The 60,948-nt window shown below is 40.3% G+C and overlaps 5 protein-coding genes across 5 annotated transcripts; all 5 read left to right on the top strand.

Annotated features, from left to right (window-relative positions):
* Positions 1 to 3,784: 3,784 nt before the first annotated feature.
* Positions 3,785 to 5,944, top strand: LOC141805701 (uncharacterized). Its single transcript, XM_074690875.1, has 2 exons — positions 3,785 to 4,076; positions 4,487 to 5,944. The coding sequence occupies exons 1-2, from the start codon at positions 4,069 to 4,071 to the stop codon at positions 5,703 to 5,705; spliced, it is 1,227 nt and encodes a 408-aa protein (XP_074546976.1). The 5' UTR covers positions 3,785 to 4,068; the 3' UTR covers positions 5,706 to 5,944.
* Positions 5,945 to 7,380: 1,436 nt separating this feature from the next.
* On the top strand, positions 7,381 to 13,299 carry LOC141805502 (uncharacterized). Its single transcript, XM_074690594.1, has 3 exons — positions 7,381 to 7,472; positions 8,586 to 8,640; positions 10,578 to 13,299. Exons 2-3 carry the CDS (start codon positions 8,633 to 8,635, stop codon positions 12,169 to 12,171), a joined length of 1,602 nt encoding a protein of 533 aa, XP_074546695.1. The 5' UTR covers positions 7,381 to 7,472; positions 8,586 to 8,632; the 3' UTR covers positions 12,172 to 13,299.
* Positions 13,300 to 15,307: 2,008 nt separating this feature from the next.
* Positions 15,308 to 21,603, top strand: LOC141805605 (drebrin-like protein B). The gene is made up of 15 exons (XM_074690726.1): positions 15,308 to 15,390; positions 15,499 to 15,554; positions 17,034 to 17,146; positions 17,324 to 17,398; positions 17,530 to 17,670; positions 17,960 to 18,037; positions 18,122 to 18,273; positions 18,360 to 18,423; positions 18,740 to 18,805; positions 19,368 to 19,479; positions 19,618 to 20,022; positions 20,187 to 20,252; positions 20,393 to 20,481; positions 21,259 to 21,328; positions 21,467 to 21,603. Exons 1-15 carry the CDS (start codon positions 15,308 to 15,310, stop codon positions 21,601 to 21,603), a joined length of 1,707 nt encoding a protein of 568 aa, XP_074546827.1.
* Positions 21,604 to 22,467: 864 nt separating this feature from the next.
* Positions 22,468 to 24,831, top strand: LOC141805458 (cytochrome c oxidase subunit 5B, mitochondrial-like). The gene is made up of 4 exons (XM_074690541.1): positions 22,468 to 22,600; positions 23,713 to 23,783; positions 23,863 to 23,962; positions 24,433 to 24,831. The coding sequence occupies exons 1-4, from the start codon at positions 22,504 to 22,506 to the stop codon at positions 24,543 to 24,545; spliced, it is 381 nt and encodes a 126-aa protein (XP_074546642.1). The 5' UTR covers positions 22,468 to 22,503; the 3' UTR covers positions 24,546 to 24,831.
* Positions 24,832 to 25,278: 447 nt separating this feature from the next.
* Positions 25,279 to 28,044, top strand: LOC141805453 (cytochrome c oxidase subunit 5B, mitochondrial-like). The gene is made up of 4 exons (XM_074690533.1): positions 25,279 to 25,428; positions 26,749 to 26,819; positions 26,929 to 27,028; positions 27,627 to 28,044. The coding sequence occupies exons 1-4, from the start codon at positions 25,332 to 25,334 to the stop codon at positions 27,737 to 27,739; spliced, it is 381 nt and encodes a 126-aa protein (XP_074546634.1). The 5' UTR covers positions 25,279 to 25,331; the 3' UTR covers positions 27,740 to 28,044.
* The last annotated feature ends 32,904 nt before the right edge of the window (positions 28,045 to 60,948 follow it).

Genomic DNA, 60,948 nt, shown 5'->3' with positions numbered 1-60,948 from the left:
GTGCATGTTTACACAGCTCAGAGCTCATTACAGCTCAGAAACAGAGGAAATGAGACAATGTTGGAGCCAATCACACACACTCATGCACATACATATACACATACACATACACATACACATACACATACACATACACATACACATACACATATACATACACATACACACCCTGTGCCCATTAACAAATGACAACAACAGAGATAACTAAAGGTGAAAAGCCCCTCAGAGCGTAAAATTTCAATGATCCACATTCAGTTATTTTCATTTTTTGAATCTAAAGATGGATGCATCAACATTTTGTTTGGCTGTACACCATTTAGTTAACCAAAAGTAAAATCCAAAATAAAAGTTGTGAATAAACAAGAAGATCATGATTTTGGAAAAGAAAGTTGTTCAAACAAGAGTATCATCATTTATCGTACTTGGTTTAAGTGTGTGTTGATTCTGTTCACACACCATCAGTTTAAAGCCTTTCCTGCATCGAGGGAGGTGTGACAGAGACTATTCGTGGTACCTGTGACAGGGAGGGCTGATAAGAAGGGGGGGAGCAGTGAGAGTGTGTGTGTGTGTGGGCGTGTGTGAGGGTGTGTGTTGAAGTTGGGGGGGGGGACTGAGGGCAGCAGCTTAGCCTCAGGGGGTAATTTGCTCTGGAGCTTCAGTCCATCAATCACCCATTCATTTACTAACAGGATCGTCTGCCAGGCCCCACACACACTAAGGGTTGTAGTGTGTGTTTGTGTGTGTGTGTGTTATAGGGAAACACTGTAAATAAATCAATGTCAGCGGGGCTGGGAGATCAGATTAACACTTGAGCAGAGCAGGAAGTTCGGAGCAGAGTCTGCATGACTGACGGAGGACGTCAATGAAACATTTTATTCAACCACTCCTCAACATGGGAAATTCTTCAACAGCAAACCACTTTAAAGCTTAGACCTCCAGAACTAGGATCTAAATTTAGTTCTGGGGGATAAACTTATCCCTGAAAAAGGCCCTCCCTTTGAGGTAGTACTTTTCAAAGGTCCAGGGACCTTGGGGGTTGTAGTTGTACTGCCCTCTGCTGGTGAGGTGCTGTTTTGTATCCTCAGACAAACAATGGGCCACAGGAACTATGTAGCTGTAGGGAATGGTTTAACAGAAGGTAAAAGTTCCTGGACCCTCTGGTCCAAATGTAGCTTAAGTGACTTTTAGGTCACTGTTCACAAAAATTGTGTCATTAGAAAGTACCAGAGCATGGAGTCATTGACATCTCCGCAGATAATTTAGTCTGATGATCAAATGTGAAAATCACAAAGCCTGACACTTAAAAGGGTAGATTTTGAGAGGAGGAGAAGAGGATGCTGACAAAACTTACATCCATTATGGACAATCCCTCTCACCCACTACATGAGACTGTGGGGGACTTGAGCAGCTCCTTCAGCAGCAGTCTCAGACTACCACCCTGCAAGATAGAGCGCTACCACGGGTCATTCCTCCCTTCTGCAATAAGACTTTACAACAAACACACCTGAACCCTCACCAGTATGACATCAAGCATTCAATAAATACATGTCTTTTGCACTCCGTACCAGTACTCATTGTAAATTTTCACTGTCAAAAAGCAATCTTTGTATATATCTCGCACCAATATAAACATGTAAATAGTAATATTTTTCACTTTTCTATATTTCTATATTTCTTTATATTTCTTCAAATTTCTAATGTTATATTCTATCATCGCATTCTATTTTTAATGTTATCGCATTACTGCACTTTGTTTTTTTTTGTGAGCTGCTGTGACAAAAAAAAAGTTTCCCCCAAGGGGGGTCAATAAAAGAATATTCTATTCTGTTCTATTCTATTCTATTTCAGTTTAACTCTTAAAAAAAAAAAGTCATTTAATTGCTCTTGGGTCTTTACATTTCATATCCATGCCACTAAGTTGAAAGACAGAAACACTTTGAGGAGTCTTTTCGAATTCCCATTAAATCATTTTACTTCCTGAGCATGTGGATTCTCTGCATCACTTTTTTAAAAATACTATTAAAAAAAACAAACCATTAAAAACAACAACAACAACAACAAAAAAAATCTATATCGTCTATGGAGCTGAGTTCCATGCACTCCTTTTCATGTCTCTAGTGATTGTTATATTTTAAGTCCCCCTAGTGGCAAGACACGTCCCTGCATGCACTTGGATTGCCTTAGGTGAAACGGACTGTGGAGTGGGTATAACAACTTTTTGTGACTTTGATTCAGTGTTCATTTCTTTGATAGTGATGATAACAGCTCACAGTTATGAAAACCTTGAATTCAGTATCTGATAAAGTTAGATAATTAAATATAAATAAAACTATGACCTGGTAAATGTCTGCGTTGACTCTGAACTTCAGAAAACCCATCGGACCAACAACAGCAGCAGATGACATGGCCCCGCAACCCATTGTTGACTGCAGAAACTTTACTCTGGTCTTCAAGCAGCTTGGATTCTGAGTCACTCCGCTCTTCTTCCAGACCTAGAGGTCCTTGATCCACAAAGAAACATTAATGTGAAAAAAGGACTTTCGAACACTGAGCTATAGTCCAGTTCTTTTCCTCCTTGGACCGGAGACCTGACGTGGTCTCTGGTTCAAGAGTGGTCCGACCTGTGTCAACGACTGTCAGCAGTCTTCACCATGGTCGTGTCGCTGACTGAAATAGTTTCCACCATAGGGTCCAGGAACTTTTTGTTCCTATTGAAACAGTCTCAAGAACTAAATAGTGCCTGTGGCCCATTTTTTTGTCTGACCCAAGTAAATGATGCAAAACAGCACAATGACATGACGAAGAAAGAAAGAGACAGACAAGCAGTTACCCTGTTAGCATACAGCCTGTGCTGGTTTTGATGGAGTTTTATAGACAAAGCCGTCTAAAGCTGGTTGAAGCTGTTTCTAAAATCCTCAAACAGCTTCAAGTGGAGAAACAACTGACAGACCGCTCCCCTGTTTAAACCATGAAGACTGATAGAATGAGTCATGTTTCAGCTTTAAGAGGAGCCCGCTGATTGATGACTTTTAGCATGATGCATCCCTCCAGGCTGGGCTGTTTTCAGAGGTCAATTTATCCCTCAGACCTCAATTTGGACCCATGTTCAGACGGTTGAAACGCACCTTAAAAGAAACCATTTAAAGGTGTTTCCAGTTTGTTCTTAATTCTGTGATCAGAACTCTGCATATCGTTTGTCACTGTTCATTTACAATATTATTTTTTCTTACTATCTAATTTAACTTCGATAGATCCTGATTTGGATTATAGGGAACTTGCAGACATAACCATTACAAGTAAAACTCTCTGTGAGGACTGAATCTGTATTATGAGCTTTGCTTTTTGATTTGAGCTAGTGAAATGAAATTGATGAAATGTTTCCATCATAATCTCATTTAGTGAGATACACCTATAGGGAGTTTCTGCTCAACCTCTGCTCCATACCCACAAAATACTCTTTCTGAACACCTGAGGGCGCCACAGCCATCTGGATCCCTTAAAAAAAGGCTTTAAACCGTTCTCTTTAAAAAATACCCTTTCTCTAACTGAATGGACAGTCCCTGATTCTTTGACCTCACATGCTTCATACTTTTTTTTTTTTAACTTTGTTTTATTTTTTTTTTTTTTGCTTTGGCTCAATTTCATCAGTAAAACAGTAAGTACAACTGGAGGATGTGAGACTGTTTCTAGTAAGTCATGTGACTTGAGAGTGTCAGCCCCCTCCTGCCGATAAACGGCAGACTGCTCTCTGTTTTTCCTGCCTCCTCAGAATGAGAGTGGTCCCTGAAGTGAGATGGCAGGCAGGAACACATGGAACACAACTAATTCAGATACTTACAGCAGGAGCATCTAGAAATGTTCAGTAATGACAAGAGTCACATGATCATGTCATCCCCAAAGTGGGGATTCTAATCATCAATCAAAGGCTGCAAACGAGTGAATCTAGTTTCTATAGAGACAAAAAACATGTGTTTGAGGGAGATGATTCTCTGATGCTTGGATTCTATTTGTTTTCCTCAAGATAACAGATCAGCTGCTCTATCATCCAGCTCCAGTGAAGCCGCAACCATGGCAATGTGAGTACAGTTAACTTTACTGTGTATCAATAATCCAAATAACAAAGATAGGTTACTATAAAAGGTATAAAGAATCAGGAAGAGTAAAAACACTAAATTCTCCACTACAGATTAATGTACATCATCATTATGATTATTATTATTATTATTATTATTATTATTATTATTATTATTATTATTATTATTATTATTATTATTATTATATTATTATTATTATTATATTATTATTATTATTATTATTATTGTTATTATTATTATTATTATTATTATTTTTATTTTTATTTTTAGTTATGCAGTGAGTCTTTAAATGATTTGCTGTAAATTCAGTTTCCTATATATTTTTTAATTGTAGCTGTCTTTGTATTTCTACCTTTTATCAGTTGTTTGTTAATTTTTTTATTCTTTCACAGGGACACTTCAAACATTTTTAAAACTATCTCCGCAGTTCTCTCTCAGTCAGGATCTCCCGCAGTCTACAAGCTGAAGCCAAAGAAAGAGATGATTGGAAATGTGACAAGAATGACTATTGGAAAGAAAAGCTCGACTAGAAATGAAACTGAGACACATCAGACAAAGAAGACTGTCCTGCTTGTGGGGGAAACAGGAACAGGTAAATCTACTCTGATCAACGCCCTGGTCAACTATGCCATGGGGGTGAAGTGGGAAGACAACATCTGGTTTGAGATTGTTGAAGAAATGACGGGATGTCAGAGTGAAAGTCAGACTTCAGATGTGACTGTGTATGAGATCTTTGGCTTTGAGGGTAAAACTCTGCCCTACTCTCTGACCATCATTGATACTCCTGGATATGGAGACACCAGAGGGGTTAGCCATGATGACATTGTCAGTCAAAGGTTGTTAGAGCTTTTTCACTCAGAGGGTGGAGTTCACGAACTTAGTGCAGTGGGTCTAGTGCTGAAAGCCTCCACAAATCGACTTTCTGACCGCCAGAGCTACATTTTCAATTCCGTGTTGTCCTTGTTTGGAAGAAACATGGCGGACAGCATCGTTGCCCTCGTAACACACTCACCAGGGAGGAAACCGGCAAATGTCCTGAAAGCCCTTGAGGTTGCAAACGTTAAGTGTGCTAAAGATGAAAAGAGTCAGCCTGTTTACTTCCTGTTTGATAACTGCCAGACAGAAGACAGAGAAGAAGACCCAGATGCCCTCGAACATGCAGACAGGATCTCAATGAAAGGAATGAGGCAGTTTGCAGACTTCCTGAGTAAATCTGAGCCTGTCAGTCTGCAGATGACTGTAGAGGTTATGAATGAGAGGATGAGGTTAAAAGTGTGCATTAAAAACCTAAAAGAAAAAGTTGAGTTTATTGAAGAAAAACATAGAGAGACCCAAGGATCTGATGGGAGCTGGTCTTTGATCCTCAGGCTCATGTCTTTTGGGGTATGTCGAATGGAGAAATCTAAATGGTTGGAGGAGTCCTTCCAACACATAGTTCGTCTGGAGCAGATTGCCCTGAATGCTGATTCGCTGTCCACTCATGTCCACTTGGACTTCCTGATTAAGATGATGGAGGAGAGAGGAGACACGGAGAAGATCCAGAAACTGAAAGTAATCAAGAGTCGAGTAGATCATGGTATCGAGGCAGGGATAAGGTATACAAGACCTTAGGCACTGGACTAAAGAGGATGAGCTTTAAAAGTTATCACGTTTGCTCGTTAACACCAGACTGCTCATCAGTTAAACAAGTAATCTACGTTTCAGTAATGTAGGACTGGAATTGGACGTAAGCTGTATCTGAGACTGAACTGAATCATTTTCATTAATAATTTTCATTAATTAATCAGGTGAAAAGCACCTGCACTGTGCGTGAATGTGTGGCAGTCAAATGGTATGTTAAATGTCATAATAAAGATGAAAAATGGATGCATCAAACTTCTTTGAATGAGTTTTGTACAGGAAGACATGAGTGTGTGGGGCTGTGTCAGGAGGCAGGGATACAAAGTGCTGAGGATGCATCAACAAGTGAGGAAGCCACCCCTCCAAGCCGAGAATGAACCTAAGAGCCAGTTTTCAAGGCCTTACATAAACAGAAAGGTATTCCAGTATAACGACTGAGATACTTATATGGATGCAGAGATCTGAGAAAGAAAAATAAAAAATGGATGATAAGGAAAATGAATGAAAGGAAGTAAGGAAGGAGGAATCAAAGAGTCAAAGAAAGTCGAAAGAAAATAAAGAAGAAAATGAAAAAAGGAAGAGAGAATGAAGAGTCAAATAATGACAGTCAAACAGTAAGAGTGGGGCAGAAAGAAAAAAAACAAAGGAGAAGAAAGAGGAACAAAAAAATTAACTTAAGAAAAAATGAGGGAAGATTCAAAGAAGACAGAATTAAGAATGACAGACTGACAAAATAAGAAAATTAACTTAAAAAAAGAAAACAAATGGAAAGAAAAGAAAAAATGGGAAAATCAAAGAAAAATTAAAAAGGGAAGGATGAATAAAAGGAAGAAAGAAAAAAGGAATTAAAAAAGCAAAAAGGATCAGAGAAAGAAAGAAAGTAAAAAAAGAAAGAAAAAAGCAAAGATAGAGACAAAACAAACAATGAAAGAAATGAAGAACAAAAGTTAAAGTTCGAATTACAAACAACCAAGGTGCTGGATCAGCCAATGTAATAGAGCAGGGTTCTTCAATTCCTACCCTGGGGGGCCGAGAGGCTGCAGGTTTTCTTTCCAACCAAAAACTCCACCCGCTGATTTCACTGATTACCTCACCTTCAAGCAGAGAGCAGGGACTAATCAGTGAAATCAGCGGGTGGAGTTTTTGGTTAGACGGAAAACCTGCAGCTTCTCAGCCCTCCAGGGTAGGAGTTGGAGATCCCTGTAATAGAGGGTTGAGGGATTAAAACTTAGTGCTTGAGTTGCACAAAAATAATCCAAGTCAAATATAAAAAAAACATTATGGGTTAAAGATTTTGAAACCCAGCTGTTGAGTTGACAAAGTAACCTAGGTGCTTTTTGTGTGTATAGAAATATGGTATAGAAATGTGGTAAGAAACATTTGGTATTACATGTTGTATAGAATGTGCTGTAGAAACATGTTCTATAGATACATGTTGTACAACAGTGCAGTAAAGTTATCCATTACACTTGCTCACTCCTCTGACTGCAGTTCAGCAAACACGGATCTTTGCTCAGGACATTCTGTTGTTCTTAAAGCTCTTTGGGTAGTCAGGTCTCAGATAAGGATTTCCCAGAAATGGTCTGACTTCAGACAAGTGAAAGTGAAAGTGAAAGTAAAATGGGGGTTTCCATTACATCACACAGCCTGATTGTGTACCCACCCTGCAGATATAAACCTTGCTCTCTCATCTCCTGCTTTCTGCATCCCCTGCTCTCTGCGTCTCCTGCTCTCTGCTCCTGAAGCTGGAACATCACGGTAAGAACACTTTAAACAGAGCTGATGAAACTCTTTAAATTGTTTTTTAGCAGGTGCATCCTTCCTCTGAACAGGATGAATTTACCAGAAGCATGATAGCGGGATTTGTCTGTGTGTTGAGGTGGGCTGTGCAGGAAAGACTTTGCAGAGTCATAAGGGTGCAGAGAGATCAGTTTAGTCATCCTCTTTGTCTTTATATCATCCTCACTGCTGTATTATCACCAGTTACCTCCTCCCTTAAAGAGATACACTTTTAGATTGGCTCTTAGTGAAGCTGTCCTGTTGTTGTCTCATGTTCCTTTGTTCCTTTTGTTCTTACCTGATGTTATGAGCCTCACGGCGTCATGCTGATAAAACAGTCTAAAGGTCAATCTGTCGGCTGGAACATGTAACATAACATTAAATAACTAGTGATGCTTATTGTTTCATATGAGCTGTTTGCTGTATACGACTGTGTGAGGGTGAGGTTAGTGGCTAAAGTATCAATAGTTGGTAATCTGTAAAAACCTGATAGGAAACAAGACTTTTCAAGCACAGCTGGAATCATTTCTTAAGACAGTGAGTCTGAGGTTGTGGAGTGTGTGTGTGTGTGTGTGTGTGTGTGTGTGTGTGTGTGTGTGTGTGTGTGTGTGTGTGTGTGTGTGTGTGTGTGTGTGTGTTTATGTATGTATATATATATACACACAGGGAAATAAGAGTTGTTTTTCTTTTAATTAACAGCAATTCTTCACATTTTAATACCAATATCAGAATATTAATACTTGGATTTTAGTAGATGACTGAATAAATTCACTTACTGCATTTAGACCAGTCAACATCCATATGGCTCAAAACAGTGCTTCCAGAGTGCGAGAGAGAGCAAAGAATGAAAATATGGTAAATGAAATATCCTTGGAAGTTCAACAACATTGACATTTATACCATCCAAAACAGTTTCAACAGAAATGGGCCCTTCACTGACCTCAGACCCATCAGAGTTTGATCATCATCTCTGTATGAACCTTATTCACTGCATGCTCTTTGAGTCCCAGTATATTGTTACTGATGTTGTTGTTATGACATTCTAGGTGCAGCAGGTGGGGTTAACTGACCTGTTTCTCCTTGATTCTTTAGATAACTGATAAGCTCCTCCGTCCTCCAGCTGCTGTGAAGAGAAAACCATGGCTCTGTGAGTAAGAAAATAGAACAGGTTTCTTGTGCTCAGCATCACCTCAATTTACTATTTTTTCCTGCATATGTCACACAATATTATGATTCAATCCAACTTCAGTTTAAACCCTGAATTTAATCCAAAAACAGACTGAATGCATGGTCTTTGGACATCATGATGATGTGGTTGATGATTAAAAATTAGGGGTGCATCGATCACAATTTTCTGGCCGATCACTGATCACCAATCTTTAAAAAGCACAACCTGCCAATACTGATTTAGGCTGATACCCATTTTTATTTTTATTTTTCATAACTGACAGCATATACCTTCAATATTCCAATCTTATTTCACTGAAAATCATTGAATAATACCTGTTAAATAATAAAATCTTTATTTTTTAACTCAAACAACAAATAAAGTGTCCTGACTTTTAGGTCTCAGAGCAAAAAGCAACAATAGCTGGCTGTTGGACCTTTCCGGAGGTATATAAGAGCAGTTTCATATATAAGGATGGGCCGATCACTGACCCCCCAAAATTAAGGAGGTGCATGTCTATCATAAATATGTTAAGATTCAATAAGGAATGTTTCAACCCATCAACATCGTTAGCCTTTATGCTCAATGATTTTTTATCCTTATCAATTGTTTACATTACACTAAAGCTGCCGGACCTTCCGTCAACTAGTCTGACGCAGCTGTTTTAGCTTAGCAGATCGATAATGGTATCCCAAGAAAACTCTTATTCAGGATTTTCAGCTTGAAGTTTTACTGAAGAACTTGACACAAAAAGAAACATATATTACTCTCTCACACACAATTCCTATTTTATACTTTCTACATGGTAAATCTCCTTTTCTACCAAAAATGATTCAAACAGAGTAGCACTGGCTTGATGCTAATGTATATGGGAAATTGCATTGATAGCTAGCAGTTAGCATACATCTGCATAACTTCGGTTTTACAACAGAATTTCAACTTTCACCAAAGAAACATATCACAATAACTCTTTGTAAACAATACTGAGAACTCTAAATGTCAAAACTACGGTGGCCGGTAGGTGTCAGCCGATATGCAAAAGCAACAACATGAATAAAAACACAACAACACAAATGCAACAGCTACAACACAAATGCAAAAGCCACAACACAATGGAAGTACAGCCACAACGGAAGTTAAGAGGACAGTTATCCTCATAGACACAGAAAAGATGTGAAAGTAGGTAAACATTTGTTTTCTTTTTTTACCTGCAGCTATGATAAATACGGCTTTAATGCTAATGTTATTGATTCATAAAGCCAAATAAAAGATGGCATATTTTTACGGTAATTAAAAAATATATAAGTTCTATGAAAGATATTACAAGGTGAGACCCCTACAAAGCTTTATTTATCGTAGATTAAGTTGAAAAAAACTTTTACAACTTCTGTTGTGTTGCGCGTTTTGCATTTGTGTTGCCACTTTTTGCATTCGTGTTTTTGCTCTTGCATTCGTGTGGCTTTTGCAAATCATCTGACACCCTGCACAAGAAACTTGCAGGCAAATGAAAGCAAAGTTACAAGTAGGCTTATGGCTGGCAAGTATGGCAAGGTTCCAAAAAACTTAAACCATTGTTATAACCACTTCAAAACACTAGATGGCCTAAATTGTAAGGGGCCCAACATAGAACCTTAGGAACACTGATTGTACATATTATACTGTGACAGTTGAGCTCCAGTAACTGCATACGAGGACAGCAAACCACAACCTCAGATGAAAATTGAGACTTAAAAAAACTTAGAAATAAGAACACGCTGATCTAGGAAATCTAAGAAAACAGCACAGTCCCCACCTTTAAGAGGTCCAGTCAAGGTTTTATCTGCTCTTTAGATGTAATATTGCTGTTTCAGTAGAATGATTGGGTCTGAAGCGGGACTAGTAGTCATTCTAAAACCAATGTCTTCATATTTATACAGGAACAACGTATCCAAATTCAACAACATCACCTCCAAAGTGTTGATTCGTCCTGGATCTCCTGTTGTCTTCAAGCTGATACCAAGTGTCAGTGTTGCTGGAACTGTCATGACAATGACTCTTGGTACGAAAGACACAACCAAGTTAAATAAAACCATCCTGCTTGTGGGGGAAACAGGAACAGGTAAATCTACTCTGATCAACGCTCTGGTCAACTATGCTGTAGGTGTGGAGTGGGAGGATAACGTCTGGTTTGAGATTGTTGAAGAGAAGAGGAGAAGTCAGTGCATGAGTCAGACATCAGATGTGATCGTGTACCACATCTTTGGCTTTGAGGGTAAAACTCTGCCCTTCTCTTTGACCATCATTGATACTCCTGGATACGGAGACACAGCAGGGATTAAACATGATGACGTCGTCAGTCAAAGGTTGTTGGAGCTATTTCGCTCAGAGGGTGGAGTTCACGAAATCAACGCAGTGGGCCTGGTGCTGAAAGCCACCATGAATCGACTTGATGACCGCCAGAGTTACATTTTCAATTCTGTGTTGTCCTTGTTTGGAAGAAACATGGCAGACAGCATCGTTGCCCTCATAACACACTCACCTGGGAGGAAACCGGCAAATGTCCTGGAAGCCCTTGAGGCTGCAAAGATTAAGTGTGCTAAAGATGCAAGGAGTCAGCCTGTTTACTTCCTGTTTGATAACTGCCAAACAGAAGACAGAGAAGAAGACCCAGATGCCCTTGAACATGCAGACAGGATCTCAGTGAAAGGAATGAGGCAGTTTGCAGACTTCCTGAGTAAATCTGAGCCAAAAAAGCTGCAGGTGACTGTAGATGTTTTGGATGAAAGAGAGAACCTGAAAGTAAGCATCAAAAACCTTCGAGAACGAGTCGAGTTTATCGAGAGCAAACAGAGAGAGATCATGGAGAATACGGAAGCTGTGATGAAACACAGAGAAGAGATCGAAAAAAACAAGGACTTTAAGATACAAACTACTGAGTCCTACAAAGACAAGGAAGATTATGAAGGTGGAAGGAGGTGGTATACATTGTGGTTAGCAAAATCAGGAACTTTGGCCTGTACCACATGTGAGGAGAACTGCCATGACCCTTGCTCTCTCGCCTGGAGCAAAGGAGGATGTGAGCACATTAAAAACGACCACTGCACAAAATGTACAAAGAGGTGTCACAAATCACGTCATGTGAAAGAGTCGTGGAGGTACGTGACCAAGACAAGAACCGTTTCACAGACCTGCGAAGAAATGAAAAGCAGGTATGAAGAGGGTAAAAAGGGCCATGCCAATGCAGAAAGTCTTCTGAAAACATTACAGAATGTCATGGAAGAACTTCAGAAAGACAAAGATAAATGGTTGGAGGAGTCCTTCCAGCACATTGTCAATCTGGAGAAGATTGCCCTGAATGCTGATTCACTGTCCATTCATGAGCACTTGGACTTCCTGATCAAGAGGATGGAGGAGAAAGGAGATGCAGAGAAGATCAGGATACTGAAAGAGATGAAAGGTCGAGTGGATGAAGGAATCCAGGCAGGAATGAGATACAAAGGAGTGGATGGGATGAGCATGGAGTTCGACTAACCTTAGTGAACATAACCGAGCGGTGGCAAGAAGTCTGTTGGTGCCTCCTTGCTCGTCACTGTTAGTCCTCCCCCGGATCAGGCTGTCTCAATGCTCACCTCTTCTCTCCTGTCTTCTTGTCTGTTCCATCCCCACTACCAACAAACAAGGACCAGACACCACACCTGGGACCTTCCCTGCTCAGAACTCTGCCCCCAGTGGCACCTGTTGAAAAAGCATTCTGAGTGAGTCATCCTTAAATTCCTGAAAAATCCAGTCCACCCGAACTCTGTTGATTGCCTTCTTCGCTTGATCACCCCCTTCCTCTAGGTCCTCCATCAGATCCACATTCCACAACTTTCCTTCTCTTAAGGCCCTTGAAACCGGGCCCATTCTCACGTTAATGACTTGTTCTGTCCCCACCCCACACTCCTGTCCATTGCCAACACACAAGGACCAAACACCAGACCTTCCCAGTCTAAATTTTGACCCCTGAGATACCTGTGACTGTTAAAGAAGATACCTGAAACTATTGAGGAAGCATTCTTAGTGGGTCATCGTCAAAAGCCCCCCAAAAATCAGAACATCCAGACCTCTGCTGACCCCCTACTTCCATGGTCCGTCCTGTCCTCTGGCACACTTGTGATGTGACGTCAGCATTCTTGTATTTGTGGCTGTATTAGCAGAAACGGGTAATGTGTTGTGACGTTAGTATTCCTGTTTTGGTGGTTGTGTTGCAGTGTTAGAATTTTTGCTTCGGTAGCTGGTGGCTTTAACAAACATAATTATGCAGAAAAAACTGCTCATTCCTACTATGGCACTCGCCAGTGTTGATGTGTTTCGCTCTTTTGTCAAGCATTTTGGATACGCTAACTCTTGACACTTCCTTGCCACTTAAACATTTTGCTGCATTTAGTCGTATCTTGACCATCTGTTGAAAGAAGCTAAAGCTTTCTCAGTTGTTATTTCTGTTTGTGATGATTATAATGCCTTATAAAAAACCTGTGTCAGGGAGTTTACAATCTCCATTGAAACATAGCAGTGCTTGACTTATATCATGTATGTCTGCATGTCAAATGTTTTGTGGATTTGAGCCTAAATTTCAGTGAAGTCCTTTGAGCGATTTACACTTTGGATTTTCTGTTTCACTTTTGGTCTGATTTTCAGATTGTTGTTGATATGCAAAGCATGAACTGATTAATCATAATGAATTAAAGTTTAAACGTTTCAAAGTTGTCTTGCTCGATTCGTTGTTTGTAAATTAATCTCTGAGCCTCAGTTTTGACACATCTTTCAGACCTTTCACACACAAGGGTCTGCTCCTATAGGATGATGCAGCGTCCCTGTGAGGCAAGGTCCAGTGAGTCCACAGCACACCTGCACATCTGGTGACTTCAAGGGCCTGAAAAACACCTAATACACTCTTTCTTTCTTTCTTTCTTTCTTTCTTTCTTTCTTTCTTTCTTTCTTTCTTTCTTTCTTTCTTTCTTTTAAATGATGTTATTACAATTAATATGTGCCGCATTTACCTGATTATTCCAGAATAATTTCCTGTTAAGATATTAGACAAAAGGAAAAAAATCTGACAATAGGGTTGAATCAATCGTATTTGTTTAGTTTCTTAAAACAAGAATAAAATCTTAATACAATCAATTAAAGAAGTACATCTTCATACCCCACTGGCAGATTTTTATTTTACTCTTTACAAAAAATTCTGGGATTATTTTTGTCCTTTAATATCTTAAAAAAAAAGACATTTGTCTTGACTTGTCAGGGGAATGTGGTTTATATTATATAGAGACAAAGATTCAAGCCAGGCAGAAACTTCAGGTCTAAAAACGTAAAACAGATGCAGAAGTGCTTAACTGCAGTGCCTAGAGTGTCCTCTAGAGGCTGGTTGCTAAAACAGTACAACCCACAGCCGATCCTACAGCAGAACTAAACATGTTTACAACCTGGTTAAAAAAATGTCCATCTGAATAGATAAACTTTTTAATCATCATTCACTGAACTGAGAAGGAATTATTATTGCTCATAATTAAAATCACAAGTTTAGTCCATATAAGGGCGTGGCTGACTTGGCTGAAGCTGTTAGTGAGGAGGCTAAAGACCTGCTTCTGCCTCATTCTAACTCAAAGAAAGCTAATTTGAGTACAGCATTTCTGATATGTTGACCCTTGATTTAAGACTTCAAAACTCTGCAGCAGAAACAGATGGGTGATGTCACTAAGACTACATCCATGTTTTACACAGCCCATGGTTCAAACCCTTTTTTAGTTACTCCAGTATAAGAGGGTCACTCCTGGCTGGGTGAGAGTTCGTCTCTTTCCAAGTGTTGATTCAATTAATCCATTGACAAAACCAGCACAGGCTGAATCTCCTCCATGCTAACAGGCTAACTGTGGCATCACATGATGTCTGTGCTGTCCTTTAACTCTGTCCCCCTGCCCTCTACTGGTCTGGTTGTGTGGTGCAGTTACTTTTTGTTTGCAGTTCAGTGTTTTTTTCCCAATATGTCACTTGTCTGAATTGCATAGTATGTTCAGGACTTCAAGCTGCGGAACAAATGCAGACAACAATAAGCCACAGGAATCATTTAGTTCCTTGAAGAGTATTTCCTGCACAGACAAGACTTTCTCATCCTCAGATCAGATCTTTGCTTGTTTGTTTTACTACCATTCCCATACATGCTTGTGAAACACTTTGCAGACAAGAGTTTAAGTGTTATTTGATGACTTATTTTCTGTTTTTAATTAAATATTTCCTTACACATAGACATACGCTTAAAAGCATGTTGGTCTGTATGAAGCAGACAACACCCTGTAATCAGGTAAATAAATCTTATTTTTCTCATTCAGACACATTATTGTCCCACCAATGAAAGGACGAGCCCAAGTGAGAGGTGAGTTGCTTCAGTAAGAATGTGGTTCTTCTCCCCTGACTGGTTTGACACACCAGAGTGCAGCTCTGGAAATCTCAAGAAATCAGGCGCAGTCACTCTGCTGTGTGACTGTGGAGGTTTGACAACAAAATCTGGATTTTTAATTCCTCTTGTTTTATCCTGGGAAGCTGTTAGTAACATCCATATCCCCTAACACTCATTTGGATCACAGTGAGTATTCATTTACGGGCCGTGGATGAAGAAATCTGGATTAAAATGGCCGTAAATTTGAGTAAGAATGGCACAGCACTCATGGCTGCTTATAAAGATGTGGTGGACGGCAGGTCGGACACAAACTGGTGAGGAGTTTCTCATGAGGAGCTGACAGGCTTAAACTTTCTTGTTGACAGTGTGGCACTCTCCTAACACAGTTTTCTTCTTTATTTTTACACCTTTGTTTTGTTCAGGGCTCTTTTTACTTATGAAGGAAACAGCAATGACATCCGTCTGGCAGAAAAAGGAGGTAAGAGTTATTGGGCAGTGTTTCACCTTCAAAGCATTTAAAGTACAAATCGCAAAGTTTTATGAGTAGTTTTAAGGTGTAGCCTCAGTTTTAGAGTAGGTTGGATGGCATCTTCCTCAATGTTGCATCAGGTATGCTTAATATAAAAGGATCTTCATATATTTTAGGCTTTAGGATAAAAAAAATCAGTGAAACTAAAATTAGACAATAGTATTTAACTGCAACTGCAATGAGTTATTTAACTATAAACTGTGATAGAGATGTCTATCATGAAATGGTACAGTTTTACAGTAAAACTACAACTTTATGAAACTATTTTACTCCGGTTATTTACAAAATATATCACAGAAATCAGAGATACACTTCTACAGTGAAACTGCGACTACTTAAACTACTTTAACCACCATTCTTAAACTACCTAAACCCAGGAACAAATTAAAACTTAGAACCTTGCCATGTTTTCACAGTGAAACTGCGACTATATGAATCAATAACGGTGGTTATCGTGATTTATAAAGTCCCAGTTTCACTGTAACATTGCAGCATTAATGTCAGTATATTACATTGTCAGTGTCACAGTTAATGAACTTTTTGTTGCCCCAGTTTCACTGCACTATATACTGAGGTTCCTGGGTTTAAGTCAAGGAAACTTGCAGTATTTTTACAGTAACTGCAACTCCATGAGTGTTTTTATCACTGTTTTTGCTCCATTCTACATCCACTATCATAGTCACTCACTAACCAACACGCAAAGTCACTTACAAAATGTCCGTAGGTAAGGTAGGATCCCTAGGTAAAAATGCCTTTAACCACTGTGGTTATGGTGGCTATAGTGATTTATATAGTTACAGTTTCACTGTTAAAATACAGTAAGGTCCCTGTTGAAGTCAGGAAAAACAGTGGTTATAGTTGTTAACGCAGCTGCAGCTACAGCTACAGCTACAGCTACACTTTAAAAAATGTGGCAAGGTTCCTTCATTTCAGTAATAAAAAAATCAGTTGAAATGTTTATTTATGTAGTCACAGATTCACTGTAAAAATGAAGAAAAGTTCTTCAGTCAAAAGATTTTTTTCATAAAAAAGATTGTCGTAATTAATGTAGGTAAAGTTTCTCTATTACATTACAGCATTATTGTCTGTGAAATAAATTAAGAATTGCAGTAAATTAAGTTTGTATAGTCACAGTTTCATTGTCAAAGTAGAGCATTGATGCATGTGAAATAACTTGTAAGCATCTCAGTGAAAGTGCAGCATGGTTTTCAGCTTTTTAAATCAAGTATTAATAATCAGAAGTTTACTTTTTTGTGCGGTTACATTATCTCAGCAAATGTAGAGCAGTGTTTTAAGGTCATGTAGTTAGGATACCAATGCACACCATGGTGTGTGTGTGTGTGTGTGTGTGTGTGTGTGTGTGTGTGTGTGTGTGTGTGTGTGTGTGTGTGTGTGTGTGTGTGTGTGTGTGTGTGTGTGTGTGTGTAGATGGAGGGTTAGAGGAGATGGTGGAGGAGCTGAACAGCGGGAAAGTGATGTACGCTTTCTGTCGTGTTCAGGACCCAAACTCTGGTCTGCCCAAATATGTCCTCATAAACTGGGTGAGTCTCAGACACACACACACACACACACACACACACACACACACACACACACACACACACACACACACACACACACACACACACACACACACACAGAAAGAGAGGTTTTACTGGATCATCTGGATTAAAAACATGTGCCCCCTTGTATGTGTGTTTGGTGTACACACCCATCAGACAGGTGAAGGTGTAAAGGACTCCAGAAAAGGTTTATGTGCCAACCATGTGAGTTCCATGGCCAACTTCCTGAAGGTGGGTGACTCTGAAACCTTCATTTTGTTGCTGTACAGATCAAATTCTGTTTGCTATTATTGTTCAGACCTTCAAATATATCAAATAAAGCCCTGGTGGCATTTACTCTGCTCTTTCATGTGTGTTCCCAGGGAGCTCATGTGACTATAAACGCCCGGGGAGAGGAGGATGTGGAACCAGAGAGCATTTTGGCAAAAGTGGCCAAAGCATCAGGAGCCAACTTCAACTTCCACAAACAAACAGAATACAAAGATGCTCCACGAGGACCTGTGGTGAGCAGATTATACAGACTTTATTGTCACATTTTGTCCAACTTTTCATCTCCAAGAAATATTCCGATATAGAAAGCTTGTTTGGTTTACTTGAAAACACAATAAAAAGAATGAAGGACAAGATTTTCAACTCTTGTTATAAAGTTTATGATGATTTTAATAAAGCATGAGAAAACAGCAGGGCAGCATAAAACTGTCCGGCAACTTAAACTAATCCTTGAAAGCATTTATATGACATGTTGACTTTATACGCCATGTTTCAGGCTTTCATTTCCTTCCAATCACACAGGGTTCTGTGTATCGGAAAGTCAACGCTGTGGAGGAAATTCAACAAATCAATAAGGACGACTTCTGGTCAAAAGCTCAGGTGCCTGATCCTCATCTTTCAGAGTGTGCATAAATACAGTTTCTGTAGTTTCATCTTGTTCAAAACTGATTTTTCCTTCTTCAGAGGGATGAAGAAGTGCGCCGACAGGAGGAGAACCAACGAGCGGAGCTGGAGAAACAGAGGGTGGAGAGAGAGAGGATGGAGATGGAGGAGAAGACGGCGAGGGAGAGGGAGAGGAAAGCAAAGGAGAGAGCTCAGATGATTGAACAGAACAAGTGAGTCAAAGTAAAGAGTGAAACTGATGTTTAAAGAACCAAAGCTGTCCGCCAGAGCTCTGAGTGTTGGTGTGGATGTGTTTCAGGCTTTATCAGAGGCAGAGGGAAGAAGAGGAGGAGAGGGAAAGAGAAAGAGAGCAGCAGAGACTGGTAATCCTGGATTTTTAGACTGAGCATGTGCAGATTTTGAAACCTCCATAAATTCATGTGTTGTAGAAATCCCTGAATCTGTCTGCAAACTGATAAAAATGCTCTGTTCTGAAAATAATAACACAATGTCTTCACCAAATCTTGTTGAAATGTTAAGGTCATCACATAAAGATCTCCTCACTTTTCTGACACATAGAGGGGCGGACCTTAAACACCAAGGTCTACCCATAACAGGTTCCAGAGGGCTGGCCAATCAGAGTGAAAATATCTGTCTGACTTATAAAGATTGTTGGCTAAAGTTGTGTGTCTGTTTTAGGACCAGCAAGAAAATGAAAGCAGGAGGACGGGAATCAACTCTGCAGCATCTGTGCAGAAAGCTAATGTGAGTCAATCAGCTGGTTAACATTGTATGGGCCAATCTCAAACCTACCCCTCAGCCTTTGCTTTTGCACTTTCATATCTAGTGAAGGGGTATCCCAATTCTCTGTAAGATCAAGGGGGAAGGGCTGAAGGGAAAAGCTATACAGCCCTGGGACCTTCCTTGAAACCAAGGGGTCAGACAAATTTCCGATGATATTGATATTTTTTATCAGGTATCCAATCCTTTCCTACTTTAAGTATATATTTACCATGTTTTGAATTGTTGGTTGTATTTTATAATCACTTTTTATTATGAACTAGCTGATGCTGCTTTAGCGACAACTACAGCTAAAGCGCTTAATAGCTACACCGACGTCAGACCAGTGTGACAAATTCACAGCAAATAAACTTCACTACAATGAACTGCATTTCATAGTAGAATAATTAGACTGAATAATTACACAGCTTTGCTTAGCTTACTTTTTGTAGTCTGGAGAAACCAGTCTTTGTTTATAGGATAAACTAATACTTCATCTTGTTTCATCACGAAAAAGAAGCCCTTTATTTCTTGCTCTTGTTTCCAGGAGGCTAAATCACTGATTTCCCAGCGAGGCTTTAACCCACGAGACATCTTCAAACAGAGGGAGCAGAGCTTTGAGACCAACGACAGACCGTCTCCTGCTGCGTCTCGACCAGGTAACCTCCATCAGAATCACGTAATGAAACCTGGGAGGGCTGATGTTCAGTAAACAGGTGGTTTGGACCAATCAGAATCAAGATTTTATCTGTCCGGAATGACGCAGGAATCAATGTTGTTTATGTTCTTGCTCTCAGGGAAGCTGCAGAGTCCGTTTTTTGCTCAGAAGTCTTTCGAGGGAGACTCAGCTGTGCGGCCACGGTCTCCTCCAGCTCCAGCTGCAGTCCAGGTCTTACCCATGATCCCCCGGTCTCGATCTCCATCTCCTGTGGCACCTGCCTCACCTGTGAGATCACAGTCTCCTCCAGCTCCAGCTGCAGTCCGGGTCTTACCCATGATCCCCAGGTCTCGATCTCCATCTCCCGTGGCACCTGCCTCACCTGTGAGACCACGGTCTCCTCCAGCTCCAACTGCAGTTCAGGTCTTACCCATGATCCCCCGGTCTCCATCTCCGTCTCCTGTGGCACCTGCCTCGCCTGTGCAGTCTTACTCACCTGCTCCAGCTGTTCCAGAGACAGTTACAGAGACGGTTACACCCGCAGGTCAGACACAAAGAATGTCATTGTTGTTGTGCTGTCTTTGTTTCTATCCTACTGCCCTCTACTGTTCAGTAGGTGTAATACAGCAACTTTAACTTAACTCTGTCAACTGTAATGGACTTATGTTTATAATCTGTAACACGGTGTGTGGCTTTTATTCCAAGTAGATGTTTCTTACATAGAGGAGGAGTGGTCAGATGAGTTTGATGACGATCCAGAAGAAGCTGCTCCAGGTTTGTTCACATCTTTATGTCAAAGAAACAGAGAGTAAAAAAAATAATAAAATAAAACATGTAAAAAAAAAATCGCTGATGTTTAAGATCTTAATGACTGTGAGGGTAAAGGATTTGAGAAACTATTGTACTGTCTACAGGGGACACTCCAGCCCAAGTTGATCTGTATGAGGCGCCTCAGCCAGTGGTGACAGAGGAGGATTTGTACGAAAACATTTACCAGGATACAGTGAGTAAAATTTTAAGTTGCATATTTAAGAATTCTAAGAACAAAAGCAGAATTCAAACATCAAAAAGGGATTCAAAGACATAATCTCAAAATGAAATACATTGTTCTTAGATCAAAGGCAGAAATCAAAGAACGAAGGCTTCAGTCTGACTCAAGGGGCTGATACAAAATGATCAATACAAACTTTATTGATAAAATAATCAATGAAGTTGTGTGTTTTTATTGACCAAAAACGGTCAAGTGTGAATTTTGGTTTACACCTCGGATATCAACACTCATGCAGTACTGTAATTAATCTCAAAAACTGACTATGAAAGGAACTGGATGGTGTCAAATCCGCTTTAACGTCTTTTATCTCAGCTGCACTATGCCCTTATTTGAATTTATCAAAGGAATGACCCTTAAAATGTAGCATCTAATTTTCCCTTAAAAAACCAGACAACATTACAATACATCACATGATAGATTTACATAACATATAAAAAAACATCTTAAAACAAGTTAATAGAACGCAAAGAAGGAAGGATGTTATTACAATCCACTGGGGATCTGTATTAGAACGACCTTTTGCCAACTTCTGTTGAGATTCTAGGAACAAAGGAAAAATTGTGGGTTCATATGTCTGAGTAAATATTGTATTGTATGGATTCATCAGTTCTTTTTAAATTTCATATATCTTTAGGAGGTGAAGTGAAAGTATAGACACATCTTAGAACTGTTACGGCTGCTAGCTACAGCACAGGCAAAATTAAGCTTTTGTTTTTCTTTTCATTTGAGGTTGAAGAAAATAATGTAGAGGCCTTTGGAGATGTCATCAGAGCGAGAGCTATTTATGACTACCAGGCTGGTATGTAGACACACACACACACACACACACACACACACACACACACACACACACACACACACACACACACACGCACACACACACACACACACGTTTCTGCATATATTGATTTTTCATCATCACCTTTCTCCTCCTCAGCTGATGACACCGAGATAAGCTTTGACCCTGGTGACATCATAACAGATATAAACATGGTGGATGAGGGTTGGTGGGAAGGTACTGGACCAGATGGACACTACGGCCTTTTTCCTGCAAATTACGTAGAGCCTCTCTAGCTCTCATCATTGTTTTATATGCTCACTTTTATAAAGCCAAAAACTCATCAGGTGTCAGATCAAGACAACTAGAATTGTATTTCATATCTTCCTCATCTTGTCTGTCGAATTAAAAGTTTGCTGATATTTTTCCTCAATATCTGTCTGAGATCTTTAAAGCTCAGAAAAAATATACCTTTTCGTTCTGAATGCATTATTTATTGATCAAATATCAGTCAAGTGACTTTTGGTTCACACCCAGAATAAAAATACTGACGTATCATTGTATTGGTTCCCAAAAAAACTGGTTGTGAAAGGAATTGATGGTGTCAAACTCTCTCAGACATAAATTATGACTTTGCTCTAGTAATTGTACAACTTGTTTTTTTTTTTTTCAAGTTACATTTCCAATTTGTTCATGTAAGATTAAAACTTTAAAATGTTGATTTCAGGATTAAAAATTACAACTTCAACCTGGAAATCTTAGCTATCATCATCTTTATAATTTTTGTCACTGTTATTTTGCTGAATATCTGCTCTTAATAAACTTTGAATCAATTTGTATCATGAATAAAAAGTACTCTTTGTTATATGGTAGTGAAGCTATCTTGAAACAGAGAAAACATGCACAGACTCTCTGAAGGCCAGGTGTGAAGAAAGAAAAGGATCTGGAGCATTGCTATATATTAAAAAAAAAAAAAAAAAAAACTTTATAGCCCACGTTTTCATATAAATATGAAAGACTATATTAATGGATAAATTGAAAAATTAAGGAAAACTGTAAAAAATGTACATTGCAAAAAGAAATGTCCAAATTGTCCCTTTGTCCATTGTCTTTCATCGGTTTGTCAATAAAGTTATCATGGTAATAAAAGGAAACGACGTCATCATCCGCGACCAGAGTTTGTCAAAGAAGCAAAGATGGCTGCAAGGTTACTGCTCCGTTCCGCTTTCAGAACCGCTAGGACCTGCCGGGCTGCCCCGGTACCAGCTCTGACCCGCGGGATGGCTGCTGGAGGTGAGGATGGAACTACATCGACTTTATAGTTCTTAAAAATCCGGGAAATTTAAAGAAAACAGAGGTTATTCCCGGCAAGGACAGGGTGCTCAGGCCACCTTCTGTGTGCGATAACGCTCAGAGGGTCAAACCAAAGTCCCTCTGAAAATCTGAGAATTGAGTCTTAAAGTGTAAGCTGTTTAAATCCTTAAGCTCATATAGCTTTAATTTTTACAGGGTATAAAAATGCCCTAATAAACTTAAACCCGGCATACATCACAAACATAGAGGAGAGTATTATTAGTCCAAACTGAAGTAAAACTGCTTCCGAAGACCGTTTAAGGCCACAACTTGTGACACAGAGATGCCTTATAATATTATGTGTTGATCGCTGTAACATAAAGGTAAGGGTCAGTTGTGATCATAATCTTAACATTTATTTAGTAATTTGGTAAATGTTCAGCTATGAGTACCACTGTCGTGATCTATATCATAGTTAAGTATTTTATTTATCGAGAAGATGTATTTGTGTTACATGAGGTTACCTGGATTAAAACGGATATATGTTTTTGTATTTTGCGTGTGTGTTCATGTTATTACCATGTTCCTAGATTGAACTTTAGATTTTTAATGATGTCTCTATGTGAGTTCTGATCACAGATTGTCTATAGTAGTTTCTACTTTGGTCACAGCTAATGAGGGATCCACTTTAACGTAAGCCTCGAGTTTTTATGTCACCATAATGGACTTTCAGACTTTACTTGGAAGAAGAGGGCCACTTCAGAGTGTGTATTCTGTGAAACACACAGATATTATATTTGTTTATAAAGGATAAAAATTGTATGCATCAAGAAATGTTTAGTTAGACTCATTATGGTATGTAGATATTGTGAGATTATTTAGATCATTCACTGACTCCCTGTGATTCATGGTTAATACAACAGTTTCCACATATTAAGCAACAGTGTCCAATTACTTTCATCAGATTTGTAGTGATTATGTCTTCTAAACTGAACTCTCTTGGCTCTTGTGATGCAGCTGTACCTGTATGCTTAGCTCATAAGTGGTTGCTCAAACTGTTCCATATTTGGTGATGTTTGCTCTTTATTTACAACTTTTGTTACTTAAATCAGGAATTCCCACTGATGAGGAGCAGGCCACAGGACTGGAGAAGGTCATCATGACGGCCATGAAGGAGGGAACGGTACGATCATTGAGAGAAGAGAAGTAAACACGAACAATTAAATTAGTGATAACCTGACTCCTCCTCTCCTCTCCCTCAGGATCCGTACAACATGATGAGACCAAAGGAGTACGCTGGCTCCAAGGCTGACCCTCACCTCGTTCCCTCCATCACAAACAAGAGGATTGTGGGATGTGTCTGTAAGTCTTCATCACACCTTCCTTTTGTGATGTGTGATGTTGAATTTCCTCTTTAAAAAGTTTGAGCTACTTCCAAAATCTGAATTAATAGACTTAAGTTTTTACTGATCCCAATGTGGGAAATGTGGCAAAAAATTAACAGGGTGAATAAAGGGCCTGGGAAAGCTGACTGTCTTTCTCACAAACTAATTATTACGTGCATGTGAGTTATGGAACTGCCTAGTACTTATCCTACTTTCTCTTATTTATTATTTGCCTGGAGTTTGCTTTATTAAATGGGGTCAAGATTGTAAAGTGCGTTTTTTAGAGGTATGCTGGGATTGGTATGCTTTTGATTGACTTGGATTCCCTCTGCCGGTCAGAGTTGAGTGGTTCAAACAATTTCCAGCACTTCTAGAGTCAGTGGGAAACATCCTCTTCGGAGCTTGTGTGTCTTTGTCTCTTACTCCCTCTCATTTTTTTTCCTGCAGGTGAGGAAGACAACACAGCCGTGGTTTGGTTCTGGCTCCATCAGGGCGAGGCCCAGCGCTGCCCGTCCTGTGGTTCCCACTACAAATTGGTTCCCCACGAGCTTCCCCACTAACCCCCTTCTTAACCTCAAACCTCCTTCTCACCTTCGGACAGAGTTGTCTGCATTCTGCATTTCCAGGGAGTGGTTTGGTCTACTTCCTGGTCTTAGGTCGTGAGCTCTTGTCTGATTGATTGACCCGATTACCTCAACAGTCTTTCCGCAGGGATCACACGTGGTTTGGGACACAACCTTTACTCTAACATTTCCACTCAGCTGCAGTTTACATTCACTCCTGTACTGTACCATGTTACACTTACAACTCCTTTTATTGAACAAATAAAGTCAGAACTCATATTTATCTACCAGCAGTGTGCTTTTCTTATCAAAACCTTTTTCTGAAAAGTTTTGCAACCCCTTTAAGTCATCTGTGTCTGTCACCAAAAAAACAGACTTGGTTAAGGGATGTGGGATCTGAGATGTGGGATGAACATGCTGGTGCAATGTTTTTCTGTGAAAGGTTTGTATTTATTATTTGGTTGTTTGGGTCTTTTTCTTATTGTTTCATTTCTATTTTGAAAGGAATGCATGTGTGTCTTGCATTTTTTGCTTTTTAATTGCCCCAAAAAATATTTCTTAAAATAATATTTTTAAATATCTGTTATTTAAACGATTATTAAAAACATTTAGGATTTTATTGTTTACTCAAATTGCAGAAATGTGTGTAAAAGAAATACAGAAATATATGATAATATAGAATAAAAAATAAATCCGTCCTTTGATCGCGAAACCGGCGTAGCCAGCACTACGTCAATAAAACTACTACGTCATGACGCAGACGATAACGAAGAGGAAGCAAAGATGGCTGCAAGGTTACTACTCCGTTCGGCTTTTAGAGCCGCTAAGACCTGCCGGGCTGCCCCGGTACCAGCTCTGACCCGCGGGATGGCTGCTGGAGGTGAGGATTTAACCAACTTCATCTTGATGATTTAGATTTGGGGATGATTGCGATCTTTCAAACATGGTTTAGACCTCGATCTGTTAGCAATTGTGCTAACAGTGCTACTCCAGCCTCGAGAGGTCAACAAGATGATAGTTTAAACGTTTTAAAATCAAAACGGCCGACAGTTAATTTTTTTTAAAGTAGATAATATAACTTTATAATTTCAAGTTTCTTAAACAAAAAAGATCCCGAACTAAAAACATTCCAAACATTAGTGTAAATGTACTCAAAATAATCCGGAAGATAAATTAGCAAGCTAATGTTAGTGTAGTTGGAGGCTGATGCAGTTCCTTATCTCTCGTATTTACGCTAAAACTTCTCTAATGATGCTGATAGTTTAACACGGTGTTATAACGAAAATAATAACGAAACATAATTTCTTGTAGATTTACCCAGAGCTAGCTTTAACTGTACCATGATTGGAGCATCTTTCTTTCAGAAGTGTGCATCTGTTGATGCAATGAGTGAAATTTAAAGCTGAATCTGGTGGTTTTGATGTTCTGATCACAGAAAATTAGCAAGAAACACTTGTGAAAAGACCTTTTTGAGTTTAAAAAAGTGAATGATCACTGTTTACGAAGAACAGAGCTGATTCTGCTAAAGATGTCAGAAACTCCTTTGGTCAATTATAGTTGTTTGAGCTTTATCTCAGGTTTTCATGTTACCCTCCCTGAGTCTGCACACATTCAGTTGTATGTATATAATATCCTTAAATAAAACCTAAAACAGATTATCTTTATTTTGGAAAAGTTGAATGATGATATCTTCAGACTCTTTCAGGAGCCATATCCCCCCCCCCCCCCCCCCCCCCCCAAAAAAAAAAAAAATGCACATCACATGTAAATCAGTTTTTACAATTTATTCAGGGGATCTGACATCTCGTTTTTTGCCAACCCAGCTAAAAAACAAAGACTAAAATGAAGGATTTAATTGTTTTAAAAAAGAGTTTTAAAGAGTAACTCTTATAACAAATGAAAATGAAACTTTTCAGGAAAAAAAGAACTTGAATACAAGGCAGCCAAATAATATTTTCCAATCAACACAACAATCGGATGTGAGGAACATTTCTATGATTTGTACTAATTTTTTAAAGTTTGACCAAAGCTGTTTTTTTTTCTGACAAAACCTGCTGCAGTGTTGTTAGCTTTGCTTCTAATTTAAGGTTTTGAATTTTTGGTTCAGCTGAACTCAGTGTCTCAAAAAGTTGCTCTATAATTGAGTTTTTTGGCAGGTTTCTTAATGCATGAAGCCTAATATTTCTACATGTGTTTTCAGGGATTCCCACTGACGAGGAGCAGGCCACCGGGCTGGAGAAGATTATCATGACAGCAATGAAGGATGGATCAGTAAGATAATTTATTGACCACTTCACCAATCAGATACCTCATATATAATTAATATTACAGCAGCAGTATTTCTTATCTCTAACCTGACTCCTCCTCTCCTCTCCCTCAGGATCCGTACAACATGATGAGACCAAAGGAGTACGCCGGCTCCAAGGCTGACCCTCACCTCGTTCCCTCCATCACAAACAAGAGGATCGTGGGATGTGTCTGTAAGTTTCTGCAGTTTATAATTATCTCTTTGGTGTTTTTTTGTGCACTTTAATTTAGGAGTGGTTACACAGAGAAACAAAGAACATTAATGGACATGAAGTTAAAGATAAGATGAAAGCTGGGGGAATCTCAACGTGAAAATAATTTAGATACTTTTGCAGAAATGTGTGATGTTTCCAGCCTGCTATAGTCTTTGCTTTTTTTCGCCTCTGGGTGTTTCACATTAAACTGGAGCTGATTCATGTTGCTGTTGATCGAAAAGCAGTTGTTTCAAAGAGAGGAGAGAGTGGTGTTCAGGTGTCCTGGATGTTGTAAATGCAGAAAACTCACTGGATGTGGATCACAGGGTTTATGTTCATTTCAGAGCATAGCTACATTTTAAAGGAGGTTGTTGGGTTTCTGTGTCCGGGCGGGCAATGTAGTCTTGCAGCTACAATAAAGGTATAAAGCAGAAGGACCACAGTCAAAATGAAACAGAGCAAAGAAGTAGTAAACACAGACCTGATGTGAGTCCAGTGTTTGACATTTTTCAATCAGCACTTTCATTGCACAAGTTTCCAGTTGTGTTGTAATCAAAGTTCTGTTTCCGTCCTGCAGGTGAGGAAGACAACACAGCCGTGGTTTGGTTCTGGCTCCATCAGGGCGAGGCCCAGCGCTGCCCGTCCTGTGGTTCCCACTATAAATTGGTTCCCCACGAGCTTCCCCACTAACCCCCTTCTTAACCTCAAACTTCCTTCCTCTCACCTTCAGACAGAGTTGTCTGCATTCTGCATCTCCAGGGAGTGTTTCAGTCTACTTCCTGGTCTTAGGTCATGAGCTCTTGTCTGATTGGTCTTTGACTTGATCGACCCCAATACCTCAGCAGTCTTTCCGCAGGGATCACATGTGGTTTGGGACACAACCTTTACTCTAACATTTCCACACAGCTGCAGTTTACATTCACTCCTGTACTGTTCCATGTTACACTTACAGCTCCTTTTATTGAACAAATAAAGTCAGAACTTGTATTTATCCACTGTGAGTGCTTTGTATTTCTTTTTCTAAAAAGTTAACTCTTGGAAAGAGGACAAGAAGTCATTGTTTATTAGGTACAGAGAGTGTAGACATTCTTCCACCAGAGGGCACCAGCTACAAATATATTAAAATTTGCTGAAGTCAGTTTCACCCACCACAAAGCTGTTCTTTTCATTTTTTACATTTCAGGCTGAACCAAGGAGGATTTGTTCCTTCACTCGGCTGTAAGATCCTCCCTTGGTATTTGATTTACAGGTGGTCTGAGGTGGCTCAGATTTGCTCACTTTACTCAGATGTGACCCTGGCAGCGCGAGTGTTGACAGAGAGATGACTTCAGAGCAGCAGGGGTTTAGAGGTTTGATTTCCTGTCCATCTGTGTACAGCGTTTACAGAAAACTGCACCAAGAGATGTTTCAGAGGGATGGAAGTGAGGGGACTTAAAAAGCTTAAAAAATGAGCAGGTTTGCTGCCAAAGGGGTTTTCTGACATAATAGGGACAAGCCTGATGTAATGGTATGAGCAACAAAGAGAGGAAATTATGGAGCTATGCCATTGTGAGCACAGCTTCTATAAATCAAGACAAATAAAGGATATAAATAGAAAATCTTTAGATAAAAAAGATTCACACCATTGATCCATAAAGTAATGAAAGCACATAGACCAAAATGTAAACTAAATTATGTACTTTGTTGGTTTTTTTTGTTTTAGAATATGGACATAAAATTAAAATGTTTTCCTTTTTTCTAGTGGCCTCTAGTATCCTCATCAGCAATCTCAGAAACTTACTTTTAAAATGATGATAATTAAAGTTGCAATTAAATGTTTTGTGCTTTAAAGCATATTTTATTGGAAGTTTGTAGTCTCTTATAGTGACACTAAAACCGAAGTTTCATAAACTGCAGTTCCTTGAGTGTCCATAAGAGTCTGTCTCCAGCAGTGAATCAGTCCCCATAGAGCCACAGGTTTTATAAACAGCTCACTTGTTTATAGCAAAAAAAGGTTTTAAGGGGAGAGTCTGTAAGATATTCCTGAAAAAAAATCTTGCTTTTACAGGAATAATCCTGCTCAGTCGTCACTTCTGGGCCTTTATACACGTGTGTCAGTGTCAGGGTCTGCCTCTAACCCTCTCCTCTGCCTGTTTCTGGGTGGAGAGTGTGGTTACACCAACCAATCACAGACTGCCCATTGTACAAGTGATTAGCGAGTGGGAGAAGCTATACAGAGCAGATACAACAGTGGACATGGCACAGAGCAAGAAAAACAAACAAGTGAAAGAAACGCCAGACAGATTTTTCCTGTACGGGGGTGAAAATTTGGCTCAACTTGCACCTGCTTTCAGGCACTTGGAGAGCAGCATGGGATGAAGAGTGACACGAGCTGGCTTTCTGTTAACCAGGTATGTGTCAAATACCCGTGATTAGTTTGTGCTAACATGCCAAGGCAGGTGCATAGCTCCTGAGTCTCTTCCTCTGCTACAGATGGTTGCTGGGCTAGTGAGTGCGTTCATGTTGTCACAGTTGGAGGCAGTGGGTGCCGCCGACACTGAGCCAAGGAGAAGGTTTAAATTTGTCAAATTTAAAAAGTCAGACCCTACCTTTAGGGGTAGGGGCTGCGCGGCTGTGCTCTTTGACTGACAGGTGACTTTATCTTGTACAAACTCTGATTTTGGCTCTCATCCAGGTTGTCACCACAACATCTCTGACAGAAACAGCACAGCTGGACCTGTGTGACTGAGTGTGTGTGTGTGTGTGTGTGTGTGTGTGTGTGTGTGTGTGTGTGTGTGTGTGTGTGTGTGTGTCCAAGAGCAGCTCTAAGGCTGCAGCTGCTCTTCCACTCAGTTAACCACGATCAATGTTTGACCTTTAATGTGTTCTTGAAGAGACATTCTTTTTCACTTGTTCATAAAGTTTCCTCTAACCATGCTTCATCGGAATGAGGGAACCTTTAGTCATTCATGCAGAAGCCGACTAAGACATGAGTCTCTTTCACAAACACCTAAATTTAAAAGTTCACTTGTTTCCATGCAGCCTGGGGTTCTGCCTGTAACAACAGGGGACGCAAGAGGGGTCTATGGGTTGATGCAACCTACCTCGTGCACAGAGCTGAACCAGCTCCCCAGCTTTGTTGAATTTCAGAGGTTTCTCTGCAGCCTCCTGTGCATGGATGTGAGTGTTCTCTTTGAATGCTTCAACCCTTTTTTTCATGTTTTATTTTCTCCAGGACACAAACAATCTTCTTTTCTTTCTCCAGAGCTGCTGTCCTTTCAAACAAACCATGGCAATGGGGAGGAGAAGGTAAAAGGATGAAAATAAGGGAATGTGATGGTACAATGGAGAAGCTCAAAAGCTCATTAAAGAGTTGCACAGTCACTAAACACTGTGGTGTCTGAAATACAGTTTTATGGCTTTTGGAACAGAAAACATTCATTTCAACATTTATTTCCACTGTAAGAATTGGCTTTTTGAAATGATGCGTGTGTGGTTTCAGGTGCCAGCCTCTAGTGGACTTTACAGGAACTGCATTTTATTTTAACACTTTTGCACTGGCTATATTATTATTATTATTATTATTATTATTATTATTATTATTATTATTATTATTATTATTATTATTGTTATTATTATTATTATTATTATTGTTATTATTATTATTATTATTATTATTATTATTATTATTAGCTTTTTGATGAACTCTTCATTCAGAAAAAAAACAGACTTGGAAAACATTTACAGCATGTCAGTGTATCAAGGTAACAAGAGAGCCAAACAAAGCAACATTAAAAAAACATAAAACAAATAGATTAATTAAAATAAGTAAATTAAAATCAATCAAAAATAAATTTTCTGTTAAACACCTTCTGATACAAAGGACAAAAGGTAAATATAATTAACCAGAGAATTAAATCAGGATCATACTTTTTTCGCTTTGTCACCGAACGTGGAAATGATGCTGTGATTGGTTTGCTCAGAAACATGGTCTTTCCTGTATTTGCAAAATTTACACCATCACTGTACAACATGTATCAGCTTTAATTGAACACAATACTCTTGCAGTCATTGTGAAAAAGCAGAAGTGACGATCATAAGAGGTACACTGCCCTCAAGTGTTTGGAAGGAGTATTGCAAACTTTTGAAAGGGGATGTTTTTAACTTTCGCAATCTGCTTCCCTGCCTTAAAGTTGACCAAAATTGTGGTAAAAAACTATCATTTTGTTCTCATTCTGCTGCTATGGCCCCTGTTTTCTTAGAAGTCTTGTGTCTTTAATGTCTTTTTTTATGGTAAAAATCACACCTGAATGATGCATGCAGCCAGCTAACAAAACCAAACTCAGGCTCTTAACACTTTCCTACAAAGTAGTCAGAGAAGTTGCTGTTTGCATTTTCAGAGGCTGTTTCAGGAGATTAACAGAAGCATTCACAAGCTTCAGTTCTAGAGACAACAAATTGGACTCCACAGATCAAAAATGTTTCTCATGAGCTCCAAACTTCAATGCTAGTTTTACTTTCTTTGAAAAATTTCAAGTCAGGACTGTGAACAGTTGACTCAGACTCCTTCCTAGTGTCCTCCAGCAGCTTTGCTGCATGCTAATACACCCAATTTACACTCCTGTCAGACCAAGGTGCAGACATTCATCACAAAAGAATACATTCAAAGAGGCCTTGTTGGAAAGTGATCAAAAAACAACAGATATTTTTTTTCATACACCCCCTAGCACTCCTTCAGAGCTTGGATTTAAAAGTTTCACTGAATACAAACATTCAAACATTAAATCACAGGGCTGTTTTTCTTCTAATGTTGCCGACCTGCAGCCGCAGTCACGTCCTTAAGTTCCACTTCAGGCACACAAATCCAAAATTTAATTAGAAAAGGGTAAAATGCAACTAGCTTTGGTGTCACAACTCTGTGCCTCCCTCACCTCCTGAGAGGAATATTGAGCAGTAGATGAGACCACGGGGAGCCACCTACACCCCTCAGGAATTCAACGATTGGAGTCTGCAGGAGGCCGCTAATGAGGTGCAGGGAAAGCTGGTAAAAAGGGATGAAATGAGGCAGGTGGAGCAGCAGCTGATTTTTAAACAGGTGTCACAGAGAGCTAAAGTGACTTCAGACATCAGGTCAAATCTGTGGTCGGAAAACAGTTCATTCAAGGAGAGCGATGGATCAAAAATCAACTGTGTTCTGTCACTGTTATTATTAAAAACTGGGGTTATTCTCAATGCAAGGGGAGCAGTAGACAAACAGTTCATTTCAATACATAAACGAGACAGAAACTGTAAAACTCAGACTCAGAGGAGTTAAATACTCTAAAACTAAGACTGCAATAAGAGTATGTTGAGAGAATAATGTAAAGCTGGGACTCAGAGGAGATAAATACAGTGAAACTGAGACTCAGAGGAGATAGATACAGTTAAATTTAGACTCAGAGGAGGTACATACAGTGAAACTAAGACTCAGAGAAGATAAGTACAGTGAAACTGAGACTCAGAGGAGATAGATACAGTTAAATTTAGACTCAGAGGAGGTACATACAGTGAAACTGAGACTCAGAGGAGATAAATACAGTGAAACTAAGACTCAGAGGAGATAAATACAGTGAAACTAAGACTCAGAGGAGATAAGTACAGTGAAACTGAGACTCAGAAGAGATACAGGTAACTAAGACTCAGAGAAGATGAATACTGTGAAACTGAGACTTGGCGGAAAAAAATAAAGAAAAACCAAGACTAAGTCTTTATAAATAGATTGAAACTAAGCATCAGGAGGCAAATGTAGTAGTCTGAGACTCAGAGAAAAATACAGCGAAACTGAGACTCATAAGGAAACTAAAACAGTAAAACTGACAACCGCTACTGACAGATACAATGAAACTGAGACCCTGGGGAGGCAAATACAGTGAAACTCATACCCATAGGATACAATTAACCGACTGTAGATTAAACAGAGAATGAAACATTGAAACTGAGACTACGCTGTGACAAATACACTGGAACAGAACGTGAAAGGAGACAAATATGGTGAAACTGAGACTTAGGTCTGTACACATATAGCCGGGTAAAATTGTTTCATCTCCCCACACCAGGAAAATCAACCTGATGAGCATGTTTTTTGGCTGTGGCAGGAAGCCAGGGAGAACCCATTTTTTCGGCAGTTTTTATCTGAAAGTCTGAGAAACGTCCCACTGGAGCAGAGCAGCCCAGACAGCTAATTATCCCATCAACAGAGCCCATTATTTCTGAACCCTACAAGTCCAAAAATAATGGCCTGATATGATGCTTTGGCTCTGTCTGTGGAGCTCAAACCATGTGGCTGGACTCCAGTCCAAATTAAACAAAATACACACTTGCTGAGCAGCTGTGGTTTTCCACAACCAGGAGGGTCATCTGTGTGTCACAAGGATTAAAGAAATACTCCATCCTTCTGTCATAAGAAGCCTTTGTTTAAGTCTTACCATGTGTTTCTGGACGTCTTTTATTTCCTGAGATGACTCACCCTTGTTTATGCAGGGTAGTCACCATAGGGGCGAAAAAGTGTCGCTATATTGTGTTAGATCGTAGCCCCTGATTGTGCTTGATTAAACTTCATTTTGAGTTACAATGTGAAAACAAGCACTAGAAACATCAGCCGAGGGTTTCCTGCTTTATTGTAATTTCTCCTTATGTGAAACTCCTGGTTTTCCTTCCTGTGTTCCCCATCTTGATTGATTGTGTGTCCTGCCCTCTGCCATTTTTACACAAGAGCAGCAAAGGACCTTTCAGTTTCTCTGACATGTTTAGAGAAACGACCCTCCGGCTCAGCTTTTGTCCTTCCCCCTGCTCGATATCATCTCTTCAGCTTGCCAAGTTAACATAGTGTAGAAGTCTTCACCTGTCAGAGTAACGCACCTGCAGCCCTGTGTGGTTAAACAGGAGCAGATAAAACATTCATGAAAAACTGAAGGCTATTGTGGCCTTGCATCCCGTCAACCTTTCTCCTTCTGTCGCCTCTGTAATGGAGCATGAGTTGCGCGACAGCATTGACCCTGGAGACCAAACTGTGGAGTTGGACCAGCAGGCTCTTTTTTGGGGGTCTCTTTTGGGTCACAGAGCTGCAGAGAGAGTATTATGTGTGCTGGAAGGTCTGTTTGCCCTCTACTCAGAACACTGTCAGGGGCGACAAACTGCAAAATAGGACGTCACTTCATCTGTTTGCGTGCTCTGTTAAATTACATCCTAAACATGTTTCACTGAAAGCAAAGAAGCAGTTGATCATAAGATAATGTGCACATGAAATAAACAGAGAAATGTCACCTTAAGTTTCCTTTTCTATAGCCTTTGGGATGCATTCCAGGATGTCTGAAAATCCAAACTTTACTTTGCTTTTTCTTCACAACAGCAGACGGATCCATCACCCTTTTGCAGACATCAAACTTTCTGATAATCAGGACCACTCAGACTACAAACAAAATCCAGATCACTTCGGATACTATAAGTGGGAACAGCTAAAGACGAACAAGTTGCTCATGATTTTCCTTTACCTCCGGTCCTTATTCCCTCAACTCCCCTCCCCGTGCAGCTTGGGATTCCCACATCTAAAAAAAACTTCTTCGGTGTCAGAGTCATGTGTGAATGATTCATCACAAAGTGTCATCTTGTGTCATCTTCATCATCATCACACATCTGTTCTCCTCCCCGGTCGACCGACACGTCCAGACACGTCTGTTCGGTTTACTGAGGGAATCAATCATACGTGTTAGATTTACCTTCAGACTTTCAGATCAGCTGTTTGAAACAATTTTCCTGTTCCTGCAGGAGAGCAAGCTCTTCTCAGAGCTAAAGATCGCACTTTGTTCTGCTTAAGATTTACCAAGCAGCTTTATTTCCCACCAAGATTTTATCTCACAGCACGAGGTGGGTTCCTGAAAATGATGCCCTGTGAAACTTAAATCACATAAAGCTGGGGGAAAGAGAATTAACTTATAAATCTTCAAACATGAAAAACCTTTAGCAGTCTTTTCTCAGTTTGATTTGTGGTGAATGAAACTTTTCTCCTAAAAAGCAAATTTTAAAAGAAAGATTCTGTATATCTTAGGGGCAGACTGGGATGCTCCTATATCTTGCAATCTCAGTGGGGCTTGCCCCATTAGATAAATCATAGAGGCCTTCATAAATACCTTATGTGTCCTCCACTCCAGGTGAACAGGTTTGAATGTGCAGACAGATCTGGAGCAGCTTCCTGTGTCCCTGAGAGAAGCTAATGAGAAGCTGCTGGAGGTGCCCCAGAGGCCCCGGCTCATCAGGCCCAGCAGACAGCAGCTCTGACCTGTTGGGATGTAATTATCGCCCGCCTGCAGGCACGCTGAGACTTTTCAACATCCAACCCATGGTCTCAGCGGGTGAAAGGGTGCTGATTTTTGGCCCAAATGTTCCCCTAAGACCTCTGAACAAAAAGATGCAACTCTGCAAAGTAGGCCATTCTTAGAACATGCTTCTACCAAAAGAAAGAAAAACAAATTTTAACACCCATCCTAGGATGAAGTTTAGAATAAATGTACATTAACAGGATGGACTATGATGCTCATGTTGCCCACCTTAGGCTTTGGCATCTCACATGAGCACATGGAAGGTTAGGGAGCTTCCAGAGCAGGCTTTTACTAAAAGGAAAGGAAGCTTTAAGTTTAAGCAAATGAACACCATAAAGAGTGAGGGGAAGGACTCCGCCCACCTCAGGTTCTGGCATTCCACATAAGCAAATGGAAAGGCAGGGAGCTCTCAAAAGAAAAAGAAAGCCAAACTTTCCTGTATGATTTAGATAAATTGTTATTTTTAATGTAGTTCCATCCACAGATAGAGACTCTCCCTGACAGAGCAGTTAGCAGCTAAAAGGGCAGATATCTATCAAGGAGTGGTGGAGACCAAAACCAGAGCTTAAAGAGAGAATACATGACGTGTAGAGCTATAATTAAAGACGTTTCATCTCCATCCAGAACAAAGTGGATTATGAGTTAGCTGTTATTCTTGGAGGACTCTTTATCTCACTCATCAGTCTTTGTGGACATGGTGTATAATGTTTGCTTCCTTCCTTCTCTCCTGACGTTATCGGTCCCGCTGACCTGGACAGATGAAGACAGATGACTCTGCTGAGGGGAGTCTCACTGTGTGAACAGAACCTGCAGTGGACCTTTCCTCTTTAACAAGACGAATGAGGTGAAGGTGCGTACAACGATGAATGACTGTGTGGATGTATTGTGTGTGTTCTGTGTATGTGTGTGAGGGGAATAAGACAAGGTCTAGGAGGTGAAGTCTTTCTGACACTGCAGGTTTGAACTTTCACTGCAGAACTTTCCAAACAAGCTGCCAAGTCTCACACCTTGAACATTTTCGAGGATAGACTGAGAGAGTGCAGCAAATGTTCCTGGAAATATTGTTGAAGTCTGCACTTTTAGATTTACTTCTCAGCCAAACTTTCCCTGTTAATGTGGGGAAGCAGGGAGAGAAAGATTGGAGTCCAGAGGCTATGGCGTATCTCAGAGAAGAATTACAGAGTATATGTGAGCTCCACATTTACAATGATTTTGGGGTACATAAAAAAAAACATGTTAAAATGCCAGAAAATCAAGTTAGAATGTAATCCTTAACCTCTTAAGGGGACTTTTACATGAAAACGGTTTTAGGGTGAAACGCAAAAGTTTTGTTGCGTTTCAGCCTCGCCTTTACACGGAAATGCTGTTCCAGCCGACCTAAAACGCAAACTTTTGAAAACGGCCTCCAGCGTGTGATTTTTCCGAAACGCTCCCGACACCGTTGCCGTGTAAACAGTAAGCCGGTGTTTTCAGTGGAAACACTGACGTCACACTCTGCCTCGCGCGCGCGCATACAACAGGACAACAGCACCTTTGTTACGATCCTTGTGAACTTCCGTGTCGTGCTTGTGCTGCTGAATCTGCTGAATCTGCAGACTGTCTTTCAACAAAATGTGCATCTTTTACTCCACTTTTTAACTTAGTATTCCCCAATACACCAGATGATCGGCTCAACTCTACTTCGGTGGAGATCTCCCAAAAGCGGCTTCTGGACAAGATAGTTATAGCACCACATACAGGCCTGGCATGCTTACTACAGCCTTTTCAGTCCATCAGCGTTTCCGTGTAAACACAGATTTTTTTCACTGCGTTTTCACAGCGTTTTAGCGTTTTCAGATGAAACGTTGTTGTGTAAACGGGGCCTAAGACCTGAGCTTTTGTCTTGTAATTTTTAAATCACCTTGCTACTCGGAATTAGTAAGACCTAATAAGTATGATAGCTAAACTTAGTCATTGTACAGGAAGTTTGATTATTTGTGTTGTGAGTTCTCTATTAATTATTTGTTAGTAGTGTTATTGTACTTAAATACATTGTTTTTTTTTTCCACACTAAAATGGATGTAATGTTGTGATTTCACCAAAAGATGATGTAGGCAGTGTCCCTAAATGTGGCTAATCAGTCAAAGTTTAGAAAAAGGAAGAATCATGAGTCTGAAAGGCAGACATGTAATGTCCACATATGTGGACGCTGGGTCTTAAGAGGTTAAAGGTAGGGCTTGCAGTAATTTTTGTTACTCATTAGTAAACACAAAATTTAAACTGGGCTTCTCCTTCTTGGCTCAGTGCCAGCAGCAGCGCACACCCACTGCCTCTGACCGTAACCACATAAACACACTTACTGGCCAACCCCCTGTAGCATCACATTTCTATGTGGGAGAGACTCAGGAGCTATGCACCTGACTTGGCATGTCAGTACAAGCTAATCATGGGTATTTGACACATACCTGGTTAACCCCTTACTGCCTGAATTAATTAACAATCATAAAGATAGATTGTTTTTATGTGTTTTAAAATTTTTACAGATGTTAGATTAAGTGGAGACTGTAAATTTGAGTATAGTACTCACAATAGTTATAAGTAAGTTATATAATGTATAGACAAGAGAAATTCATCCACTGACCAAAATATTGTGACATAGTGGATCTGATATGATCTTTGGTATGTGTAGAATATGAATCAATTGGTAATAATACGATACAAATGTCATTTCAGCTGCATCAAGACGTGACGGGGTGTGTCTCAATTTTGCGACAACAGGCATCAAGGGGTTAACAGAAAGCCAACTTGTGTTTCTCTTCATCCTGAGCTGCTCAAAGGCGAGTGAAAGCTGAGCCAAGCTTCACCCTAATTTAGTAAAAATCTTTATCTGTTGGCATTTTGTTTTCGTGCTGCATTTGCTATTGTAACTGCTCAGGATAGCTTCTAACACTCGCTATTATCAACACGCAAATTCACTTGTGCACTGGGGACACAGTGATTGGCTGATGTCACCATGCTTACTCTCCACCCAGAAACTGCCCCAAAACAACCGAGGCATCAACATACAGGCTGAGGAGGGGGTCGAGGCAGACACAGACGCTGACACACATGTATAGAGGCCCTAGGAGACGGTTGCCATTTTATTTTTGAGTAAGTTCCTGCAGACCATACCTTTAATTTTTTTAAATGAAATTAAATAAATATGTTTTTCTAGGCGTAACATAGTGGCCCCTTTTTGAGAGTGTATAACCTCAATTGGACACTAAAAGAACAGAAGTTTTTCACGTTGGCTCCTCTTCACCAACCTACATACTTGGTTGAAGTGCTAACTGTATTTAGGAGTCATGCCCTCAGATATTTTCAAGTTTCACTCTCCTAACTCAGAGACTAACTGGGCGCTTGATGATTTTCACTCCACACATCATTTATTGCCTGTTATTGGAAAGTGTCTCCTTCATTGGCTCGTATATTGGAGGTTATTGCAGACTGTCACTGTTTTATGAGAAGTATTGATTTTCACTTCCAGTTTCTCTGAGGTAAACATTGGTGAAAAAGATGCTGAGAAAGCCAGGCCTCTTGGTGTTTGCAGGGTTAAATGCAGCTCCTCGTCAGGTTTCCAGTCAGTCACACCTTTAGGATGATCTGCTGCTTACCTGGAAACCAACACACTCGCAACAAAGCTGCATGAAGTCACCTCTCGCTTCAACAGAAGGCTGAACTCTCTGTCTGAGACTGATTGAATCAAGCCCAGAGTCAGTCTGAAGTCTCATGTGCCCATCAGGGGAGACAGAGTGAAAGAGGCAGACTCTGCAGGGCGCTCACTGTTGGATCAATAGCTCAGCTGCTGCAGGTTTCAGAGCGTGACTCCTCTTCTACACGACCTCCTTTTTCACGTTTTGAGATGTAATATGAGCTTCGATGAGTAGAAACACTACAGAGTGACTCTGAGAAAGCTGCAAACCACAATGACGAGCAACAATCACAGCAAACTCCCATGAGGCTTTCTGATGGTTGAATTTCTCATCAAAGGCACGGCGTGTTATGTTTTCAGCCCACCAGAGAGACGGCAGGAATAAATCCTCAGGATGGACGCTAAATCTGAACTGGGAGGTGTTAAAAGGGATTTGTGCAGTGGGACTCATCGTACAGGCAGTCAGTGATCACACAGATAAAAACAGACGTAGAATGATTTAAAACTGAGCAGTAATGAACAAATCTAAATAGGAAGTCATAGAGTGTGGAATTTACAGAATTTAAAAGACAACTTAAAGAGCGAAAGAAACAGAAAAACAATTAAAAGATTAAAAGAAGGGGAGCCACAGCTGGATCTCCTTCTTGACCCACTGAAGGGCAGGGCCTCAAACACCAAGGTTGCTCATATCTCTGCTGTCCAATCAGAGGGAAGGGGGTTTAAGGTGGGGCAGACAATGAAATTAGGGTTTTCTAAAACACCAGTAAGGAAAAAATAGAGGTTTTATTGAGCAGTAAATTATGTAAAGGCACAACAGGGACACCAGAGGGACTGAATAAAGACAAAAAAAAAAAGAAAGAAAAGAAAAATAAATTACTAAACCCCCTCTTTAAGCTCATGGATATGATGATTGCTAAATATTTTGATGATTGAAAATTCAGAAATTCCTTAGACCAACAAGTTCACTTTTTTAACTTGCTTTAAGAAAATAGAGACAAAATAGTGCTTTAAATTCCAGACTTCACCTTTAAAATGTAAATGCCTACATTCACTAGCAGTTCGCACACTTAGCTGTATGAGTGGGGGAAAAAGTGATGCATAGTAGTGTCATGATTTTTGTTTAACAATTTAAAATTAGGGTTATTTTTTGGTAGATTTAATTTAATTTAATTTAATTTAATTTAATTTATTTTATTGTTTATAAGCTGAGTTGAAAAAAGTTGACATTTCACATCCCCTGAATGAAACTTAAAGCTGACTCATAACTGAAGTGCATTTTTTAGGGAAATATGGCTCCTGATATTGTCTGCAGACACCATCATCATAATCTTTTTCACAAGCAAACTAAAAATTGCAAAAATCTGTGCTATCGAAGACTCGTAGTTCAAATCGAATCAGCACCCCCAAAATCTTTAAAGAATTGAATCAGGAGATAAGCTTATTGTCCCAGTCTTACTTAGTTGTATAGTAAGTACAATCTTCATATCTGAAGCCAACAGTCGCTCACTACCTCAGCAGGTGGAGGACAAAAGGTGGATTGACACAATGATCATCCTGAACTAAGAGACTTTAAAGTAGTAAAAACTGGATCGGAGAGGAGAGGGGCCAAAGTGTGTCACACAGAGGCTGAAAGAAGAGTTTTCTGAAACACTGAAGAAAGAAAAAGGGGTTTTTAGGGCTGCAAGTCACGTATAGATATAGATAAAGAGGACATTGCAGGGACAGAATAAAGACTTAAAATTGCAAAATACCCCGTCTTTAAAACTTGAGGTGGGGAGTTTGAATTTTCCAATCCATTAACTTAATGGTAGCGTATCAACTGTGGGCACACCTGAGGGACACGCCACGTTTGTCAGTAGGTTACAAGCATGTTTTGATGCTTTTGTGGCTCCAACAGAGTGAATGTTGGTGCCTGTGGAGCTGATTTCTAGCCCTCAATGAGCAGAAATGTAGCGACATCGACTGTCCTTGATACAGTAGATGTTGACCACAAAGAGTCACTGCAGCTGTTTGCAAATGAATCCCTCTTTTGTTTACTCTGGAGGAGACTGGAGGATAAATTAGATGTTTTTGTTTTTTTTGACTCATTTGCTTCAGAAACCAAAACCTGCCTCAGGAAACACAAACAGCAGCAGAGAGCTGACTGACTCTGTGTCTAAAATCTGCTGGCAAGCTAATTAAATGGGCATTTGAAGTCACACCTGTGACTCTTTGTTCTTGATCTCCTTCCAGATACCTGGCATGCTGCGGTCTTTTTTTAGACCTGGATCACAGCTAGATGTGGAGGTTAAAAGCACTTTCAGGGTTCAGATGTAGGTTGCTTACAATCCTGATGGCTGAAAAGTCTTTGAGGATTCCTGAGATTATGTTTACATCTCTGGTCTGAAAACGTGAGGCTCAAAACACCCTCAACTCTCATCAGCCCTGGGGCTTCGAGCTGATGTTTGATCCCCACCTGCTCCCACGATGCTTCTGCATTTTCAAACCCACCTGAAGGAGAGGTTGGATTTTGATTGGATGCTGTGCTCACATCTTTTCCCCTCTAATCGTGTTGCATCAATACCTGGAGCATGTTTGATTTCACCTCACTCAGTCTCAGCTTTGGTCCTGATGCAAAGGTGTGAGAGCCACTTTAACCCAGCTTACGGCTTTAAATCTCAGACTTTAACACAGACCGGCTCTGATGTCAGCTGGTCTCTCTGCTCATAAACCCTGCAGCCAACCTTAACCAAAAACCCTCTCTAAACTCGACGCTGACAAGCTCCTGTAAACCCAATTAAAAGTCTGAGAGTTTGAGGAGTTCTGAGAACTACTTTGTGATATTTCAGTCGCTCATGTGGAACTCCAACAAAGCCTGGCTGTCAGGGGGGATTTCTGAAGACCCAGGTCTGGGAGGAAACAGAAAACTACAGAATCCTTGAACCAAGATGTGTGGAAAGGGGGAAAAAAGGGTCTCTTCAGTATTTGCTTCGATCTTCTGAAGCTTTGGGGCTTTTCTGCCAACTCAAACTGCATGAAAGATGAAGACTCTCCCTGCTCTCTGTTTCTGTGTAATTTACCCACTATGTGCAGGGGAAGGAGAGAGTAAATCTGGAGCCCTTCAGTGGAGCTTACCCCTGCAGGTCACTTATATAAGAAGACTCTCAGGTGTCCTGCAGCACAGAGCTATCGTGTAAATAATGAGCTCTCCACATAAAATGTAATCTCTGCTCCACCTCGGTCTCAAGAGATGTACGGTAAGTGCTGGTAATGACTGCAAATCAATACTCTAGGCCAGTGTCTCTGAAAGTTCAGGCTTTATGTGCCGTGCAGCGAGCAAAAGAGGGGCACAGAAAACCAGCACTTCAGTTCAACAAGTGTCCACTTGAGGCTGGCCCCAAAGTGAGACAGTCCCCATCAAGTCTAAAAACCTCACAGCAGAAATGAACATGTTTACAGTGAACATACACATGGGGATGCACTGATACTGATCTGTGGTATCGGTTGTTGGTGAATTGGTGCCCCTCAAGGCTCAGTTGGTATCAGTTGGAAGAGATCCATGGTGTTGATCCAGGCAAACAGCTCTCTGCCTTATTGTTTTTTTTTTTTTTTCATCAGCAGTCTTTTCTACTTGATTTAAAATGTTGCCTCTGTTGCACTCACTTTGCTTTTGCTGCATTACCAGTCAACAGGGAATAAAAGTTGATATTTGAAAAGAACTTGTGAAAATTCTGAAGAATTGTTTTGCTGGTAAACATTTAAATATTTTATAGTTTCAAGAAATATCAACTCCAGTAATTCCATAAACTAATTTTTTGCCTTTTACCTAAAACGTTACCAGTCTTATCCCACAGTAGGGCAGGCAGCTTGTTATTTAACACTGGTATCGGATCGGTTTTGTAACCACAAAAGTTGGATCGGTGGATCCCATATATGTATATATTTTAACGGCCGAGATAACAAAGGTTGAAAAACTTTATGCTGAATGATTCAATACAGAGACACAGAGACACACTCTTGGTAAAGATGGTCAAAAGGACACTATATTTTTACCATGAAAAATGCTGATCTTTTCATTAGCTAGTTAAAGTTTATTTCATACCAACTTAAATGAACTAGTTCATGTTAATTTTTTTTGTTTAATGCTTTAATCCATAACCCTTGAGCTAATTCCCCAAATAAATGAATCCCTGTGTGCTATTATAGCATCACAGACAAACAACAACAAAAAAATCCTGCACTTAATGGCAGCACCTGCAGCTGAATAACTTGTAGCACTGTTGTCGCACTAACTAGGTTTTTCTTCTGTCTAAATTCTTTCCTGTGCTGTAAGTCACTTTGGACAAAAGCATCTGCCAAATGAAACTGTAGAACTGTAGAAAAATTGTAACAGTATTTTGTGAACCGTCTGCAGGGTGAGCCATGCTGAATGCACGGAGAGTGTAGTAGTGATATATCTGAGTTCTGTTGCCATGCCACAGTGCTTGGCATCTCTCGGCACCGCCTGTCACCTTGCAGCAACTCCCCATGACTCTTGGCATCTTTCCGTGCCCCTCAGATAGTGAGTGGCCGCTCACTGCCCCAGGAGTGAACTTCACTCTCGTTCTCGTTCCCGTTCATGAGTTATTAACTGAGTGGTTTAGTTCACCGTTCATGACATTATAAGCGCGTTCAAGGAACGTGAGGAATGCTCAACACTGCCCTCAGATATGTAGTTTAGACCCTTTTGGTGACTTCTAGATATGACCAAGGTTATAATAGTTAACTAAAACGAAACTAAAAAGGAAAATTAAAATTTAAAATACATTGCAGTTAACTCAAACTAATAAAAACTTGAAAAGAAAACAAAAACGATATGTAAACTAAAACTGTATCTTGTGTACATAAAACTAATTGAAACTAACCAAAGTTAAAGACAAAATGTCTTTGTTTTAGTTTCTGACAATGTTAATAGCCTTTAGGATTTAAATTAATCCGACACATTTTCCCAACCAATTTTACGACAGTTCTCGGCAGTTGTCAGCGCCGTACGGCACCATCACAGCGACGTACTGGGACGTGCTTGTTTACTGCACTGACTGGCTGTGCTCTGTGCTGCGACAAAACGTAGAGCAGCAATGAATCAGAGCATCTGTAATAGTTTAATTTCATGTGAGTCTGCCTTTATTGTTACAGAGTCCAAGTTTCTAATTATTAAAGCTCATATTATATTGTTTTATATAATTTATGTTTTTATTTTTTATTTAATTCATGTTAACATTATTTTATATAATTTATGTTTATATTTTTTATATTAAGTTTATATTATTTTCTTGTGTTTAAGGCAGCAGCCAACAGTTCAGTATCAGCATTGACTGAGCAGTTAGCACTATGTTTAACTGGAAAATAAACAGTATTACAAAATATTTACTCTGACCTTTTTGAATCTGCACCTGGTTAATAAGGTATGAAAAAACTAAAACTAACTAAAACTAAGCCTTGTTGCAAAAAATAAAAATAAATAAAAACTAGAATGCCTGCTCTAAAACTAATTAAAATTAAACTGTAATGGAAAATAAAATGTAAAAAAAGTAATTAAAACTAAACTATAATGGGAAAAAAATGTAAAAACTAACTAAAACTCAACTGTAATGACAAATCCAAAACTATTTTAACCTTGGATATAAGATCTTTCCATATCCAAAATCATCAATAGCATCCTTTGGAATCCTACTGTGACGCCTGCCACAGCCCCTGTCACTGAGGCCCCGTTTACATGGAGACTCCCACAACGATTCTTCCTTTGCGTTTTCAAAAGCCACCCGCGTTTACATGAGGACGGCGTGAAAACGATCCGCGTCGGCAATCCAACCATAACGCGCATTACCGCCAACTACTGGCTCAACTGGAAATGTGGCTGAGCGCGGTGCCTTCACATTAAACTGCGAGTGCGCATGCGGTGACGTCAGCGTTTCACCCTGAGACGCTCCGCTCTGTGTTTACACGAAGCTGGAGCCGGATTCAGATCTTTCCACTCTGGGGAGCGTTTTCAAAAGTTTGCGCTTTCACTGAAAACGCAACGTGGTCTCGTCTAAACGGAAGGCCAAAACGCAACGAAATGTTTGCGGAATCGACCGTTTTCGGCGTCGTGTAAACGGGGCCTGAATGTTCATTGATTGAGTGTGTGGAGGGGCAGTGACTTAACCAAAGGTTGAGTGGCGAGCCAGCCAAAAGTGTCCCAAAATCTTAATTGGGATATTCGGACACGTTTGGCTGGCTTCCTAATATATTGCTGCATTCATTCATATACTTTGGCAGGATTTGGGGTAAAACTTTGAAGAAAATACATTCAAAGCAAAAAAAAAAAATGCAGTTCCACAGTGTCACAAAAATTATTTTAATGTTATCTCAAGAGATGGTAACTGTCCCAAACTTTGTGGGAAACAGACTGTTTCTAAGTTGGTGTAACACAAAATAACCTCCTGCTGTGTGATAGGCATGTGATGGTGATGTGATGTAAAAATATATTTTACGGCAAGTAAATGTTGATCTTTGAACTTCAAACTCAAAAGTGCATTTGTAAGCTATATCTGAAAGATCAGTCCTGTTTCAGGTTACAGAATGCATGCATTAGTTCCATCCATTAAACTAAAAGATGAAACAACGACAGATTAAACTACCAGCTGTCTCTTCCTGCACGTCCCTCTGCTGTATGCTGCATTACAGAGCTGTCAGTCTGGGTCAACAGAACCTCTCCACGGATTATAAAACCACCGCAATCATTCCTCAAAGACTCCCATCATGCCTCACTCCCAGCCTCATTATCTCCCTTTCTCCCTCTCCAAAAGCTTTTACCTCTAACAGCTGACACATTATCAGAAACGGACCTTTTCAAACCCTCTCTGACATTATCAAGAATCAGCCTTTCTGGATTATTCTGTCTCTTTGATCTCAGTTTTTCAGTTTGCTGCACCCAAAGGAAACCTGTACTGGCTTCAGGAGAGAGTAAGTGATGAAACACACGAGAGGTAAAATATTTAGAGCACTTCTCTGTGACACCAAAGGCGAGCATTGATTGGCCGTGACATTTCCTTTAATGATAATGACATTCTGTTTGTGCAGGCAGCGACAGGACGCAGAGGGACTGTGTCATATCAGATCTTCACGGATCATTAAGGAAAGGCAACAGTTTCCATCCATCAGAGCACCTGGCTCCTCTTACCTTCAGCCTGTAATTTATCTAATGTCTGCTGTCGTAGAGGATGTCCTGTCATTTTTCTCCAATGGATGCTTTCATGTGGGAAGAGGGAACATAGAATCAAAAACTACAGCAGCAGCAGCAACATCACAGAGCTGTGTAAGCAAAACAACAACCTAATCAATGAGGAGTCAGTTTGAGCCAATGGAAGAGTTTAAAGAGCTCAGCAGACAATTTTAGCTGAGATGAGTTTCTGTATCTGTGACGTCAGGATAGTGACCTGTTCCCTTCATTAGTGCATCACTAAAACCATTACATACCCGGACTCGTGTGTCCTGAAGGAGAGGAAATGACCTTGGATCCGTGTATGAACAGCAGAACTTCCTGACAGCTGTCTGCTCACTGACTCTGTTTATTTTCTGTCTCTGCAGTCATCGCTGTTTCCTCGCCGCGCTGTTTTGTTTTGCTTCTCTTCTCATTTCCCCTCATTGCCCTCTGTTTTTCTCTCTGCTCATCATCTGCAATCACCACACCTGTCTGTTTCCAGTGCAAGAGAAAAACCTGCTCCTACAGACGGGCTCTGCTCCTTCTTTATGCTGCTCATTCAAAATTATTCAACCTCCACTGCAAATTCTGGTTAATTAGCTTAAGTTACTAACTTTTAGCTTTTTTGGAACAACCAAACAAATGAGTATGGAGTTAGATCAGTCTCATAATAAATAAATGCACACAGAAGGATTCAGAAATAGATACTGGGATTAATACATAAATGTCTCAACTTACAAATATTTTTCAAAGTTCACAAATGTATTTCTAATGCATAAACAAATATGACTTGTTTTATATATTCATAATGGAAATCCACAAATGTCTATATTTAAAATAATTTGCAATTTTTGTTTAAAACAAATAAGTATATTGTGACATTTATTCACTCGTCATTTGTGAACATCGCTGCATTTGTGTGTGAATCTTTTTGAGACTCCCTTGACGTAGCTCGATCCACAAATGCGTTTTTTCAACAGGGAAGTATCTGTAGCCAATCAGATTTCTCCATCCTTTTAGCCAATCACAAGAATGCATCCCACATGGGGGTGGGATGTACTTTTCAGCCAATTATATGAACGCGTCCGCACAGCTTGACTGACACACTGGACTGAGAGAAAACCATTCGAAGTTGGCATCCAAGTGGACATGACGTCAGCACAGCAAAGTGTAAGTTCAACATTATCCGGGTTTTCTTTCCGGTTTTCTATCCGGATCTGACTCCATAAATGAGGACTATTTAATAGCTCCACACAACTCACCTTTGGAAGTGTTTTCTGAACTCCAACACAAAATGTCCCTTCTGAGGACTATACAGTGGCGTTTGCTCCCGGAGGCCAAGGGAAGCTATGCTTCCTTTCTTTTTTCAGACTGGAGCTGAAATGAAAAAACTTCTTTTAACAGTTTTGATGATTCTTCTTCGTTTTGTCACTATCATCTCTTCCTTATTTCCCTCCTTTACTTATTGAGCATTTTACGATGTGTAAAACAGCGCCCTCCTAAATGCTATGTGGTGATAAAACAATATTGGTCACTGTTGTCCACAAGGAGGCCAAAACGAGTTGGCGTCCCTTGGTGTAAAAAAAACAAGAATTATAAACGAATCAGATGAGGCTGCAGTCATGACACTGCTCACCTGTGATTGGCCAAGACTGTCAAGGGAAGCCACCCCGTCTTTGTACTCATACCAATCGAAACATAGTATCATCGTCATCAAGTTACTGAATGAAATCAGGGAGATTAGCACATTAGCAGTGTGCATTTGAGTAGGCGGGTGAGTAAATTAATAAGATATTTAAGCTAAGTCAAGAGAGCAATGTACGTGTGTGAATGAGTGACTGAGGGTGGGAGAGTTGAGGGCGTGTGTTGGTGTTCAAAGTGTTGGCTACATAACAAGCATGTGTAAGGAAAATGAGCGCTCTCTGGGCTCTCTCAACAGGTTATTCCATTACACGAAATAACGATATACAAGCTGCAAAATAGTCTTTTATGTACCCCACTCCCTAAAAAACATACAGATTAGAGGCTTTGTCTCACTTGGCTTCCTCTGAAATGATCTCCATGCCACACCACTGGGACTGTAGTATTTTTAAATTATCCAACCCCATTTATGCCGAGCATCTTCAGTCCTTGGAGACTCTTCAGCTGCAGAAACCTCTTCAGTTTACTGAGATTCATGTCCTTGCAACCGCCAAGTCAGTCAGGCAACAAGCTTCAGCTTCCTCACAGATGATGTCTTCTCCTCAGACTGGAATGAATCCATCTCTCCTCCACACAGGTTTGTAGAAGAAGCAAAGCAGCTGCAGAGCATCACTGAGGCACCACCATGAACAGCTAGAGGCAGGGTATTCCTCATTTTAAACCTGATCAAGAGGCATTAAGAGTTACATTTTTGTTTTCTTTCCTCCACAGAAGAGAATCTCAAACTTCTAAAGCTTATTTTTCTCATTTTGCGCCGGCTGTAGCCAACTTCCTACACTGCTAGGCCAGTATTGGTGAGCGCCTGAGTTCAAACATTCAGTGTCAGAAACTGAAGGGTTTTAACCTCTCAGAAATCTGGTGGCAGAAGTTATCTTCCTCTTTCGTCCTTGTCCAGGCTTTTCTTTTACTTTTAATCTGCAAACATAGAGCTTTTGACATCATTTTGCATCCATTCTCTTTGTATAGTCTCTTGACTTCAACAGATTTCCATCATGCAGTCAAAAGTCAACATCAAAAAACCCTGATATGCGTTTTATCTCAAACATACCTGATGCAATCAAAGAGATGTGCTTCAGACAGCACCTGATTGCAAATGTGTTGAAAGGGTTGGATCATTTTTAAACTCTGCAATAGTTTCCCAGAGCTGATCAAACTTTTCTAGTTTAATTTTTTTTAAAACGAAAACAGGTAAGAGTTTGTAAATTTTGCTGACAAGCCCAAGTTTTAACAGAGGTTGAATAATTTTAGATGCAATGTGTTGCACTTCCAGTCATGTGTTTTTACCTGCGAAAGAACAAACTGCTCATCTCTATTCTTTGGATCATCTCCACTCTCTCTTGTCTCAACTACTCGGGAGTGAGAAACTTTTGGTGTTTCTGCTTAAATCATGGGCGATTTGTTGTATTTCATGAACTTTTTGTAAAAGCTGTGAGTCCGAAGCGGTCCAGATGAAGTGTGAACTTCGTGTAACAGCCTCTCTTTGTTTCTTCACACTCACGGTTGTTCACAGTCGTAGAGCTCAGCGTACTGAGCGGTGAACTCTGCATTCATCCAGTTTGTGTGAAATCATCGACATCAAACAAAGACAAAACCTGGCCAAACAGAGATCAGCGCCTCGGTACGTGAACGACATAAATGGAAACATTCACCAGTGAACAGATGGGGCTGACACTACACAGCAGGTTGTGTTGCATAATAGCTGGCAGCATTCAGAGCAGGGATGCAGATTTTTGTCAGTTGGCGTATTTTAGCACCATGCTGTGATGCCAAACAGCTGACACATCTAATAGAGGGGCACGGTGAAATGATGTGCATGTTGCATGAAAGGATAAGAGCAGGTCACAGCCACATCATGGCCCCGTGGTTCAGTTTCTCTGATACATGGAGGAAGGTAAGAGAATAATAACAGCCCTTATAATCTGGCAGCTGCTGGAGCTTTTGTCCCATGAAGTTTTGATGCCATCTGGAGATCGTTTGAGTGAGCTGAGAGATGTCAACCCATCAACACTTTAGACCAGAGCTGAGAGAAACATTTTCTTATTTTGAGCTTGTTTTTGGTTTATTTTTCAGCAGACTTAAAGAGCCGGTATTCTGGATGTTCGGACTAAACCTGTGCAGATCTTCATGAAATTTGCTGAAATGATAACATCACATACGAATCTTCTTCTTGACACGTAGGAGGGACGGGCCCTAAACACCAAGGTCTACTAATGGTTCTGCCCCATGACAGGCCTCCACAGGAGGTGGCCAATCAGAGAGAAAGGGGTTTGCACGGGAAGCCTAAAAGAGACAGCAGCCAAAATGAAGTGTGTCATGAAATAAGAGATGCTGAAATAAGAGTACTCATTGTTATGAGTATTTGTAAAGATTCTACAGTGACACCAGAGGGAACAATTAGACTCAGAAAAGCACAATACCCCCTATTTAAGATGGTGTTTCTTTTTAATTAGGTTTTGGAGGTCAGACTGTAAATAAAGGGGGATAAATGTTTTGATTAAAGAATTTCATTTGATTTCAAGACATTTATTTTATACCAACATCAATGCTGAACTTTCAGAACAACAGGAACACCACAGAGGGATCTTTGATGAAGTCACAGGTCCATCCTGTGAATGACAAACAGAAGTTTACTGTCGATTAACCTTTGTTGCAATGTCTCTGATGAGAAACTGATTATCGTCTTTGCCATCAAAGTCTCTTGAGACTGAAGAGGAAATCAGTCGAGCTCATTTTGACTCCATAAAGCAGATTAATCCCATAATCCTTCACCTTCTTTGGGGTTTAGCACCTTCAACCTGTAGGAAGGACTTAATAAAAGCCTAAAACTTTTATGGAAACACTGACTCAAACCTTGCATCACATTTTAAAAGTCAGCATTTTGACACTTTTTAACACCTTCTTTGCATTTCTGTGTTTTTGCAGAAACATCACCTGATGTCCTTAAAGAACATCCGTCCCCACAGGCCAACTTTGAAAAGTCAACTGGCACATTTATTCCTCCACCTGGACCAAGAGCTGCAGGCCTCAGGCATAAACTGAAAGTCCCATGATAGAGGGTGAGCTATTAGCACATTAATCTGAGTCTGTCACTCAAAAGTCTCATTTAAAGGTCGACTCTAAGGAGGATTTCTCCCACATGTTGGTGTCCAGATAAACAGCTTCCAACTAGATGTCATTCGGGGACTATCTGCCATGTGTAGTCCAGTAGGAGCTGTAGATTTGGTGCCATTTCTAATAGAAGGAGGAGTGAAATAATGTGATTCTGAAAATGATCATTTGACATGTTTTGGCTTAAAACATCAATTAAAAGTTTTCATTAACCAAAAGATAATTTCTTCACAGGGCAACGGTGGTTTCTGTAACTCTTCTGCGCAATGTAACAAAAATGTATGAACACGCTCATTTTGGTCCTTAGTTTTAGTTCATAACAACCCAAGGAAAAAAAGGGAGGGCTGAGGCTGAGTCTAACAAGATGACCAGACAACCAGATACAATCCAAATCCAGAACCAGCGGAGCCTTCTCTGGACCTGAGCCTGTTTGAGGTGAACTGAGGGGAAGTGGAAAACTGTCTGACATTCTTTTTAGAAACCATGGATGCTGCCACCCAGATGATGACCTTACAGATTTCTGAGAGACGATAAACTACATTCTGCAGGAATACAGCAGTATGGCACTGTAGCAGAAGAGTCCAGATCCTGAACTGACCTGCCTGCAGTGCTGAATTTTCCCACAGTGAAAATATTGGGAGCATCAAGAAATGAAAAATTCCACTTTCAAAACCATGACTTAAGATGAGGTTTGGTAACTGAACCGTCAGGGACATTGTAGATCACAATGATGTTACCACCATGATGCAAGACCAGCAGCGCACACAGCCTGAGGTCTCTAATCCTGCACACTGATTCTGTAATACACAGATCCTTCAAAGACTCATGCTGGAGGGGGAAGACAGTGACATCTGCAGGATCTAAGCTTCCAATTAGCTTCGCTTAGCTATTGGTTATCAAGAGTTTTTATCATGCAAGCACCAAGAAATGAGTGAAATCAGAACATTAGACTAATAGGACTTTATTCATTCACGGGACGGACTGATGAGAACGTCCTGTCCTTACACTGTGACTGTTCTGTCAGACAGCTGATCCTGGCAGCATGCACTTTATGAGTGACACATAAAGGAGACACTCCTCTACCACAGACCGCTGGTTATGTTAGTGAAGACTTCATCAGAGAACCCTGTGGAGTCGCTCTTACCACCAATCCGGATCACTTCTCTTTACTGCTGGGTTAAATAACCTCATAATGCAGCATGCACCTTAAAGATGATGAGTGATTTACCCAGACCCTCTGGGATCTCTGCAGTCATGCATTAGATATTACAAGAGAAAATCACACTGAAAACTTTCTTTCTGATGAATTCTGGAAATCAGAACAAGCAGCAATCAAAAGGCAAGCGAATGCTAACGATAAGCCGAATAGAAAAGGCTTAGTCGAGATCCGCGACAATGGAGGACAAAGGGGTTGGGCTATAAGAACACTGTGGTTAATTTGGACTCCACAGGGGGCTGATTGTGCTGCCAGGAAACTGTTCTCTCTGCAAATAATGTGCTTGATGTAGAGAGCAAGAGATGTGGAATGGATTTATGAAATACTAAAGAGGAGGTTTAGTGCTTTTTTCACTCCTTATTCTGTCCCTCTGGTGCCCCCCTAGTATCTTTAGATGATTTACAGCCCATAAAGAAAACCCTAGTTTCGTCTCACTTATGTTTAAAAAACCCTTCTGAATTGCTTTAACTGATGTCTCTTTGAGGGTCCCCAATGATCCTAAAACCCCCTTCTCTCTGATTGGCTAATCTTTTGGAGGCCTGTTGGAGGGCAGACTTCAGTGTTTGAGGCCCACCACTTGAACTACTGTGTAATGAAAGTGTCAGGAGATCCTTATGCAAAGATCTTGCAAAGATCTTGCATAGATCTTTAAAATATCTGGTAAATCTTGCATAGATGTGGCGATTATCTTGTACAGAACTGGCAAAGATCTGGTAAAGGTCTGTCATAGATCTGGCATAGATATGGTGAATATCTTGTGAAGATCTGGTAAAATCTGGCATAGAAGTGGTGACTATCTTATTAAGATCTGGCGTAGATGTGGCGAAGATCTGGTGAAGATCTGGCGTGGACGTGGTCAATATCATATAAAGGTCTGGTGAAGATCTGGCATAGGCTTGGTGAATACCTCATGAAGATCTGATATAGATGTGGCAAAGATCTGGTGTAGACCTGGCATAGATATGGTGAATATCTTGTGAAGGTCTGGTGAAGATCTGGCATAGAAGTGGTGAATACCCGGTGAAGATCTGGCGTAGATGTGGCAAAGATCTGGTGAGGATCTGGCATGGATGTGGCAAATACCTAGTGAAGAGCTGGCAAAGATCTGGTAAAGATCTGGTGTAGACGTGGTGAATATCTTGTGAAGATCTGGTGAAGATCTTGGTGAAGATAGACTTGGTGATTACCTCATGAAGATCTGACATAGATGTGACTAAGATCTGGTAAAGATCTGACATAGATGTGGTGAATTTCATGTGAAGGCCTGGTGTAGATCTTGCATAGATGTGGCAAATACCTTGTGAAGAGCTGGCAAAGATTTGGTAAAGATCTAGCATAGATGTGTTAAATACCTAATGAAGATCTGGAGTAGATGTGGCGAAGATCTGGTGAAGATCTGGTGTAGACTTGGTCAATATCATGTGAAGGTCTGGTGTAGATCTGGCATAGATTTGGAAAATACCTTGTGAAGAACTTGCAAAGATCTGGCCAAGATCTGACGTAGATCTGGTGAATATCATTTAAAGATCTGGAGGAAAGTCTGGTGAAAATTTGATTCCATTTTTTAGACCATTTTACAGGCAGATTAAGGGATTTCTTTAACATATAAATATTTGGAGGCTTGAAAACGAGTACACGTCCTGTCTGAACATACATGCTCAATCACAATTGTCCTAAGATGAAATTTGCGTGACAGAGGAGGGAGTCCCTTCAAATTGCATTGAAGGTAGAGCATGTATAGCTCCCTCGGTTTAGGTAATCTAAAAAGACTAATTTCCCTCTTCCTGGTGTCTTGAAATTAATGATTATATTTGTGTTTGGTGTGAACACAATTTAACAAAAAAGCAGATCCTGATGTCAGGAATGGGCTGAGTCTCGCAAAGCTCTCGATATGAGTTGTTGATGGAAGATGTCAGGATTAGCTCAGGTCACGCCTCCATTTCTCTCGTGTATTTCTGTACGGTTGTTTGTGGGTGTTATCTAATTTTGTCACAGCCACTTTGCAATGCGTATCCCTCCTCCCGTCTTTATGTTCGACTTGACAGACTTGATTTTGATGAGGTACAAACATATCATCTCCATAAACAGCTGTTTCACTGCGGTACGGTCTAAAAGCTTTATATATAATATGGACCTATCTTTCTGGCCTGGCCTTTTTCCTCCTCTATGTCTCGATTTTTATTCTAGGCATAAGGGAGCAACATCAGTCTAAATCTCAGAGATAGAAGGCAGGGATTGAAACTGTACGTCTTTATTACAATCAGACGTGGCAGGAGAATTTTCTTGATCTCAATGTTAAATAGATTACGCCAGCATCAGTTATTCTAACTCTCCCCGAGCATTCATCTGGGTTCAACATAAATCTGATCTATGGGACTCGCTCTGTTGAGACACGTCCAGCAGGCGCCTGATCCTCGCTGCTCAGACCAGCTTTTTCATGTTTTAATGAGAGCACATCATTTTCCTGCTCCGATGGGATCTGGTCTAATAAAAATAAACGAAGTGACTCATCAGAGACACGCAGATCTGATCAGCATGTAGATTTTTCCTGACTCACAGTGAAAACTTTGTGTGCCTGCATATTGTGTGGATTCTGGAGAAACTGGGGCAGTAATAAGAAGTCTGTGAGTTAAGTCTCCCAAACTCTGAGGATAAACCGAGCTCAGGTTGAAACTCTCAGCACTATGCCTCTTTTACCTCTTTTACCTGTGGTGAGGTGTTTGGGATTAACCAATCAGGAAATTCATGTTTCAGGGTAAACAAAGATTAGGTTCAGATTGCCCATCCTTGTCGGTAATTGTAATCCTGTCCTGAGCCTGAATGTGGGTCATTTTTCATCTGACCTTGGCATAAACAGCCTCTATTACCTCCTGATATCAACAAACAAGGTCACCTCATCCCATCTGCAACCACAGCATTATGTATGCACCAATGAATGAATGATGCCACACAAATTGAGCGAGTAATACACCTAAATGAACTGAATGAATATTCCAAAGACTTTCATTGTGAAGGGGCAGACAACCTTTATCAAGATCAGTGATCATTGCATGCATTAATTCAACATGCTAATGAAAAACGAAAAGGATTCACTGCACCAACAAAGAGAGGACAAAGCAGAACAACTAGATACACACAGGGTTGTCAAACACAGGTGTGACAACAAGACAGGTGAGACTGACGGAGAGCAGTTAAACTGGAGGGAGATGCTCGACTGGACACACAAGGGCCCTCATTTATCAATCTTGCTTGGTAATTGGCACAGATCTGGGTGTAAAAACGATCTTACAGCAATGTTCAAGTGTGCTTTATGAAACGTGTGTACCAGGGTCAATCACGGCGTACGACTGATCAGCAGTTGATGAACGTGGCGGCTGAAAACAATCGAAAGGTTCAGCTGGCCGAACCCAAGGAATTCACGACATGGAGAGATAAATTACGGGAAATAGGGAACTCCTCCATGCTGGTAATCGACAACGCCATAGCAACAGAGGTAGAGAGGGAATGACGCTGTGCTGTTTGGCAGCTGGAAAAGTATAGCGAATCAAAAAAAAAAAAACCTCACCTGCAAGGAAATCGCTGCCGTGATTCAGCAGCATGGATGTGACAATACAGCAGAGTTTTGATCTGAGTTTTAAACATTGAATTAACACATCCTTGGTTTAATTAATCCATGATGTCTGAATGTTAGAAGCCACAATGTTTTTTTTATGTTTAGGTCCAGAAACATGGGAAGTTGGCTTTTAAAAATGTGTTTGAGCTTTGAAAGAAGCTGCAGACTCCAGCCTGAACCTGTCACAGACTGAGGAGGGAGTGGAGCTGAAGTGTGTCGATTGTGAGCATATGATTGTTCGTACCACAAAGCAAGCCAATTGGTTGTAATCTCATTTAGATTAACATCTTTTGTTATGAAATGTATGAAAAACTGATAGACTCTCTGGTTTTAATTTTTTTTTTTTAAGTAAACCAATGTAGGAAACATATTTTTTATGGGGAGAAATCAGCTGACAGTTTTCGCTGCTGCTCTTTCATATGAATTTTATAGCTTTGCAGAAGGATAGTGAACTGTTAGAAACATTCTTGGTGTCATATGTAATTCAAGGATCTAAATATTAATCTAAGAACATCAGTTTTTATTTCTGAAAATATTTTGCCCTTATATGATCTTATAACTCTCCTCCATAGATAGATTTCCCTCACTGCACCATGTTCCCCACTGACATGAAACTTGCGTACACGACACCCACGTTTGGACTGATAAATGCCAATCTGTGCGTGGAAAGGAGTGTACACCCATTTTTCAGGCATACACATGTTTGATAAATGAGGGCCATAGAGAGTACAGCAAGATAAAACAGGAACTGCTCCTCCTCCATTGCTCCTCCGTCTCAGGGCGTCCCCCAAGGTTCAGTGGTTGGTCCTCTTCTTTTCATTCTCTATATGCTCCACCTTGGTAACATTACACACACACCCACGGTTTCCATTTTCACTGCTATGCCGATGATGTTCAAATCTACATCTCCACCAAATCCATCACATCCTCAACCTTTTCTGCTCTGACAAAACTGCTTGACGATATAAGAAACTGGATGCACAACTTCCTTCAGCTTCACTGTGAAAAATCGGACATTTTAATCATCGGGCCTAAATCCCTCACTACAGCCACTCAGAATTTCTCCCTCACTGTTGACAACACCACCCTCTCTCAATCATCCCACCTCCACAGTCCAGGACTTATTCTGGATACCAACCTCACACATGAACAACATGTTAATTACGTCTCCAAAACTGCCTTCTTCCATCTCAAAAATATAGCCCGTATCCACCCACTACTCCCCTTCTCTGCTGCCAAAACCCTAATACATGCCTGCATTTCATCCAGAATTGACTTCTGCAACAGCATCTTACATGTTTCCTCCTCAAAAGTTCACAGTAAACTCCTGTACGTTCAGAATTCAGCTGCCTGTCTTCTCGCCCATTTGTTTTTAATGTGTTGTTTTAATGTTTGATCCGCATTTGATCCGCAAGTGTCTGAGTACTTCCAAAGCGCTATACAAAATACATGTATTATTATTATTGTTATTATTATTATTATTATTATTAATTATTATTTTTATTTATTAGTAGGGAAGTATTTGAGAATGTTTCTTGTGATGGCTTTGAAGAAAAAGAGAAGTTTTCCAGAATGTTGCTGAGAATGACTTTAAAGATTAAAGCCAGTCCAGTTGACCATGACTGCGTGACTTCAACATTCCATAAATCCTAAAAACTGACAAATCAGGCACCTCAAACAGGTCAAGTACCAGAGAATATGGACTCTAATGACCTTAAACTGAAGTATAGTGTGGACATAAGGTTGCTAAACTTGTGTTTTAGTTATGTATCAGAGCTTTCTTTGCAGCTCTGATTTCTAAAAAGGGTAATTAACGGTTTCTGGGGCTGCCCTGCGGTCTGGGCACATCGTCAACAGTTTCCAGCACATCTTTTAGGACTGAGTTTCACAGGAGCCCACACACTGGGCTCCTCGGGCGATCATCAGAGCCACAGTAAACACATCAGGCAGAGAAACCGTCTGTAACACCGTCAGACAGGATGAAAACATCTACAGTGTAATTGGGAAAGGCGCTCGGCGGGTCCAAACTGTCCTGGTCTTTTTTTTCTGCACGACACAAATAAAAGCTTTCACACATCCTGCCGGCTGTGCTTCTGTCTCCTCTTACACGAAATCTAGACTACAAAGTGTGAAAGGCTCACAGAAAGTTTTTTTTTTCAATCAGCCAGCTGTCCTCAGAGCCAGAGAGAAAAAAAAGACAAATGTCTGAAGAAGCTCCGGCTGTCCTCACAGAAACCTGTCTGACTCTCTGCCCTCTGGAAAATGTCCCAACGCCTCAGCCGGGCATCATCTGCCTGGAAAGGTCTCGTCCTGACGTCACACACCTTTTATAAGCATCCACCCTCAACCTGCAAACCTGGCCCACAGCCCACGGAAAACACAACACACATACATCTCCAGACAGTCATCTCACTGACGACAATCTCTATTTACAGATTCTACATAAGATACAGAATCCAAAGGTTTTGTTTTACTCAGGGAAGAGTCGACAAATCAGGTGTCTGTACAAACAGCAGGGGTCCTGCCGATCTAATCGTCCTCCTCCTCATTTATAAACTTCAGTTCACCAAACATCTCTCAAGTAATCTTCTTCTCCTTTTGAGGCCAGACCTGACAAACTGAAGAGATTTTAAACGGAAGAAAAACAGTTTGTGTTCCAGCTTCATGCAACTGATGGATAACAGAGTGAAGCCTCTGTGGTACTTACTGTTTACAGTGAAACTGGGACTCATCAGAAGCCAGTAAGCAGATGCTGCTCTGGGGATTAGATGAAGCAAAAACTAATGTTTGCTTTTCAGACTCATCTTAAGTACTTTATATCTCTTCACTTTTGATCTGAAGCCGACCAAAACCTGTTTGATAGTGTTATAATACTTGATAGAAACGTGGGGTCATGATCATTTTTTGCCCAAGTGGAGCCTAGGTGGCACCTCTCAGATACCTGGGTTCTCTTTTACTCTATCTAAATCCACAGTCTTAGATCTTGGTGTAAAAGTGGAAAATGATTTTAAATTGGGTAAGCAAATAAGGTCAGTTGTTAAATCCAGTTTTTATCCCCTCAGGCTTTTAAAGGCTTTTAAATCGGTTTTATCTTTTGATGACTTTGAGCGAGTAATTAACAATTTTATTTTCACACGTTGGACCACTGTGATGCTTTCAGCAGGTACACGAAAACATGAACACATCACCCCAATCCTGGCGTCCCTCCATTGGCTCCCAGTTTATTTCAAAATTAATTTAAAAACATGATTGTTTGTTTTTAAATCTTAAAATGGATCAGCACCCTAGTACATCTCTGACTTTTTAAATGTCTAAACTCCCTCACAGTCACTGAAGTCTGCAGATCACCTTCACCTTGTCGTCCCACCTAAATTAACCCAAGGGGGTTAATTAAGATGGTTCAGATGGCCAGAGGCAATGAGCCTTCTCTGAGTAGCTCCCAAGTTGTGGAACGAACTGCCACTAAAAATAAAAACATCCACCATCCTATTGACTTTTGAATCACATATTCAAACTAATTTTATTCTTTGGCTTTTGATTCAGCATGAGAGTTGTGTGATCTCTGTCCTTTTATGTTGTTTTTATGGCTATTATTTGTTTTTAGGTTATTCTATCAAATGCGCTATTTAAATAAAATGGATTGGATTGAACTGGATGTAGGTTCTTTGACTCCCATCAACCTGTTGCATGCTAGCAGTAATTGGTGTCTAAAGGGAGAAATTTATGTAATAACCTTTTATCACCCAAGTATCTTACAGGCTACCTGGACATTTATTGGTTATTTTGTCCTTAAGAGAGTCTGAGATCAAGGAGAGCTTGTCCTCTCTTCTTTCAGGGGCTGTTTCAATTTTTTCCTCTTGGTTGGACAGTTACAGTAATTTAAAGAGCATGTGTGAAATGGGAGTCCTGACGCTTGGATTGGTTTTGTCTATGATGCTCAAATGAGGGGACAACAAACAAGAAAGAATTGCCCGTTTTTCCCCATTTATTCTGCTTTCAACCCCTTAATGGCCCAACAATACATTCATTGCCAAGCTCCCTGGAAAACTGCCCCCATATGAATAATTTAGAGAGACAGCGGTCCACATTTCTATTCCATACACAGAGGTTGGACAGACTCCCACTCTCCATCCTCTTGTCCTCTCTTTGTAAAAGTCAACAGGCTAAAGCACTAACAGCAGATATTGTCCATTAAACACAGAGCCAGACTGACTGAAGGATCACGTGTTAGTGTAACGTGAGTGCAGGTACGATGCCCCCATCATCACCGCTGAGATCAAAGATAATAAAATGCTAATTAAGCAGCGTTGTGTGAAGACCTGCCGTCTGTGATCCATAATGTATCATGTTTGTCATGTGGGTGTTGTGCTTTCCTGGCTCTGATGTTTCTGCTCTACATTAGTCCCAAAATAAAATGCATCAAATAAAACTCCCCCTGGTTAAAAAGTCACAAACAACTGTGGAAGAAAATGTAAAACTTGGACAAAAATCAAGAGAAGCCTGTGGACATAAAAACTTCTTAGAGGAGTCGACTTCTAATCCCAAGGAGCGTTTAAGGGAGTAACATCCAATTACAGCTTAAACTGCAGCTTTAATAAGAGCAGTCAGATTCTGGGTCAGTTTGTGGATTGTGTTTCTGTGGATCCTAACAGCAGAGATAAAGCATATCAGATCTCTGTTTGGCTTCTTTGTAGTGAACCCATCAGTTGACTCAGCCGGGGCCCTGATCACGCACTGATCAAGTCAAAAAGATATGTTTTAAAACATTGAATCCCTCTGATGTGTACATAAATGAGCTGCAGACAAAAAACTGTACGAAGTTTGAAGCAGGCTGTAAACATGTTTACTTTTGCTGTCATTTTGAACATTTTAACATTACACCATACTGAAAATACTTGGCTTTTTTGCAGGCCTCAAGTGGAAACTCAAGAAACTGCAGTTTGGGGAAGACAGCTTTTTAAGTAATACTGCAAATCATCAGAGCTTTAAAACAAAGTGAAGTTCACTTGTTTCTGTAACAGAGGTTGTCAAAGGTGCTTTGGGGACTATCAATGTGG

Source organism: Halichoeres trimaculatus, unplaced genomic scaffold (genome assembly GCF_033239565.1).
Source record: "Halichoeres trimaculatus isolate MK-OKI-2021-1 unplaced genomic scaffold, fHalTri1.1 fHalTri1_scaffold_16, whole genome shotgun sequence".
Taxonomy (NCBI): Eukaryota; Metazoa; Chordata; class Actinopteri; order Labriformes; family Labridae; genus Halichoeres; species Halichoeres trimaculatus.
This window is presented reverse-complemented; position numbering and strand designations above follow the sequence as displayed.

What these genes read in the sequence shown, in the direction of transcription:
- LOC141805605 (XM_074690726.1), top strand. Translation starts at nt 15,308, where the DNA reads ATGGCCGTAAATTTGAGTAAGAATGGCACAGCACTCATGGCTGCTTAT. An exon ending in CCATGGCCAACTTCCTGAAG is followed by an intron (nt 17,399 to 17,529) that starts GTGGGTGACTCT and finishes GTGTGTTCCCAG; the next exon opens with GGAGCTCATGTGACTATAAA. An exon ending in CATCTGTGCAGAAAGCTAAT is followed by an intron (nt 18,806 to 19,367) that starts GTGAGTCAATCA and finishes TCTTGTTTCCAG; the next exon opens with GAGGCTAAATCACTGATTTC.
- LOC141805458 (XM_074690541.1), top strand. Translation starts at nt 22,504, where the DNA reads ATGGCTGCAAGGTTACTGCTCCGTTCCGCTTTCAGAACCGCTAGGACC. An exon ending in CGGCCATGAAGGAGGGAACG is followed by an intron (nt 23,784 to 23,862) that starts GTACGATCATTG and finishes CCTCTCCCTCAG; the next exon opens with GATCCGTACAACATGATGAG. An exon ending in GAGGATTGTGGGATGTGTCT is followed by an intron (nt 23,963 to 24,432) that starts GTAAGTCTTCAT and finishes TTTTTCCTGCAG; the next exon opens with GTGAGGAAGACAACACAGCC.
- LOC141805453 (XM_074690533.1), top strand. Translation starts at nt 25,332, where the DNA reads ATGGCTGCAAGGTTACTACTCCGTTCGGCTTTTAGAGCCGCTAAGACC. An exon ending in CAGCAATGAAGGATGGATCA is followed by an intron (nt 26,820 to 26,928) that starts GTAAGATAATTT and finishes CCTCTCCCTCAG; the next exon opens with GATCCGTACAACATGATGAG. An exon ending in GAGGATCGTGGGATGTGTCT is followed by an intron (nt 27,029 to 27,626) that starts GTAAGTTTCTGC and finishes TCCGTCCTGCAG; the next exon opens with GTGAGGAAGACAACACAGCC.